This window comes from Balaenoptera acutorostrata, chromosome 20 (genome assembly GCF_949987535.1).
Source record: "Balaenoptera acutorostrata chromosome 20, mBalAcu1.1, whole genome shotgun sequence".
NCBI classification, from domain to species: Eukaryota; Metazoa; Chordata; class Mammalia; order Artiodactyla; family Balaenopteridae; genus Balaenoptera; species Balaenoptera acutorostrata.
This window is the reverse complement of record NC_080083.1, coordinates 20,725,596-20,795,430: the sequence shown is the minus strand read 5'-3', so window position 1 is coordinate 20,795,430 and position 69,835 is coordinate 20,725,596. Positions and strand designations below refer to the sequence as shown.

General features: G+C 55.4%; 1 protein-coding gene across 1 annotated transcript; it reads right to left on the bottom strand.

The window, feature by feature from the left end:
• Positions 1-15,269: 15,269 nt before the first annotated feature.
• TMEM132E (transmembrane protein 132E) lies at positions 15,270-68,681 on the bottom strand. The gene is made up of 9 exons (XM_007190169.2): positions 67,060-68,681; positions 27,446-28,376; positions 25,814-25,960; positions 25,360-25,552; positions 24,552-24,695; positions 21,571-21,776; positions 19,462-19,750; positions 18,283-18,474; positions 15,270-17,357 (listed from the first exon to the last, which is right to left on the bottom strand). Exons 1-9 carry the CDS (start codon positions 67,124-67,126, stop codon positions 16,302-16,304), a joined length of 3,225 nt encoding a protein of 1,074 aa, XP_007190231.2. The 5' UTR covers positions 67,127-68,681; the 3' UTR covers positions 15,270-16,301.
• Positions 68,682-69,835: the final 1,154 nt, after the last annotated feature.

Here is a 69,835-nt window from a genome sequence, read left to right as displayed (position 1 = left end):
TGTGTGGGCTGATGAAGTTGTTTTATGTCTGGATTAGGGGGCTGGTAGTACAGGTGTTTACACTGATCCAAACTCATCCAACTGTATTCTTAAAATGAGGGCATTTCACTGTATGTAAATAATACCTCAAATACAACCATAAAAGACTTGATAACATCAGAACCATGAGAAAATTAGAACAAATCAGTGTTAAAATCACGTAAAAAAAGATGTGCATCATGCTTAAATTATCACATATTTACTCCCTAAAATTTATCTTTTTTGCCATTATGTCAGCAAAATCACCAGTTTTGTTGTTATAATCAGGATTTTCATATAATTTGTGTTCTCTTGACAGTAATGATCTCAAGCAGCCCTATCTGATAGAAATACGTGAGCCACAAATGTGTCACATATAGAATCTAGTCCACATTTTAAAATGCAAAAATAAGTAGGTGAAATTAATTTAAATAATATATATATTCAATCCAAGATGTCCAAACTGTTATTTAAACAGGTAAACAATATAAAACATTATTAATGACATACTTTATGTTCCTTTTTTTCATATAAGGTCTCCAGAATTTAGTGTGCATTTTACACTTGCAGCACATTTCTATTCAAACTGGCCACATTTCAAGTGCTCAACTGTCATATGTAGAGAATGGATACTCTATTGGACAGCTCAGCTAAAGAATTAAAAAATTAAATGCAATTTTATTCAAAACGTACAAAATTTGAAAATATTTTCATTAAGCATTTAAGTTCAAATGATAGTAAAATATTTAAAAACTAACCCTTTTTCATATATGTTTCATCAAAGTATTAAAAATGATCTATTAAAATTAAAAGGTGCAATTCCCATTGTAATTATTGAATATAAAAATTAATAAAAATTATTTCACTAACCTGAAATTTTTAAAATATTTTGAAAAGTTATTTAAGTATTATTAAATATTTTATTTAAAAAAATTGTTCACAACTCTAGTGTTAAAAGTACAATTTTTTGTTAATGTAATGAATCAGTGTCATGCTTTTTACATCTAGACCTACATTTATACCATATGATTAATATGAATTGTTGAATGTAGCAAAATGTTCCTTAGTTGCTCTGTCAACTACAATAATAACTTAAGAATTGTGAGTACTTCCAGAACTGTTAATTGGAACAGTCAGACAGCTAGAAAAGGACACTTGGCATTGCTTGGAAATGATACTTTGGTTTTCAAGAATCTTTTGCATTCATGCTATCTGAGAGCAAGGATTTGAAAAGCTAATTAACTCATCTTACCCAAGTGCTTCTGCGGCTCCTATGTGCCCCGTGTTCTCCATTCCATCCAGTGGAGCCGTTTGGCGGCAGCAGCAGCAGGTCCCAGAAACGTTCTCGGCATTCTGACTCTGTTGTCTTTTATTCAGCAAACCCAGAGCAAAAGAGGTGGAGACCCATTTCCCTGGAGCCTGAACAGTGTTAATCGTGAGAGCAGGGGTTTAGGATTAGGGGCTATACGTGCCAGCTCTGAACATAACAATCCTGAGTGACAAGAGGTGCCCACGTGTTCTTTAAGGGGTGTGTGTGTGTGTGTGTGTGTGTGTGTGTGATATTTGCGTTCCAGCAGACAGCTGCTGGATTCGTAAATAAAGTTGTATTGCTGCACAGCCATGCCCACTTGTTCAGGTATTGTCTATGGATGCTCTTGGGCTAAAAGATCAGAGTTATTTTAACAGAGATCAGACCATACAGCCTGAAAGCCTGATATATTTGCTACCTGCTGCTTTAAGACATTTGCCAACCGAGGGCAGGATCTTGCCTGGGTCTGAGTGGTTCCCCTCCTTGGGGCCTGTTGAACTGAGGCCTTGGGTGCCATGGGGATTCCATCTAGACTTCTGCTGCAGTTGCAAGCCCCTCAAAGGAGGAGATCTAGGGGGGTAGGAAGGTCCCAGAAAGCAGGTCCTCCAAGTTAAATTCTGAGGGCTTCAGTTGTTTCTTGCAGTGAGTTTGCTGTTCCCATAGCGTTTGGGATAATTTGGGATAATATTCTCTCACCAGTGAGTCTGGAGTAAGCAAGTGGTTGGGGCAGACTGAGAGAATGGTCCTCTTCCCTTCCTCCTTTCTGCCAGCCCCTCGTCATCCTTTGTAAGAATAGCCATGAGGGAATTTCCCACAATCCTCTCAAGGAGCAGAGCTGGCACTAAGCTCTCTCTTCTGGCCCCAGTGTCCTGGACAGAGGTGGTAACTGCCAAGAGATCTTGGTGAGCTGGGGACCTTGTCTACCTGGGGGAGCCTGAGTGTATGCCAGTGTGGCCGGAGATGGAGGGTAAGTAGATAAAGGGCAGAGTGTGGGCATGGCAGTGCCCACCCCTATTGCCTCACTGGTCACAGTGGCATTTTGTTGGATTCTGCACCTGTCACTTCTACTAGGTGCACCATTCTTGGTCAGCCCTTTGTGGCTACACAGTGCTGGGCACCTGGTGGACCCACCATCAGGAGATGCGGTCTGCCAGGTTGGCATGTGCTCTTTGCCAGGCACAGGTCGGAGTTGCAAAGATGAATGCAAACGGTCCATGCCCTCAAGTAGCTCACCCCCACGCCTGGGAGAGGCAGAGAGGCTGGCTCCTGGAGCCCTCACCCTGAGGAACAAGTGTGTGACGCCTCGAGCAAGCACTCACTCTGATGGTTCCAAGCAGGGCGCCGTAATTCAGCTTGGAGGGATCGAGACGCTTCGGCAAAGAGGTGACAAATTGAGCTACTTGTTGAACGAAAGCGTGAACAGATGAGAGCGAGAGCCTAATGCTGGGGCCGTGAACTTTAAAAATGTGGGAAGGGATTGCTTCTGAAGTTTTAAATGGAATTCATTTAAAATGTCCCTTGGCTGAAAGGGGGACAGGAGGAGAGGGCTGGAGGGAGATGGCTGCTGAGAACAGGAGGACCAAGGCCACGGAGATGGAACCTCCTGTCCAGGCTCTCAGCCAGCATCCCTGCCCCGAGCTGCTGGCCCAGGAACTCCTCGCTGCTGACGAGAGAAGGATAAGCTGTCGCAGCTCGAGGACAAATCTCTTTTAATTTTGTTCTTCGGAGGAGGGGGTGGGCCAGCGTTGGAGCGAGAGATTGGCTCCGTGAGTAATGGTCCTGCCGGCTCCACTAACACCCCAGGTGAGGGATGAGGGAGAAACGCTCCCTCCCCTAAACTTTCCTGGGGCTTGCAGCCCCGGGGCACGGACTGCTCTTCCTGGGCGCGTGGAAGCGGTGCGCCTCAAAGGGCTGAAGCTGGGGTCCTTCGGAACCATCTTACAAGGGCTTCTGAGGTAGTCTCCTTGGAGTTTTAAGGGGGAGTCCACGGGAGGGTCCTTAGGGGTTCACCACCCCCGCTGAGTAGTGTGTGAAATTTTGTATAAGTAGAAAAGCGGTGGGGGGAGGGTGCGTGGTTTTCAGCAGCTTCTCTAAAGTGTCCGCACCCCCGACCCCACCCCGAGCTAAGATCTCCTGGATTCTTCCCTCTTGCTTAACAGATGGGGAGGGGAGGGACCCATCCAATGCCACATGGCAGATCTGTGGATCCTGGGGGCTCGACTGGGCTGTCACCTCCCTACTGTCTCTATGGTCCAAGGCCCGGCTAAGAGAGGCACTGAATGAGAGAACCCAGGTCTCCCGGTCCTCCCTCTTTCTCCTGGTGAAAGGCTGGGAGATAAGAGATGGGGGCAAGACCAGGAGGTTTAAGCAAAGTCTGGTGTACATAGCTGCGTGGATGAGCTGCCCTCCCCACTTCCCCAGGGGATCCTCGTGGTGGGGAGGGGGCGCGGACACTCAAGGAGGCAGATCAGAAGCATCTGCAAGGACCTCTCACCTGGGGCAGCCTAAGCCTTAACTCTGCAACACCCCCTCCGCCTGCCGCAAAAGACACCTACATAGGGCAGGGAGAGGGGAGGAGGGCAGCATCCCTGAGGGGCAGCACGACGATCAGATACAGATTAGAGGTGATTCTGAAGCCAAAGGCTGCAGTGGGGAGAGCTGGGCAGAGAGGCTGGGTAGGAGGGTGTTGTAGTGGTCCTGGTAGAAACAAGGGAGTGGGAAAATAGAAAGAGCTCTGGAGTTGGCCCTGTCCCTGCTGGTGACAAAGGAGCCAGCAGGGCCTCCAGATGGGGCTGAGCACTTTAAAAATGTAGAAAGGGATTGCTTCTGAAGGTTCAGAATCAATCTAGCCCCAGTCCCTGCTTTGACTTCGTGTCACCGTGGGCAAGACTTGTGTTTGTGTTGGTCTCAGTTTTCCCATCTATTAAATGGAATAGAACATTTGGAACCCATCTGTTAAATGAAATAATTGTAGTTGCAGCCCTTCTTAGCAAGTGAGGCCTGGAGACAGGAGAGTGGGCATGAAAGCACTTTGGTGCTGAGAACAGATGTAGGGATCGTTGACAAGGACTTGAGAAAAGGTGGTACAGGAAGAAATGATGGGGTGTGGGGAGGGGAGGAAGGGATGGGGTGGGCCAGGAGAAGGAAGAGTCAACCCCACTTGAAGTGTCTAGGTGTTTTCCTGGAAGCACAATGTACTTGACAAGAGCATTTGATAGAAACTGCCAAGGGGTGGCCTCTGACCTGGGAGGGAAATGGTGAACTTTGGTTTTACGAGTGTTCTAGCTGAGTCCTTGATTACCCTGGAATGCAGGTAACTCACTACAGGGAAAGCTGGGAGGATCAAGGCTCAGAAATGATGTGGCTGTGCGGGGCAGAGGTAGATACAAGTTATTTGGTGACCTAAAGCCTACCTGAGATAACTACTGAGCGCTGAGAGATAAAGCTGGGAGGATCTGGGAAGCCTCCTTGGAGTAGGTGACTTGTGAGCTGGTCACGGGTAACACGAGGAGAGGAGCAGCCCAACACAGGGGAAGGCAGGGCTTCAGGAACGTGGGGGACCCCAGCCATTTTCCCCTTGGATTATGAGATGGAATCATGGTCCATCTCACTTTCTAACTTTTGGTTCTTGAAGGTTTGTGTGACTCCACCAAGGGTCCCACCCCATAGGGCCACACTCAGGAGTCCTCCTGGCCTTGGGCACCCAAGGAAATGAATCCTGGCACTTCCTCCCGGCCTCCCAGCCCCTGTGGGAGGCCTGCTGAGCTAGGCTCGGCTCCAGGCTGCTCTCCGTGAGGCTCGCCTGTTTACCACTTCGCTGCAGGGCAGATGGATGACACAGAGGCCACATTTTTCTCCCCTCGCAGCAGGAAAATGAATCTCACCAAGTGCTGCCGACACCAGCCTACCAGGTTCCGCATCTATCGTGGACCAAGGCTGCTGACAGAGCACAGGCCCATCCCTCAGCCGGGCTCCGAGCCCAGGGGAGAGAGTGGAGACGAGATGAGCATTTCGCATCCTTCCTTCCTCGATGCCTTGCCTCCTCTCCCCCCAGATCCAACCACTCCGCCGAGCGGCCCCTGCAACACCCCCAGCCTAGGTCTTAACGGCACTTGGAAGCAGATGCTCCCTGACAGAGAGAAGATGGGGTTGTGATCAGGGGAGAGGTGGCGAGAAGGCATTGGATTTAGACCTGATAACTGACACGGTCTGAAAGCATGATAAGGGGCAGTCATTTCACCGAAATACCTCAAGGTGAAGTCCGCCTGGGAGTGAGGCAGCTGGGAAGATGGGACGGTGGTCGGGAGAACTGGATTCGAATCCCAGCTCCTTTATCAACGTACTCCAGGAATCTGGGCGAATCATTCCCTTGCTCTGGGTCTTGTTTTCTTCCAAGATTGGAATGGATTCCTTCCAGTGCTGGTGGTAATGGGTCATGTGCTGGGAATTTAAAGACATGCTAGTAATATTCCAACATCTGTTGAGCATTTACTATGTGCCTTAAGACTGTGTGGAAAAGATCATCGATCTTCACATGAACCTTGGGAAGAGGCCCACTTCAGCCCCGTTTTACAGATTGAGTAACTGAGATACTGATTTGAAGTGACTTGCAAGAAGTAAATGGCCAAACCAAGAATCAAACCCACCCTGTTAATTCCAAAGTCCTTTCTTCTTACTAAATGATATGACTATCCCAGGGCAAAGAGACTCTTGAGGGTCTGGACCTTAGGGAATCTAGAGGGATAAATAATTGAAAGGAGGGATTTGAGAACCTCAAGAGAGCTGTTTGGGAAAGCATTTCCATTCCTGGCCTCAGTTGACACCTAGCATAGCTCCATCACTTATCGGGCCCCAGTCCTTCCTCATCCCTCTGCATCATAGCCGTCTTTCCAAAACCCAGTCTTCCTGGACCACTCTGTAGAAGTCTCCAGTGATGCACGTTGACCTTGGGATACAGTCCAAAGTCTTATTAGGCCATGTCTGCCTTCCCAGTTTGCTCACGAGCTCAGGGGGAGAACCCTGGTGAATTTCCAAAATCCCCAGGACCTTCTCTTGCTTCTGAGTCTTTGCTAGATTCTGAGTTTTCTCCCTTACCAGCACAAGTCCTCCTTGTGTTGTTTCCAGAAGGAAGTTTTGACCTTCCTAATACCTTTTTCTATCTATTTGGCCAATTGGACTTTGTTCCTTCCCATTCTTCCATCCTACCCACTCCGGGAAACAATCCAGGTGAGACAGTAGAACCTCTTTTCACAGGAGACTGAGTCACAGGTAGGGGTGAGCCTGAACAGTCGAAGGTAGGGTTCTTCCAATCTGGCCTTTGAAGATAGCTCCTGTCATACCTGCCTAGTGGCTGTGGGTTTGGGTGGGGCAGGAAATGTGGGAGTTGCCCACTGTGTAGGCTGGGGACCAGCTGGGGCTGCCTTCCAGCCTCCGTGGGTCCCCAGTGGAGAAGAATCAAAGTTGTTGCTCCTTCCTCCCCTTCTAGCAGACGGCCCCAGAGCATAGAGAATCCCAAAGAGAATCCCGTGCCAATTCATTTCCATTTAATCTGGGAATCCTTTGTGGGCCAGTTGGGGCTGGAGATTTGGTCCCATTTTATTTTGGTTGTGACCTCTACTCCCTGTTGAGATGAGTGGCTTCACTGACTGTAGAAATGCCCCCTTTAGGTGTGACCTGGGGAGAGGTTTCTACTGGGACCCTACAGTGTGAAGGAGGGGTGCGTAGGGCCTGGAGTAATGACTTAAACTCTTGGCCATACCTACCTCAAGTTCATGTACCATTTCCACAGGTCGTGGACTCCCTGAGCCCATCCACAAACCCCCAGCTAACAGGCCTGCTCTCAGGCTTGAATTCAGACCCCAGACCTGGTCCACCTCCCCTGAGCCGGGCCCTCCCTTCTCAGCGCCCCTTCTCCCCTGTGAGTTCCCCACCCTGCTCGCCCCACCCTTGCTGGGATCCTGGTTCCTTGTTGTTGCCGGTGGGCCTTCCGTACCTGGGAGTACCCTCAGCTGCCTCCTACACCCAGGGCCAACCCAGGGTCAAGCTGCCCCTGGATGAAGCTGGGATGCTGGATTGGAGGCTGGGAGGACCCCCGGAGCTTGTTACATTGGGTTACATTTCCACACTGGGAAGGAGACGCTCCTGGTGGCGGACCCTGGCCTGAGACTGAGCCTCATTAGACCACCTTGCTCCCTCTATCTGGGTGTCACGTGCAATAATTTATTTAATCCTCATGAGAACCCTCTGAAGTACGTGCTGTTGAATCCCCATTTCATAGGCAGGGAACTGAATCAGGGTGCAGTCAGTTCCACTGCCTTCCATGCTAGGCCAGCTTGGCTAGGGTGACCCCCAAGTCACCCGGGGTACCCTTTCCTCCCAGCCAGCCTCAGCAGGGCTCTCTCCATCCACAGGTGTTTTAATAATCTCTCCAGGATCTCTGTCCCTTTCCTCCCAGAAATCTTCCCGGCTTCCATGCAAAGAATGTCAGCCCAGGAGCCAGGACACACCCTCTGAATGAGGGCTTCTGGTTCTACCTCACCAGGCACAGGCCCAGAATAAATCATTTCATTAGAGTTAATAACATAGTCCCTTTAACTGCAAAGTGTTTCCAAATAGAAGGCCCTCCAGTCTGCTTTAATGAACAGATAAGAATCTTTGTAATTAACTCAGCGATGGCTTGCATGTAAATGGGTATTCTTCAGAGTGCTGTGAGACTATTTAGTTATTGTTTTAAGTATGGGGTAAATGTGCTCCTGACCCCCACCCCCTTCCTTCCAACAAGCTTCTATACAAACCACCACCCCTGAAGGTTACTTATAGGATGGGCAGCTGCCCCTGTCTGCAGACACCCCATGGGTACACTAGAGCCCAGAGTGCCATCTGTCTTTATTCCAACCTCTCTCTGTTGGGTCCACCCATCCTTCACTCACAGCTCTGGACCTGGCCCCCAGCCCCGTGACCTCTGCCTTCCCTCCTGGCAGGGTGGAGGGGCTGTGCGGGCTCTGCCCTATCATGTGATCAAGCACTAGCTGCTTCTGGTTATTACTGCACTGGAGCTGTTGGCTCCAACTGGCAGTGTACATGCATACGTGTATACGTGTGCATGTCGGGAGTGTGTGTGTGTGTGTGTGTGTGTGTGTGTGTGTGTGTGAGGGGCATGCCCCTGCTTGTGCACACCTGTGAGGCTGGCAGGCGTGTGAATGAGTAAGGCTGCTCGGAGAGAGTGCATTTGTGATGCGCGCTCTGTGTGCGTGTAAGGAGCGTGTGCACACGTGCTCTACGTGCCCCGCCCACAAGAGCCCAATTCCTCATCTTCTAACAAAGGCAGCACTTTAATTGCTGGATGCATCTGGTGCTTTGTTGTGTCTGTTCCTGAAGCAAGGTTTGCTGGGGCGGAGGGTCACCCCGTGGCTCTAGCATCACTGGAGATTTCCTCGAGATGTTGCAGCTGCTGGAGTGTTCTTTCCTCGCCTTCTTTTCCTCTCTTCCCTCCCTGGGGGATGTGGTCCTTGCCCGGTGGGCTAGCCACAGTCCAGCTCCCCTCCCCTGGACCCACCCCTTCCCTTGATAGAGAGCCATCTCACAGGGGATCTGGAATCTGGAATGGAGCCCAGAGGGGGCGGGGAAGAGATTGTGGAAGAAGGACCCCGTGGGCAAGTGTGTGTGAGGGAGGAGGCCCTGGAACAGCATCCCAGCTTCTGTCAATGCTGATGAATTGCATCCCATCAGGGGAGGGGTGGGCTTCACCCTCTGTGCCCCTTGGAGGGGCGGACTGTGTGCGTCGAGGTGGCTGTAGGGTGTACATGATAAGAAGGGGCAGAGAAGGGGGAGGCATGCAGGACCCTTCACTCGCTACCTCCCACCGACGGCATCCCTCCACCCTCCCTCCTCCCTGACATGCCTGGGGTGGGGGTGTGCAGGTGGAGTCCATTTCAGGGCCAGGGCTGGGCTGCTGGCTCCGGTATAGAGTAGGAGCACAGGGGTCCACTCCCAGGACACTGCTCATTTTTCCTTTGCTCCCAATCAACTGTCCTAACGGGCAGGACCCCTCCTGATGGGAGAAGCTACAGGAAGCAGCCCCAGAGCCCCTGTCCCAGTACAAGTCATAGGAGGCCTGTTGGGAGCTTTTGCAATGGAGGAGAAAGAAAGTCATTCTAGAACCGCAGAAGGTCGGGAGGGAAAGGGCACCTCCAGCCCTTCTGTGAAGCCCAAAGAGGGCTGGGGGGCTGCCTGAGGTCACACAGGAAGATGGCAGCAGAACTGGGGCTCAAGCCTTTCTGACCTTGTTCTTCTTGGGAGCCCCATAGTGGCCTGCCCCATGGGGCTGGGAACTCCGCCAGGGGCCGAGGCCCCGTCTGTGCCCCGGGGAAGTCCTGGCAGGCACTTTGAGTTCTGTGTTTGAATCCACTTGATAGATGGGCTCACGGTTGGGCTCTGGATGGGGGCACAGAGGGTCAGTCTGGGGAGGGTCCTCAGATAGCATCTAGCCCAGACCCCTCTTCTCACAGAGGCGGGCCAGAGACTCGTGCAAGGTCACGCTGCAGCTGCGGGGAAGCCAGGGCACTGGGAGCCAAGCAGCTCTCTCCTAAGCAGCCCAGGGCTTCTCCAGGGTCACCGGAGGGAGGGTCCCTTCCCCCCCTTCCCACGCCCACTCCTCTTAGCCAGGGCCCTGTGGGGCTCCATCCCCCAGCCACCGGGGTAAATCCATCCCACCTCCTTACCCTCAACTGTTTGTTTCTGAATTCCTGGCCATCTGGTAGACCCTTCTTAATGCCTCCCCTCAACCCACCTACAGCCCTGGTCCAGGCTGCCTTTCTGGATTAACTTCCCAGCTTCCACATTTACTTTACTTCTTCTGCTCTGTGGGCTAAGTGCATACCTAGCTTACTTTGCACTTATTAACACCTGTTCATATGTTTCACTGAATGCATGGTGGCATTTCTTTGGGTGTGTCAGTCTCCCCCCTCAGACTGGGAGCTGCTATAGGACAGGGCCCAGTCCTCTTCCATCAGACTGGGAGCTCCCATGGAACAGAATCTGGGTCTCTTCCATCAGACTGGGAGCTCCCATGGAACAGAATCTGGGTCTCTTCCATCAGACTGGGAGCTCCCATGGAACAGAATCTGGGTCTCTTCCATCAGACTGGGAGCTCCCATGGAACAGAATCTGGGTCTCTTCCATCAGACTGGGAGCTCCCATGGAACAGAATCTGGGTCTCTTCCATCAGACTGGGAGCTCCCATGGAACAGAATCTGGGTCTCTTCCATCAGACTGGGAGCTCCCATGGAACAGAATCTGGGTTTCTTCCATCAGACTGGGAGCTCCCTGTGGGCAGAGGATCCACAAGCTGAACTTTCAAGCTCTGTCTTAGCCCTGCGACTCGCTGCTTCTCTGGCAGACACAGGGATGGTTACCATTCCCATCCACCCATGCTCCTTCCCTATGGACACCCCCGCCCCACAATCTGGCAAAGTCCAAACTCACAGGAGCAGCTGCCAGTGGCAGCATCAAGTAGAGGATGGCAGAGATGGCAAAGCTTGGAGAACCGCTGAGGACTGTTGAAACTGTTACCTGCCTCCTGCCCACAGCATCTCTAAGAAGGTGGAGGGTGGAAGGTGGAAACTAGCAGGGCTGGGCGGTGCCTTGGGCTTCACACCTGCAGACCAGAAAACCATTAAGACTGAAGGCACTGAGGGGGCCATCTGGCCCTGGATTCTCGTTGAGGGTCCTGGCTTGTTCTAGACACGGGCAGTGCCAGGCTCGTGGCCACACAACTAGTCACTGGTAGAGAGAGAACCCCACCAAGGCCCTGGACTCCCAGCCCAGTGCCCTTGACACTGTCAGAATCATTCTCTGAACTCCCGGTCCCCACGGAGGAGGGCAGTGTGGGGTAGAGGGAAGACAGGAGACTTGAGCCAATGTAACCTGGGTATGAATCTTGGCACTGCTATTTGTTTGCTGTGTGGCATGAGACAAGTTACATAACTTCTGAGCCTCAGTTTTGTCATCTATAAAATGGATATAATGATAGCACCTACCTTACTTGGTTATTGTGAAGACTCAACGGAATGATGGATATAAAATGGTTAGCGTGGAGTGAGCTCTCAGGAAATGTTAGTGATGGTCATTTAATCCTCCTGCTTCCCCTGTGCTTGGCACTCTGACTGATCTATGATAAGGATTTAATAAACGCTCACTGTGCTACCGTGGCCTGGGTGGGGGCCTAAGGCATGGCCTCAGCTTCCCTGTTTCTCTTGCTTATACTCTAGAGGCTGAAGGGACAGCCAGTATCCCAAGGGAAAGGGCAGGTGCAACTCACACCCACTTCCCTGTCTGTGCTGCTCGCTCTCCTAACAAGCCCAGCTCAACACCTTGCTCAGGAAAGCCCTGCTGGTTCTCTGCTCCAAAGGTGACCAAGAGAGGGTTGGATGGTTGTCTGTTGTGACAGTCAGCTGGGGGTGGAGCTTCTAGTAGGGGAGGGAGTGTTTTCCCTCTAAAAATGGGAGAGAGGCCATAGCGTTCACTGTGTTCCATCTGCCCCCCAACACTATCCATGGTCTATACCTTAAATGGGGGTCCCACAGCCTTGCCCCCATCACTTGAGCACATCAAATCCTTAGAGGCCCCTCTGTATGCCCCTCGCACCTTCCGATCTCTCTAACATCATTTCCCTTCAGTTGCTGACATCATCAGTTGCTTCAGGATGCAGCAGAAAGAGGGTAGGTTTGTAGCTGCCCGGAGGTTACTTCTAAGCTGGAGACCCTGGGAAAATTACCATCACTCTCTGTGTGCCTGTCTCCTCATCTATGAAATAAGAGTTAGTAGTTCCTATCTCCCTGGACTTTTGTGCAGTACAGGTGCTAAAACAGCACAGCCCCTTCAGAGAGGTCAGCGAATACTGTCTAGTAGCGGTGACTTCCATGTTTATACAAGTGAAGAAATGAGGGCCCAGAGCTGGTTATGTGTTGGCTGAAGGTCACACGGCAAATGCACCGTCAGACCCCAGGAGTCCCTGCCAACCTGTCTTAGGAAGTTTTATCCCTTTAAATGAGAGTTTCCTTTCCTGGCCCATATACTGTATTTGCCATGTTCTCAGCTTGGCTCCAAGTCTCTCCCTTTCTCCCTGAAGCTTTCTCTTAAGGGGGGGCACAGTGCCTGGCGCATAGTAGGTGCTTGTCAATATTTGTTGAAGACAGGTTTGGAGGCACGCCCTGGGTGGCGTGGGGGTGAGGCGGGGAGCCGAGCCGAGCACTGACTTCGGGCAGGGGACAGGCTCAAGGCGGCTTCTCCACACCCCGGCTCTGCCTTCGCCTGCCCCCGCTGTCGGAGAAATCTCATTTTGCCAGCAAGCTGATTCATGGGCCTGGTTCCCTGGCGCTCCCTGAGCAGCTCTCTGTCAATAACTATTCTTTACAAGGTCCCTTGATTCGTTTTTGGGGTTGAAGACAAATTTTTAAAGAGGAGTTCAGCGCCAGGGCCATTCCAGGGGCTGTTAACTTAATGTCCTGCCTCGTTGCCTCCAAGCTTCCTGCCTCTTGAACTGCGTGAGGGTCAGGTCTCGCCATTTCTAGCAATTGCTTCTGAGTTCTTGCCTTCGGACAAGGGGTGAGGAATGAAGAGAAAGGGACACAAATTGCAAGCCAGGGCGGCAGGCAGGGCTCTGGCCCTGCTGCTAGGTTTGCTGTGTGACTATCAACCAACCGCTCCCCCTCTCGGGGTCCTCGTTTCCCCGTTTGTGAAAGCATGGATGATGGCAACCACCATTAGGATCGCTTCTGAGGTCTTCCCGGGAGCAGTGTGTTCTCTGAGGTTCGTTTGGGAAGGAGATCTTGGTGTCAGCAGCGTCTGATGTCCTCCCCTCATTCCCACGTGGGATAACGCAGTTGACAAATCCTGCAGTGAATGCCACTGTGTCCACCAGCTCTCTGTTGCCACTGTCCTTCTGCTGCAGCATCCTCCTAACTGGTCCCCTTGCCCCTCGAACCCTTCTCTCCTTCACCCAGCAAGAGGGAAATGATCTGAATCTCAAGTCAAGCCTGATTCCCCAATCCATTTTGAACCCACCATATTCCCTCTGGCCTCCACTCTTCGGCATATACATTTTGTGTGTTTCTCCATCATCAGGGACCCAAAGCCCAGGCACAGGGAAAGCATGTGCAGAGACAAGGCAGCAAAAGAAAGCCCCATGGTGTCAAGTATGCAGCCTCTGGGCCTCTGAACCCTCTATTCTCCCTTCTGGGAATGTCCTTGGCCTTGTCCTTAGCAAACTCAGTTTGAGTATGTCTCCCCCTCTCTTCTTTGCGCCCCACCAACCCAGGGCGAAGCTCTATCATCAATCATCCCAGGCGACCATGGCCAGCTGCTATGTCCATCTTCCCCGCGGGGTTGGGGTTCCTTGGCGACAAGCCCACGGTTTTGCCTCCTCTTTTCCTGGCAGGAGCAGGCACATAGTAGGAGGTTAATGCATTGAATGAATGAATTGGATCCACTTTCCAGCTTTCATACCAGCACCCCTCCTGTGCACACACACCCAAGCTGGGATGTTCATCCTTCCTTGACACACATATATGTTCTCCTCATCTCTCTCTGGAACACTGAGCAGATAAGTGGTGAGGTGGCAGAGTATGGAAAATCACCAAGTGAAGGATAACAGGGAAGCCATTGATAGTTTGCGTCTGAACTTGAGTTAGCAAATATTCGTTGAGCACTTGCCAATTCCGGGCACCACGGGTGATGAAAAGTGACTGAGGGCCCCCCTGCCCGCCCCCTAGGACCCTCTAGGAGGGCACCGTCAGGGCACATTTGAACAGCAGGTACCTGATGTCCTGGACACTCCAGGAGAGCCCTCACGCTCTGCCCTGCACGGCTTTCCAGCAGCTCCCGGCTTCCTTGCCGCTGAGCTACACTTATTCTCTGTTGCCAACACATCCTGGGCAGAGCTGGCCAATCTCAAGTCTTTCTTTCAGGCCCACATCTTACCTGAACATTAAGACCTGGATGCAACAAACTCTATTTATTGAGCATCTCTGCGTGCCAGGGTCCGTGCCGGGAACTTTGTCTGCTTCTGGGCACTGCGCACAGCACTTTACAGACACGATCTCATCTAATCCTCACGGCAGCCCTGGGGCTGCCCCGATCGGTTGAGCAGAGGATCGTGACAGGCAGGCTTCCTTCTCTGCGGGGGCAACAGCTATTTGGGGCAGGTGCCAACGCAGCACTAGTCCTGCCCCTGGTCCCTTCTAGGGCAGATGCTGGTTGCTGTAGCCACCTGTCCAGGGCACTGGAGGCTGGCCAGGCAGGCTTGGCCGGGCTCTTCCTCCCCCCAGGTCTCCTGTGGTCCCTGGGGCTGCTGCCTGTGCTGGGGAGAGGTCTCCCAGGGTCATGGGAGGCCATGAGGGGCGAGGGGCCAGCCCATGGCCCACTGAGCAGGGAGGAGACCCCAACAGCCACTCTCTTTCCTGCCTGGCTTTCTGGCTTGGAGACCCCCAGACTGTCTCCATCAATCCCTGGAGAAGAGAGGCCTCCCTGGGAGGTGGTGATGGTGACGAGGAGGGATGCCCTCTGAGAGGTGGACTGCCTCAGGGGAGGAAATTGGAGTGAGCTCAGGTGTGCACACAACCCTCTCACCTCTCTCCTTTTTCTGTACCCTCCTACCCTTCTCCTAGAGGAGGCATCTCCTTATAAGGGCACATTTCTGGTTCAGCGAGCCCTCTATCCCCAGAGGTGAGCATCCCCCCAGCACCATAGGGTTTAAAGGGACCTGGCTGGATGTCGGAGGAGGAGGAGGAGCAGGACCGCAGGTGGCTCAGCCGTGTTTCCATCTCATGTCATTTAGCGTGACCTCCGTGTGTGTGTGTGTGTGTGTGTGTGTGTGTGTGTGTGTGTGCATGTGCGCGCCCGCACGCAAGGAAGAGACACAGAACCAGCCACCACGCACTGCCTGTTCTCCGGGAGCTGATGCCCCCATGCCCAGTCTGGTTGCCTCCATTTACTTAAGAAAAATCCAACACAGTGGTGGGTAGAACCCGAGAGAGGGGTGGCTGGGGGATGGGGTAGGGGAGCCGCGGCTCCCTTCTGCCTTGCTCCTCCCAGGCTCCTTCCCAGCACTGCCTGGTGCCCTCTCCCCCGCCCACCGGATTCCGCCTGGCAGGGGGGTGGGTGTCTGCCCCTGCAGAGAGGAAGGCGTGCTCGGCGGAGCGGGAGGGGCGGCTAAGGCGTAGTGTTGATCTTGCTGAGGGGTGGGCGGGAGGCACCCAGGGCTCCCGGGCACCCAGACCACAGTGCTCTGGGGTGGACCAAGGACTCCTCCCCCTTGAGGGCCTGCCCACAGCCCTTGGGGGCACAGGATGGAGTCCTGAGATCTCAGAGAGGCGCCTGGCTTGGCCCCAGACCCCTCTGGAGAGTCAGCTCCCAGGTCCTGGGAAGGAACTGGGGGGCACCCAGAAGCCAGCAGATGCTACAAATATCCCCTGCCCCCCAGATGTTTTGTCCACAGCAAGATCCTTGGCAGGGCAGGCAGCTGCCGCCTCCCCACCCTGCAGGACAGAAATCCCTGAATAGTGGTTTGAGAAGTCTTTGTGCAGCTTGTGACACAAGACCCCCCAGAGCCCCCCACACAGGGGGAAGCAGGGGACGTGGGGGGATGGGGCAGGGCATTGTGTGGCCCCTCGGCCCAAGCTTGGCCTCCTTGCCCCCGTCTTGGGGCAGGGGGGTTGTCTAAGACGGGAGGAGGGTTGGAAAGGGTAGCAGGAAGGCTGGGATTGCTCTCCTCTTAGCAAGCTCCAACAGGAAGGCACCTCCACCTCTGGGGGCGGAGGAGGGTAAGGTGTGAGGCAAGGAGGTGGCCGTCAGGGAGGAGCAAAGCTGCAGGGGCCGAAGTATAAGATCCACTTCAGCCGGCCCATGTCAAGTGTGAACTGGGTCCCGGCTGGGTCCCACGCAGCGCCCACGCTGTGGCGGGCAGGGGACGGCGCCCCTACGCAATCTCTTTGATCCTGCGCATGTAATTGTGCAGGTCAGGGGGCGGAGTGGGCCGCGCGGCGCCCGCCACATCTGGGCAGCCCCATCCCAGGTCCTCTTCGTCCTCCTCGTCCTCTTCGCCGGCGGGCACCGAGTCATAGGCCAGCTCCTCCGAGGGCAGCGTCGTGAAGGTGGTAAACTTGACCCGCTTGCGCTTGGAGGTGGGTGAGCTGGCGGGGTCTTCGGTCTGGTCCCGGGCCGAGCCGCCCGAGGAGCCGTCGCCCCGCCCGTGCACCTGGCTCTGGACGCTGGTCTGCGAGCTGCCGCTGCTGTGGTGGTCGCCGTGGCAGCAGGCGGGCACGGTCTCCATCGGGTTGCTGGCGGGTGGCGACAGCTCCCCCTGCCCCCGCAGCGGCTGCCCATTGCCCAGGAACACCCAGTGGTGAGAGTGGTCCATGCTGGTCTGGCCCTCGGGCGGGATGCGCTTGTGCCGGTAGCGCAGCACGAAGACGATGCAGTTGATGAGGAAGACCAGGATGGCGAGGCAGAAGACGCCCAGCAGCGCGTACATGCCGATCTCCAGGTCCGTCAGCCCCCTCGGCATCTGCAGGAAGCCGGTGGGCAGTGGCAGGAAATCTTCTGTGGGTGGCACCGCCGGGCTGGCGGTGCCCGGGCCCACGGCCTCGGGCGGGGATCTGGCAGTGCCCGGCGGGCCAGCTCCCTGGGCCTCGTCCTCGCCCCCGCCGGGCCCTGGCTGGCTGGGGCCAGGGTAGTCGTAGGTGGGGTCCCCCTCTTCCCGCCCAAAGTGCACCCGCAGGCCTACAGGGGTCGTGGCCAGCACACTCTTGCGCTTGGTTTTCTGGCAGCTCTCGGCGATGGTGAGCTCCGCCCGGAGCAGCTCCCCAGCCCCCTCGGCCTCAGCCACCACCAGTGGGAAGGCCCGGTCCTGGGTCACTGTGGCCACGCGCTCGTCCAGACTGCTCACCAGCAGCCCGTAGTCCCGGGGGCTGTAGAGGGAGAGTGGGGCTGTGGTACCGTCGCTGTAGGAGAGCCAGAGGCTCAGGAGGGCTTCCTGGAGGAAGAGGAGGAGAGGACAGGAATCAGAGATCTACTCCTGCTGGCCTCCCTGCTGGGTCCTGAGCTCCGTGAGGGCCGAGGCGCTCTGGCTCCCTGCTGTATTCCCAGTACTGGAACAGTGCCTGGCAGGCGGTGGGTGCTCGGGAATGGTTATCTGAGGGGGAGTTCTCCCACTCAACTCAGTACAGGGAGTTATGGCCCCGTACTGCCCCGAGAACGTCCTTGCCCACTTCGCCCTTCTCCCCCGGATGAGTTGATGGTAAATTCTGCCTTGGGTCTAACTCAGATCCCTTCTGCTGCAGGAGTCACACCGTATCTCCATGCCTGATCACCCCCAGCAGGCACGTGGAGACTGAGAACGCACACATACTGAACCCCAGCCCTGTCCTCTGTTTGTTAAACCTTCTGAGAGCTGACCTCCTTGCAGATGAAGAAGCAGGGCTCAGAGACAAGCAACTGGCCTGGGGTCACGAAGCACGTTGGGGCAGAGGAATCCTGTGTCCTGACCTCTGGCTCGGTGCTCAGTGCCCACCTTCTCCCTCCCTGTGCCTCCACCTGTAACTTTTCCACCTTTGTCCCATAGCCAGTGCCCTGGTGTATCTGTGGGGGGCTAGAGCTGGGGGTCCAGAGATGGGTGAGGGTAATTCCGGGGGGTGGAGGCGGAGGTGATGGGCCCTCTGAGAATGCAGGAGTGGGAACCTTCAGCAGGAGCATCTCACCATGGCAGGTGCAGGAAGTGAGACCTTGGCCAGACTCCCGGGCAGATGGTGGGGCATGGGGTAGGGCAGGCGCGCAGGGCACAAAGGGTAGATCGATCTTCCATTATCAAAGCCCTAAACTGGGGGGCTCGTGGCCAGAACCTGCAAGCCCTCCTTCCACACCCCCAAGCCCCCAGGCTGGCCTGCTGGGCATCCAGTTACCTGCTTGAGGGAGCTGAGGGTCTGCTGGGCGGCCGTGGTGGCCACGATGGTGTGGCTGCTCCCGGGGCTGGGCCGCAGGGACAGGGTGAGGCTGGCCACCACCTGGGCCTGCAGCTGTGTGATGCTGACCTTCTCCTCCGTCACTGTCAGCAGTGTCTCCCCAAGCACGGACTCCGTCAGGGGGGAAACCACCTGAGGCAGGGTGGGGCGGGGATGGGTGAGAGCCAGGAGAGAAGGACACCCCGCCCCCCTCCCCCAAATCCCCAAACAGGGAGGAATCTGAGCGCTGCTGGAAGAGAAGCCCAGGGGGCGGGGCAGATTGGGAGGCAGGACTCCTGGGCTCTGCTTTAGGTCTGCAACCGGGAACCAGGGTCCAGAAGCCAAGCAAGGGTCAAGGGCTCACAGGAGCCAGGCAGGAACACAGGATGAGTGAGGTGGGTTGATTTTAAAGAAAACAACAGCCCTCCCGTAGGGTGATAAGTCACAATTGATGGTCAGCCTCAATGTCAGGGAGACAAAAGGGAGTGGTGGGCACTGGGGCAAATGGGAGAACTCGTGCTCATGTAAAAAAAGGCAGCAGTACTGACTCCAGCTGATGATTGCCAGGCAGGAATGCAGACCCTGTGCTGCCAGATTCATATTTTCTAAAACCAGAAATTTACATTTTTTAAAAAATGAGAAACCTCCCAATTTTTAAACGGTTGGGTCAATCGTTTTACAAACAAAATATGTCTGCAGGCAGATTTCAGCCCCTGGGTCACTATTTATAGTCTCTTAGATGGATGATATCTACCCAGGCACCCAGCTATCAAGGAGGAAGGTCAAAGTTGAGTCCCCAGATCTCCAGAATTCCCTTTTCTGGCCTCTACGCTGGCTGGGCCCTCCCACCTCCTCCCCCCTCAGCCACGGCTCTCTCAGGGGCCACACTGAGCCATGCAAGGTTGATAGAGGATGGTGAGGCCCGGAGGGAGAAGCTTCGCCAAGGTTCTTGACCTTCGATGGTAGAATTTCAAGCAGAAGGGCAGATGGGGGAAGAAAGTGTGTTTGGGGGCCCGTCTGGGGTTGCTCCCTGAGGCCGAGGCGCTGGAAATGCTGTCTTAGGAACGTCTGTGTCAAGGCTCCCGGCACGCCGCCCCACCCCCGCCCCGCCCCGCCCCCCCCCCCGCCCCCCGTGCTTACCTTGAAGGGCGTGGTGCCTGGCTCCAGCCCCGCCAGCGTGCTGCCGTCTACCATGCGTGCCACTCGGGGGTCACCCACCCGCATGAAGTCGCTGACCAGGTCGGTGACCTCCACCAGCCAGTCTGGGCCCAGCATGGTGACCACCTGGTCGGTGCCCTCCGACGACGTCGTGTGGAACTGGGTGAAAACCTGCAGGGTGGCGTGCTGGTACTGCAGGGTGCAGCCGCGGCTCGGGCTCTGCCGGCGCTCCTCCTCCTCCTCGTCCTCGTCCTCGCTCTCCCGGGCTGATCTGGGTGGGGGAGGCCTGGAGTCAGGGCTCCCCACCCCGGCTCTGACCTGCACGAGTCCCTCCCTCCCTCTTGCCCTGCCAGCCCCTCCCCGGCTCCCGTGGGTGGAAGGCTTTCCCTGGCCCATCCCTTCTGTCTCTGACAAGCTTGGAGCCCGAAGTCCCAGGCTTTCCTCTCCTAGAAAGGTACCTTCTTGACTCCCCACCCCACCCCGTGTCCCCTGCTTGGCTGCGCCCACACCTGTGAATAGCTGGCATCAAATCTTAGCAAATACTGGCTCTTTCTCAGCACTGAGCACTTGCTGGGCCCTGGGCTCAGCTCTAACTTGGATCAAAGGTGATCCTTGCTCAAGTGCCAGGAGGCTTAGCTACGTCGTGTCCTACAGCTGTGTGGCAGACAGAACTTGGATATTTAGCTGATGAGATTGCCAAGCAGAGTGTGGGAGGTGTGTCCTGGCTTCCTCTGGCTGCTCAGAGTAAAATGCAAGAGGAGACAGATAAATGGAGGGAGGAACTGGCAAGCAAAAGGGAACCAGGACTTGACAATTTGGGGAATTCTCAGCCTATCCAGATTGCCAAAAATGCAAAAATCAGGAGATTCACCCAGGAAAGCGGGCTGTGGAGAGAGAGAAGGGTGTGGCCAGCGCTTGGCTAGTGCTTCAGAAGGATTAACCACCAGAATATTCATTCACATAGAGGGCTCTTTTACCTGTGTTAACTAATTTAATCCTCACAGCAATCTGCTGAGCTAAGTGTTAACGTGCCCATTTTAGAGATGAGGAAACTGAGGCACAGTAGCCTAAGGTTACCCAGCTAGCAAATAGCAGTCAGGATTTCACCCCAAGCCATCTGGCTTCAGAGTTCACTATGTCCTTCACTACTCAAAGCAGCATCAACCTCACGGGGAGCTGGCCTGAAATGCAGACTCACAGGCCCCATCCCAGTTTCACAGAATCAGAATCTGCATTTTAACAGCATCCTTGGGCAAGTCGCGCACAAGTTCAAGAGGCTCTGGTTTATGCTGCCATGCTTTTCCAAATCTCCGCAGAACTGAACTGATCCCAACTCTCACTAGGCCACCTGCTTCTCTTTCCAGCTCTGCCCCTCCCGCTCTTAGCTGCCTGTCACTCTGCCTCTCTTCTCTTCCCTGCTGGCTTCTCTCTCCAGCAGCGATGAGTGGGTGAGTGGAGTGTACTGAGTACACATGGACCTGCCCCACAGATGGACACCCGGGTGTGTGAGCCTGTATCCCAGTGAGGGAGCCCAGTGGGGGTCACCGTGTGCCTGGCTGATGTACTCACAAGTGTGCCTCTGGTGTGCCCAGGCTGGGGCACGCATGTACAGGTGTGTGAGCACCTGTGTTGGTGTTTCTGCTCCATTTTGTCTGCTGCTTGACTGCTCTCACCCTGTCTCCCTAGCCAGCTCCTTTCCACTCATCCTTTAAGACTTAGCTCTGGAGTCACCTCTTCCAGGAAGCCTGCTTTGACTTCTTCTGGAGGAAGAGGTGGTTCTTTCCTTTGTGCCACTTGCTTCCCTGTACTCAGGGCTTCCTTCATCCACCACGCTCCATGGTATATATAAGACGGCTTCCTGATGGACCCAGAGCTCAGCTGGGTCAGGCTCTGGCCACACTTACCTGCTCCCCTCCCTGCCCCCATCCATGCCTGGCACCCAGTAGCTGCTCAATAAGTTTGTTGATTGCATAACCGACCTGCAGACTGTGTACACCTAGGGCCTTACACACACATGCAGATCAGACGTTGTGCCAGGGCTGTGTCACCCATGAGTATCCCCAGCATCCGCCGTGTTTGGAGGGGCCATACCTCCGGTCGGGAAGGATAGGTACCCTCCAGCCCTTCACTTGGCTGAGGCGGGCATCCGAGAGCTCAATGTGCAGGGGCAGCTTGGGCACCCAGACTGTCATTTCCAGGGGGGCATTGAGGACGTCGTAGCGGAAGGTGACCCTGGCGTTCATGGAACCGCGAGACTCCTTTCCGCTAACAAACACGTAGTCACAGCTGCTGGATACCTGGGGAGGGGGAGAGAGGTTGGTTGGCCTGTCTTGCCCTACAGGTCATCCTGTGGGGCAGTGCAGAGGACTTCATTCTGACAAGGAAGGCCAGAAGGCCACTGGACAGAGAAAGTGCCAGTCACAGGAGGCTGAAGGGGAGGGGCTGGGTGGGAGAAGGCCCCTAATTTAATTCCTCTGGGAGGTGTCAGCTTCCACTCTATTGCTCCAGAGATCATCTCTTAGTGGCTACCTTGGGAGGATTTTGCTCCCTGGCAAGAAGCCAGCGTACCAATATTTTTGTAAGGGGCCGCTTTTTTATTTATTTATTTATTTATTTATTTATTTATTTATTTTTGGCTGTGTTGGGTCTTCGTTTCTGTGCGAGGGCTTTCTCTAGTTGGGGCAAGTGGGGGCCACTCTTCATCGCGGTGCGCGGGCCTCTCACTATCGCGGCCCCTCCCGTTGCGGAGCACAGGCTCCAGACGCGCAGGCTCGGCAGTTGTGGCTCACGGGCCCAGTTGCTCCGCGGCATGTGGGACCCTCCCAGACCAGGGCTCGAACCCGTGTCCCCTGCATTGGCAGGCAGACCCTCAACCACTGCGCCACCAGGGAAGCCCAGGGGCTGCTTTTGATGTGCCAGGCCACACCGTGGGGAGTCTTCAGGCTGAGGGTCCCCAGCGCTGGCTCCCCTCCCCAGCATGACCGCCTGGGCTCTGGAGCAGGTGTCTGATGGGTAGAGTCCTCCACAGTACACAGGAGTAGCCTGTCCTGAGCAGGACACTGGGGTGCGACTGGGCGGGGAGGAGGTCGAGGTGGAGGGGGTGGGGAGAAGGGGCAGGCCCACAGCTCCTCCAAGGTGCCTCTGGCCCAGTGGTCCCAGGCAGATGGGCAGCTGGTTAATTTCCGGGAGGGGGCTGCTCCGGCCAGGGGTGGAACTGAGGGAAAGGGAGAGGAAACTTCAGGACCAGAGAACCCCAAGCACAGACAGGTGGACAACTGCCACCCACGGGGGCAGCTTTTGCAAATGCATGCCCACCTGGACACCACCTTGCATTCTTCACGGCTCCCCGGATGAGCATATGCTCACTGAACACATCTTGGTGGGTAGCTGTGCCCACGCACAGCGGTGTCCCTGCTAGTACTTCAGGGCAGATGCAACGGGTGTCCGTGTAAGTGCCCACGTACACGCCTGGCATACCTGGAGTGAATCCTGTGTGCAATGCATTTAGGCGCTCCTACTGGGACACGCCCCCGGGTGCACATCCTTGAGTCTGGAGGAGGGTCTATCAGGCAGCCTATGGGCTGATGACGACCTGAAGGCTCTGGTGGGGGTGGGGAGGGGCTGGGACTGTGGTTCATCTGTGCAGATGAGCCCCTGACGGTCCCAAACTCCTTCGAGCTCTCTTAATCATCTCAGGGGGTGGGTGGAGAGGAGTGGGACGGTGGCTCTGCTAGAAATGCTCATTTCCCACTTGGGAAGGCAGAGAATTCCAGCTGAAGGCTGGCAAATCCCATTTAGAATGCTGGCAAACTCCCGGAAGAACCTGAGAGTATTTCACTGAGAAGGGAAACAAATCCCATTTTGAATCTTTGCTAATCCCCTTTGGTATCTAAGCCACGGTGACTGTTCTGGTCTGCTCTGGGGCGGGGGTGTGGGGGTCTGGGTGGTAGAGGAAGGTGCTGGGTGAGGGCTCTCGGGAGCAGGCCCGTTTCTCCCGGTCCCAGCCTGCCAGCAGTGGCAAGCCCCAGGGGCCTGGCAAGGCTTCTAGTCCTCAGGAGGCCGTGGGTGTGTGGTACCAAGCCGTCTGCTCTGGCTCACTTGGGGGACATTCTTCCTGGATGGGGGGATGGAGGAGGTGAGCCTCGGGCTCCAGACACCAGAAGGGATCCAGGGCAGAGCAGAGAGAGAGAGAGAGAGAGAGAGAGCGCGAGAGAGCACACACTCCCAGGGAGGGAGGAGGACACCGACATCCCCACTCCCCTTGCTGAAGGATTTACAGGAACAGGAAACAGATTCTGTTGCCCAATCATTTGATTTTGGCACCAGCTGGAGGCTGGCACGGCAGACAGCTCACCCATCCCACAGGGACCAGGGCTGGATGCCCTCTTGCATCACTGCCCGCCCCACTGCCTCCTCCCCACATCTCACCTCTGACCACTGTCCAAAGCCAGAGGAAATCTGGAGGCCCTCCTGGGGAGGTAGCAAACTGGGCCAATCAAGTCAGATCAACGTCCTGTTTGCTGGGCTGTGGAGGACCCACTGCCCAGAGGGGGCCTCTGGGGAGGAGCTCAGGGCAAGGCCTTTGGGAGGTGGAGGGCTGGGGTGGGTGTTCCTGGAGTGGGTCCTTTTACACAACCTTCACTCCTGGCCTAACTCATGAGCTTCTGGAGGCTTCCTCCCTGGGCTGGATCTCCTCCACCTGGTCACCAGCACCCAGGTTCAGGGCATGTCTCTGAGACCCCCCAGGACGCCCTCCCCTATTGCTTTGCCCGGTGTCTGCCACACAGCAAGGGCTCAGTAATGACTTGGGGATTGAATTCAAGTTGTCAGTGCTGCTTTCTCCGTTCAGCCTGCCAAAAGGTCCCTTCCACATTCCTGCAGGAAGCCCTCCAGGACCTCCCCTTGCTCAGGCTGGACATGGGATGCTCTTCCCCTCACCCCCTGCCACTTCCCCTCCTCTTGCCTACCAAGGGGACCTGCCTGGGATGTGAATTCCCCTCTGGTTTGGGGTCCCACTCCCCCTGAAGGCCTGAGGCCTTCTTCCCAGGCTCCCCCACCTCCAGGAAGCTCACCTTGATGATGTCCTCATTGTCAGATTCGCATTCCACCAGGGCAGAGACATCTAGGACAAGGCCGGTCACCTCGATGGCAATGACCTTGACAGGGATGGCCACCGTCCGGCCAGTCAGGATGGCTGTGTTGATGATCTCTGTGTCCTGCAGGGAAGAGAGGAGGGCGGGGCTCTGCTGAGCTGCTTGAGGTCCCCTGCTCTCCCAGGACCACCAGCCAAGCCCCGGCAGCTCCCAGCTGTCCGCACTCCTCAGATGCGTATCCTTCCCGCGGGGACGTGGGCAGACAGATGCATCTAGCCGGTCTCGCGTGCCTTCTCAGACGCTCTGCTCACTTGGACTCCGGTGGTAGCCTTCAGGGTCTACCCCACTCTGCTGCCAGAAAACAATGCTTCCCCAGTCCTCCACCATCTCCTCTCAGCATCTTCCATGCTCCTCCGGACTCAGAGTAACGTCCAGCACATTTGCCTGGCTATTCCATGTGCCCCTGGGCTGGTCCCAGGCAATCATTCCACGGCACTCTTCCTAAACCCATTGCTCCTTTGAACAAACTATTCCCATTCCCATCACCACACCTTTGCCCAGGAGATCCCCTGCCTAAAGCACCTTCCTCATCTTCTCTGACTGTATGATCCCCTCCTCCATGGGACCTTCAAGGCTCCACTGCGTGGTCACCTCATCCAGGAAGCCCCCCCATCACCCCCAAGGGGCCCCTCCATGGTGACTTCTCCCACCTCCGTGCCCCTCAGCAGCCGCTGTCCCACTCCAGCACCAGGCGCAGAGCTCACCCGCCTCCTGTGAGTGCACTCACCATGGCCAGGGGCAGGATGGCCTGCACATCCCGCTGGATGACCGTCAGCTCAGTGACAGCCCGCTCCAGGTCAGGCAGGGCACCGTGGCCGCGGTAGTCAATGTGCCACATGATCCTCCGCTTGACTGACTGGCTGGTGAAGTTCTCCATCTCGAAGTCCAGCTGCAGGATCTCCAGGGGCCCCTGCTCCTCCCTGCGTGGTGGGGGAAGGGAGGAGAGCCCAGGAGGAAGGGCTGGGAGCAGCTCAGGAGCTCCGAAACCCTCGCTGAGGACCCTAGCCCTCCTCAGTGGCCTTTCCCCGGGGCCCTCTGAGCCTTCCCCAGCCTGGCCTCCAGGGTCCCCAGAAAGTACGCCCCAGCCCTTCCGCCGGCCTGGCCTCCTCCGTCAAGAATTCCCCCACCCCTCCCCGGTGCTGTCCTGCAACGAGGTGGGCAGAGGAGCCACCTTGGCTCACCAGAGGGGCAGCGGTGTGCCCTGGGCCCAGGACACATCCACGGTGGCTGTTGAATGCTTTGCCCCAGTCAGCAGCTCCGAGGTCACGTGCCACTGGCCACTCCGTGACTTGGTTCCTAGAAGGGTCACGCCCTTCTTGGCCTTCACCCTGGGACAAAGCAGGAAGAAGAAGAGGGAGAGGGTCAGCTTGGGGTCCAAGGGCTGCCCACCTGCCTACCATCCTTAGGCTGGGGCTGGGAGAAGGGGGAGCAGGTGAGTAAGTTACCCTGAGTTCTAGAGTCAGAGCCTGAAACTAATTTGGGAGATCTGGTCTCATGTAGCTTCAACCCCTGGCCCTAGTGGAAGCTGTAGTCCCTTCTGTTATATCTCTGCCAGATCTTTACCTAACCTCTACTTGCATACCTTAGTGACAGGGGACTCACTACTTCTGCACACATCCCATTACATCTTTAGAAAATCCCTAAAAGGAGAAACTTCTTCCCTGTATGTAGCTGAAATAGAACAGCTGTGGGTTCTGTTGGGGGAAGGAAGGACAACTCTCTTCCACCTGAATAGACACCTGGGGAGGTGAGCAGGTGTTCTCTGAGTCTTCTTTTCTCCAGGCCTAAAATCTTCAGTTCCTCCAATTGTTGCTCTTTTGCCATAGTTTCAAGTCGCCCATATCCTAGTCACCCTCTTCTGGACATTCTGAATACATAAGGTGTAGTGTCTTATACTCAATACAACACTTCAGCTCTAATTAACACTAACTAAAGCAGAATGATTATCACCTCCTTAATTCTACATACTTTACTCCTATTAATGCAGCCCAAGATCTCTGATGACTGATTTAACTCATATTCACATTCAGGTATTAATCACTGAATTAGGTATGACTCTCTCCAGGAATACTTGAACTTTAAGGTAGTACATTCAGGACAGAAGGCAATACTTAAAGAAGCTGGAGGTTAATGGTGCTGTTTCAGGTCCCATGTATAGTGCTTGGGTTGGTGGGGAGCATTTTGGTGGGGCCTTTCTTATATCCTCAGAATCACCCAACATGGCTCAAACCATGGATTCCTACTGTGAGACATCATTATAGTTTGTGGGGATGTGATATGACTGAAGGCATTTCTGAATTTGTGAACTGTATCCTTCACAAAGAAAGAGCTAGGACTCCTGAAAATATTTCTCCCCACTCCAGGATTAGACAAATGTCCTGACACACGGACACTCTCCTGTTCATCTTTTGGCTCCCAGGCAAGGGGCTGCTCTCTGATCTCCATTTCTCCTCTTAGGCCTCAGTCTCCTCATCTGTAAAATAGGAGAGTTGCACCCGCTAATGTCTAAGGGCCCTTCCAGCCCCGATTCTATCATTCTGGATATCCATGCTTGTGAAAATGGATGTTTCCTCTTCACCATGACACCCTTTCTGTGAGATAGGGAGGACAGGGCAGACATTTTTGTGGCCATTAGGCGGATGAGAACACCGAGGCTCAGATAAGTGAGCTGTCATCCTGAAGTTGATCAAGTGATAACTGGAAGAACGGGGATTAGGAGGCTGGACGGGCAGGTCTGGGCGAGCCGCCTACAAGGGGTCAGGTGTGCAGCTGACCTTGGAAGGGAAGCCAGACCCCCACCCATGCCCCCCTACCTGAGAGTGAAGTGCTCCACGCTGGGGCTGGAGGGAGAGGAGGAGTTGGGGGCCAGGTAGAGCAGGATGCTGAGCACTTCCCCGGGCTTGAGGGGCCGGTCAGGCAGGCGGATCACCAGGTTGCCGTCCAGCCTGTGCTCCTGCAGGGTCCTTCTGGGGGGCGCGCGGAACAGGCTGATGCTCCCGATGCGCAGCAGGGGGTGCTGGGTGGGGCTCTCGGCCCGGGCCCCGCCCCCGGGCCCGGCACCCCGCCGTGTTCCTCCACAGCCTCCCGATGCATCCGGGGCGTGGAGAGTGTAGTACAGCTCGGCTTGCTGACTCTCCCCTGTCGCCTCGGGCTCCAGCCCATCTGGAGACTTGCGGCGGTCAGTGGGTGGTGCGGCCGGGGCCGGGGGACCGAACCAAGCCAGGGGCAGCTCGGCTCGCACGAGACAGGTGGCCAGACCCCCGCTGAGGCGGCAGGAGCTCTTGACCTCCCGGGCATCCCGGAAGGCGTGCAGGCGGACGCAGGGCAGCCGCTCGGTGACGCCGAAGTCATCCCAGTCCCGGCCGGCCACGTAGAACAGCACCTGGGCCACGGGCTGCGAGGCAGGCACGCGGGGGCGGACGATGAAGGCCCGCACCTTCCAGCTGACCGTCAGGCGCTCGGGGATGTCCAAGGTGCTGGACGGCTGCAGGAGCTCCCGGGCCACCACCTGGCTGGTGCTGAAGGGTCCCAGGGAGACATTGAGGACGGGCAGCTCCTTGGTCTGGAACACCACGAAGGGCTCGGAGCGCTGCAGGGAGCCGTTGGTGACCGTGGGGGGCGTGCGCCGCGCCTCCCGCAGGAAGAAGGCCAGCCGCGTGTGTGACAGGCGGTAGCTGATCGGCAGCACCGGGCTGGCCTGCGGCCCCGGAGGACTGGGACTGGCCGGATGGGCGCGGCCAGAGGCTGGGGACAGACAGAAGAAAGACCCCAGAGTGGTCAGGAGAGGCTGTGCTCGGACTCCAGGGCACCCCAGCCTCCCACCCTTACAGAGGGCCGTCCACTCCCAGCCGAGCCGAGCTCAGCCCAGCTCTCCATCCTCAAGGCTCCAAGCCGGGCTCCACCTTTGCTGGTGTGTTCATTGCCCTCTTGCTGCTGATTCATTTCTTTATCTGCGATGCAGGGGTAAAGCTAATGCCCATACAAAGAGCTGTGAAGCTTTAAAGAGGTTTTATCCTCTGGCATCTTCATTTGTAAAATGAGTATAAAAATTGTTTCTGCCTCAAAGAACTATTGTGGGGACTTACCAAAGTCATGTGCGTAGAGGGCTAAGAGCAAGGGTGACGCTGAGGCGATAAGTTTTCACTCTTACCATTATTAATGGTACAGTACAGTATGTATTTAACGATTTAACATTGTTTATTAAAATTAAACTATTATTCATGCATTAGTATGACAGGCAGTGGCTTATTTGATTCTCATCAAGCCTTTGAACCAGGTATTATTATGATCTCCATTGATTCACCCAGTTTTCTATCAGTAACTTCTCTTTTTGGAGAGCCTATTCTTACCTCTTACAAATGAAGGTGCCGGATGCTTAAATAACTTACCCAAGTCACATGAGTGAAAGGGGCCAACAGCTGGAGTTGAACCTGGGGCCACCTGGCTTTCAAACCCAAGCCTCTACTCCTTTACTGCTCCAGCTGCCTCAGATGGTGCAGGGTCCCCAGGGATCCCACATCGCCCCCTACTCCCTATATGTACCACCCCACAAATACACACCGGGAAGTTGATCCTCGTCCCCCAAACCCAAACGTGGGCCTTGGGGTCTCGGGCTTGACTTCTCGCTTCTCGCGGCCACTCACCGCATCCTCGCAGGATCCCGCCAAGCTGTAGCAATTCTACCTCTTGGCTCTCTGGTCTGTCCCCGGCTGCCCCTGACCTCCATCCCCAGGTCCCTGGTCCAGCTTTGGCTTCATTCTTGTCGCTATGACAACATAACATTGTCTAAGTGGGTCTCACCTCTCCCCAGCTCTTCCCTTCCCTGGCATACCCTTCCCTCCTAGAGCAGCCAGAGGGATTTGTTTCTCCCAGACACAGATTGGACCTTGTTGGCTCCTCACTCTCAGCTCAACACCTGTTGGACATTGTTAAGGAACAGGAAGGACCAAGATGGGGAGGTCTGAGGTTTAAGAACCCGTTCTGGATCTGCTGCTTAGAAAGCAGTTGGGCTGGCTGCTGTGCCCTGGCCCAGGTCATTACCCCAGATCCCACGTGTGTGCCTGCAGCCAGCCTCCCTGCAGGGGGCAGGGACATGTTCTCAGAGACTCCAGTGGACCCCTGAGCCATGTTTCTCACCTTTGATGTTGTGTTGTCATTTGTTTTCGAGAATCAAGAAATCGCTTTATAATTTGTGTAACACAGTGCAAACGTGTATTATTAAAGACTCTCCCTTCTGCTTATAGAACTCACCTTGCGCCTGAGAGTGGCATTCAGGGCCCTCTACAATGAGCTCCAGGCTCCCCTTTCCCTCTTCCTCTTCCCAGGCTCCTGCTGCCAGCATAACTGGACAACTTCTGGCTTTAGCGCTCGCCAGTGCTGCCTTATCGCCCCTCCTATACTCATGCTGTGCCCTCTGCATTGGATTCTCTCCTATCCTATCTGCACACATCCAAATCCGAATCTTCCTCTAAGGCCCTGCTCAAATGCCACCTCCTCCACGAAGCCCTCCAAGATATGACCTCTACTCCTGGGAATTTCCTCAGAGCTTTGCCCTTCTCTGAGGGAACCTCTTATCCTGCCTTGCGTGAGAGTTATCTACGAGGCCTTGCACTGAACAAGTCTTTAACAAATCACGGTTGATCTACACTGAGTGATTCGCAGAGACCTCCGTCCCAAGGAGACTCCTAATCAGTGCTCTGGTGGTTACTTGCCACTTATGCATATTATCATGTTACCACCATCAGTGAAACCTTGATGGTTCCACAAACGTTCACACCCAATTCCTCATAAATGCGATGAACTAAAAATTCCCTGCCCTTGAGGCTCTGGTGTCTATGTCTGATGTTTTTAAATTTGTGGTTTAATTTTCTCATTTAACAAGTGAGGCAATTGGCTTGGGGCACAACAAAGGCCCTGGGTCAAGTGTCCTAAGAGGAGTGGCACCTGGTCTGTGTGACTCCTTAGGGCCCCTCTTGAGCAGTCCTTAGGACCAGCTGGTCCCTGGTCCTCTAGGCAGCCCACGCTTTAACCATCAGACTGCTCCCTTTGCTCCCAGGAGAACTCTGTTCTCAGGCCACCCTCCTCCACTAGACGTCCTGCAGCCCTGCAAGGTAAGCCAGCTGCCGATGATGGGGCAGAGATGGGCAGCCTGGTCCCAGATGAGAATAGGAGGGCGTTTGGAGAGACGGGAGCCTTCCCTGCTGCTGCATGGAATCCCTGCCCCACGGTTACCACTGGAGTTTCTGAGGTGTCCCTACTGCCTGGGGCGAAGCTGGCCCAGGCACACATGTGGGATCTGGGGTAATGACCTGGGCCAGGGCACAGCAGCCAACCAACTGCTTTCTAAGCAGCAGGAAGCAGGCAAAGGGAGGCTTCAGGACTCAAGTTCAAGGCGTCTCCCTGCCACGCTCATGAGGCAACTTGCTTCCCAATTTGAGCCTCGGTTTCCATCTCTAAAATTGAGGAGGTGACATCAGCCCCCTCACAGGGATGTTGAGAGTAGCTGAAAGACCAAGGGGAGGAGGGGGCACTGCTACAGGTGGTGGGATGTCCAGGACCTGCAGGTACTGAGCCGAGATGGGGAGAGGCCACCGTTCTTGTCCTGCTGGGGTTGGAGAAGGGCACTGGCTGTCCCTGAGCTGTCAGTGCTCAGGCCGGGTGGACAGGGTAGGGATGTGGATGTCAGAACCACCGGCCCTGTCTCGTTTACCATCCCCGGGAGACCCCAGAGGCTGCTAAGTGGCACTTAGTCCCCTTTGGCCCTCTCACCGTCCCAACCTCAGGCAGGGCCAGCCATCTGGACCCCTTGGAGGCACAGTGGGGCGGGGCCACCAGATAGGCAGCAGACTCAGAGGGGCGCGGAGAAAGGGATTGGAGAAACGTGCTTGCGTGCACCCCTCCGCCCTCAGATTTTTGTTGTATGAATGCAATTCTCTGAATGAGCTGCCCAGCACTGACTTGGATGCCATGGGCTAATGAAAGCACCCTCCATGGGGCAACCCAGAGGAGACCGGATGGCCAGTCAGGGCAGGGTTGCTGGGCTGGGGGTTCTTGATCCCTCTCAGCAACCTTGCAGATAAGGAGACAGTTTCTGAAACAGGAAGCAACTTATATTAAGAAGGCAACTAGCATTTAGAAAAGGGAGCCAGAAAAGATGGTATTAGGGTACTACCACTTTTGTACTGATGTCATCGTGACACACAGCACCACCCCCCATCACCACCGATGAATCATTCTATCCTCTGGGGCCCTGAGACCCCTCTGTGGGCTGAGCAGGGGCGGGGGTGTTCCTGAGACCCCAGCACTAATCTCAGCTCTATGGCTCAATTACTCTGGAGCCTAAAGGAAGTTGCTTGATGTCTCTGGGCCCCAGTTTTCCCAGGGAGGTAGGGGAGGCCCTGGAAGCCATCTGGTGTGGTGGGGCTGCCGGGAGGAAGGGGAGACTGGGGGAGTTGCCAGCAGATCAAGTTCTTGGAGACACGATGTGTGAATGTGTGTGCACACATGCGTGTGCTGAGGTGCACGCTGGCCGGCATCTCACAAGGAGCTCTAAGCTCCGGGCATCACGGAGCGTGGAATGGGCTTGGGAAGGAAAAGCTGCTAGAAGGTTCCCTGCAGGAAGACGGATGGGGTAAGGGAGGGTCAAGCCAGAGCCGAGCTCGGCTGGTTCCAGAGGTGGAGGAGGAGTGCTGCGGGGGTGCCGCTGGGGTGGACTTGCGGGCCTGGACCCTCCCCGCCTTGGAAACACCCAACACAACTCCCTCCAGTCTGAGGGGGGAGCGCGTGTGCACACATACACACACACACACACACTCAGGCTCATACACAGCCCAGCACACACCTGCTCGTCAGGCCCCCCACCAGGAAGCCCGTGACAGGTAGTTCTGAACCCCGGCCGCCCCCGGGCCTCTCACCTGCTCCACTCGGCTCCCCGGAGCCCAGGCTCCACCTGCTGACTTCTGTTTCAGCCCAGCTCGCCCTGTGGACCAGACTTAGCACTGCCCTCCTGTCAGCAGCCTTCCCTCTCCTGGGAACAGCAGTCGGATTCTCCCTCCGTCTAGGTGGCCTTGGGCCTAAGCAATCATTTGGGTCTGGCTTCCCTGCTTCTGTCTCCCTAGGGAAGGGGCTCTCCCTGTCTCATCATGTCTCATGGTCAGCATTACATGCCCCCCTTCCAAATTCATACGTCGAAATCCTAACCCCCAGCACCTCCTAATGTGACTGTGTTTGGAGATGGGGGTCTTTAAAGAGGTAATTAAGTTAAAATGAGGTCATACAGGTGGGTCCTAATCCAATATGACTGGTGCCCTTAAATGAGGAGACTGGGACACAGACACACACAAGAGGGAAGACCATGTGAAGACACAGGGAGAAGGCGGCCGTCTACAAGCCAAGGAGAGAGGCCTCAGAAGGAACCCACCCTGCTGTCACCTTGATCTCAGACTCCCAGCCTCCAGAACTGTGAGAAAATACATTTCTGTTGTTTTTGTAAAAGTCTCTGGGACTTTGTCATGGCAGCCCGAGCGGGTTAATAATAGATGGGGATGAGCTATTTCTGCCCCTCACAGCCTCAGTTTCCCCAGTAAGATGTGGAGATACTGTATGGGGGTGGAGGAGGAAGACAGGCTGGGATCATGCAGCTTTTGTAGGCGGGGATAATGATGGAGGCTGAGGCGTTCCCAGCCCCTCCCATGACTGTGCCTGGCATGTGACCCTTCCTAGCTGAGCTGAGCCAGCTCCTTCCTCCCTCAGCCCTGGAGGGCACATCCAGCCCTTAACAGCTTGGTCACTAAGGGTGAGGTGTCTGTGGATGTAAGAGGTCTGAACTCCCATTTCCCCCACCTCCACCCATCCCCTCTGCCACCAGCTCCCCTGGGCCCTGAACCTGCCCACCTCGGGTACCCTTGGGAGCACCATCCTGGGGCCACTTCAAGACTATGCTCAGCTGAGAGCCAGCAGCCTTCATCCTTCCCTTCTTGTTCCAGAACGAGACTAAGGCATGAAGAGAGGCTTCACTGGAGCTAAAGAAGGGCACTGGACCCACCAGCACCCAAGAGAAGATTTGCCCAGGAGGTGGGGTGTGGGGGTCCCCGCATCCTTCCATGCCCAGCTTAGGCATCACCTCCTCCCTGAAGCCTTCCCGGATACCTCCACTGCCACCATTGCTTTGTTCTGTCCAGCTCTGGCTCTGGCTGATCAGGAGCTTGGCCCTGGTATAAGTGTGAGATGCAAATAATCAATGATCTGTCTCAGCCACTTCTGTGAATTTTTCCTGGGGGGCAGGATGCTGGTCCATGGGCCCCTTTGTCTCTCAAGCCACCTCCTATCCAACACCAGAAGGCAGGTACTTGTTTATGCTTTTGGTTTTCCAGCTGGCTTGGGATCTGGGCAGACACTGGGTCTGGACCAGCTTTGCATAGTGCCCGGCGTGGCACACGGTCGGTGCTTAACAAATGTCAATTCTACCCTCTTATAAGGTTGGGGGCACCTGCTCAGGGCCATTGGCTGGATAGAGGCCCTCCCTTTTCGTCTCAGGCTGGCCCTAGGTGTCTGGGAGTGCAGCAGGGGCCTTTGCCCAGCCCCAGCTAAGCTTCACACCTTCTCCCCAGGCACAGAGGCCAGCCCCTCTCTCCAACCTATAGAATAGAATGAATGAATCTGCGTGGAGGCTAGGGTCAGGCAGGCTGGGGGAGGGGGCGCCTCTGGCCATCTCCCTGCTTCTAATCAAGATCAGATGCCTCCTGCTTCTATCTCTAATTGTCCCCAGATTAAAACTAATCGCTTGTAAATCAGAAAAAATAAAAGATTGTCATCAGCTTTGGTTAGTTTGAGGCTGAGGGGCACAGCAGGGCATGCCAGCAGGGCCAGAGGGCACGGGGCTGTGCTGGGAGAGGGCTTGGCCTGCTCACGTGTGTGTGTGTATGTGTGCGTGTGCGTGTGTGTGTGTATGGGTGTGTGTGTGTATGTGTGTATGTGTGTGTATGTGTGTGTATGTGTGTGCATGTGTGTATGTGTGTGTGTGTATGTGTGTGTGTATGTGTGTGTATGTGTATGTGTGTGTGTATGTGTGTGTGTGTGTGTGTGTGTGTGTGTGTGTAAGAGCCACACCTGATGTCTGGTGTGCTTGGGGATCCTTCTGCTCTTACTCCTGAACTTGCCTGAATCTAAGAATCAGCCAGAGAAAACAAAACAGCAATAGCAAACAGATTCTCCGGCTGGATCCGGGCAGACACAATCACAATGTCCAGGGGAGAGACCTGGTAATCTGTGTTTATTAAGGATCCCAGGCGTTGATATTATCATAGGAGTTTGGACCACACAGCGCTAAGCAGGAAGGATTGGGAGATGCTGAAGGGGTCATGACCTGCACGGCATAACGTGGTGATGCTGACGGTGCAAGATGAAGCACCCAGAGCCCAGAACAGTGCTGGGCACACACTGGTGCCAATTCTACAAAGGGATGAATGAACGGGTGAGAGGAGGCGAGAGCCAGGGTTGATGCAGGTGGTGAGGATTCTAGTGAAATCGAGCAGGACCCTGGAGGGCCCTCCCGGGTACAAAAGCCTTTCCCTGTCCCCCCATTTCTTGTCTGTAGGAAAAACGCTTCGGTCTCCTAGGCCTTCCCAGAGTTCCACAGAGCAGGCACAAGCAGTTAATGATTTGGACAATAGAGTCACAGGGCTCCTAACTCCTCCTGCAGGGATGTAAATAACAATCTGATGCATATCTTTGAGTTGTTCTACTGAAACTAAGACCCCTACCCAGGTGACTACATGCTGACCACAAGCATGTAGACCTCAGAATGGCTGGAACCAGAAGGTTGAGATTCTGGAAACATCACCCTGTTACCTCACCACCAACCAATCAGAAGAAGGTCCACAAGCTGATCATGCATCCTCTGAACCCTCTCCCCTAGCACCATCTTAAAAAACCCTCGCCTGAAAGCCATCGGGGAGTTCAGGTCTTCTGAGTACAAGCCGCCCGTTCTCTTTGCTTAGCCCTTGCAGTAAACCTTTCTCTGCTCCACAAACTCCAACGTTTCAGTTTGTTTGGCCTCACTGGGCGTCGGGCACATGGACTTGGGTTTGACAGCACTAGGGGCCGTGCGGTCCAGGATCAAGAGGCCAGGGATGGGCTATGCACAGTGACCCCTCCCAACCCAGACCTCCAGGCCCACAGGAGGGGTGTGACCTAGGGGGTACACTCCCCTGGCCCAGGACAGTGGCAGTGGAGGAAACTCTGCACTGAGGACCCTGGAGAGGTAGAATAGGACTCTCATTGGTAGGAGGGATGCTGTGTTCCAGCCCTGCTCTTCCTTGGCAGATGGGTGGATCTGACCCAGGGCAAGCATGTCATTTCTGCACCCCAAGGCCCTATTTCTCCAACAGCAAAATGGGGAATTAGCAACCAATATACCAGTTACTCCAGAGCGGGGTGCTGAAGTGGAAAAAACCTATGTCTTGAGAAAGGTTTTATTTTTTAAATGAGTGATACCCAGTGTTAGTAAGGGTTTTAAGATATGGGGCGATCACATGACCTACTGTCGGAGGGTACACTGGGCAAGCTTTCTAGAAAGCAATTTCAAAATATGTTTCAAAGGCCTTGAAACCGTTCATGCTCCTTGCCCCAGTAACTCTGCCTTTGGGAATCTAATAAGCAGAAATCAGCTCAAAGATTTATATGGAAGGATAGTCACCACAATGTTCTGTTTATTAGTAAAAAATTAGAAACAACCTAAATGTCCAAAGGCTGGGTATGGTTAAATAAAAGCAAATGGCTAAGCATGGAGGTTTCCAAAAATTTTTTACTCAGGTTGGAAAATGCTCCCAAAATAGTTTGAACTAAACAAAGGATGGTGAGAAACTAGCTATATGGCATGATATCAGTTTTTATGTAGACACTGGGTGGAAATACATCAAAATGCTATTGGTGGTTATCTCTGGGGGGGTGAGGATTATGCGTGATTGTTATTTTTTACTTTATGCTTTTATGTATTTCTAGTTGTCTGCAAAGAACATGCATTGCTTGTAAAATTAGAAAGAAAACAATAAATGTCATTAAAAATGAAGGAAAGTGTTTGAAGCTATTCCAAGAATTAAAAAAAAAAAGGGAATTAAAATAATAGAAAGAAAGGAAGAAAGAACCTGTGTGGTTTGGGAGCCACACAAATTCATATACAAATCTTGGATCTGACACTTCTTAGCTGTGTGACCTTGGGCCAGTTACATAACCTCATCAGAGCCTCTACGTCCACACTTGTAAAATGAGAATAATAGAATCTATTTCATAGAGTTGTCATGACTAAATGAGCAAATTGCTTGGTGTAGTTCCTGGAACAGAGTCAGTGATCAGTGTTCATTCATTCATTCATTCATTCATCACTTATTGGTTATTTAGTTCTGAGAGGAGGGAAGCGCTGACCTGCTTTTCTCCAGCACTTGGTGCATTGTTTAGCTCATGGTAGGTCCCCTGTCAAAGTCTGTTAAGTTAAATAGGACAAGTACAGAGGTGACAGGCACATGAAGCAGAATGTCCCAAGGACCTCAAAAGCAGCGCTGAGGCTGGAAGGAGGGCTAGCTGTTGGGGGCTGTGAAGAACCCAGACCAGGAAGCTCTATGTGACCTTGAGCAGTTTCCTCCTCTCTCTGGGCCTCGGTTTCCTCATCTAGGAGAAGAGGCTAGTCCCTGCTCAGCCTGCCATATGTGACTTAGGGCTGGGCAGGGGTCATGTCTGCAGGGAAGCCTGGTGGGTTCTGAAGCAGGCAGGGGCGGCTGGATAAAGGGGAGGTGACAGCTGGGCCCAGTGGTCCCAAACATGGCCCTCCCCCCCTCGCCCCCCGCTAGGACAGGGCCTCTACGTACCGTTGAGCAGTTTGGATCTTGCACAAAGATGCTAAAACCCAGCCCCAGATCTGTTCACCAAGCCCTGCACCTAGTGTGGGGCTGCTTCTGTCTTTTTCCAAGCTGACAGAGATGCCGTATAGGCTGGTCCATACCGGTGTGTTCCCACCCAAGGCGGGACTGCGGTAATCCACCCCTTGGAGGAGGAATCCAGCCGAGGAGTGGGTGCCTCCCTGACATCCAGCCCCTCCCTGAGCACCACTGCATCTCCCTCCTCCACCTGGCTCTGCCCCTTCCCAAAGCAGCTCCGGGCAGGGCTGCATGTCCCCCATCAACCCGGTCCTCTGGCCCCTGTGTCCCCAACACTGAGGGCCGCTGTGTGCCTGCAGCCTGGGCTGGGCTTCCAGCAGCAGGAGCTGCAGGGGAGGACATCCAGCCAGTGAATACGTAAGAACCCTCTGCAGCGCGGGGGCGGGGTCAGGGCGGGCCACTGAAGGCTCCCGCCACCCACAGCCCCCAGCGGCTCCTGCTGTCTCCTCGGAGGCTGTAAATCCTGCGGAGGCAGCTCTCCAATTACTGTCCCCATGCCCCACCCGGCTGGAGCACAACATTGGAATGAGTAAGCTGGGGGAGGGGCCAGCAGAGGGGTCCCCTTCCCCCACTTGGCCCTAAATTCCCTCCTGCCTGCTCACTGCCAGCAGCACTGGTGATTGGCCAGGTCATTTCCTCCTATCTGCCTGGGAACTCCCCATGTCTTAGCTAAAGGGATGGCAGGGTCCCTACTCCCATATTTTACTGATAAAGAAACTGAGGGTCTGGAAGGCTCCCGTCAGACTGGCTCTGCCAGTTATTAGCAGTGTGACCTTAGGCATGTGGCTTAGCATCCTTCTACTGGGTTTCCTAAACTGTAAAATGAGGTGATAGTGGCCCCTCTTTGAGAAGGTTGCTTTAAGAATGAAATGCTCATGTTATAAGATTACCTGCAAGGCACTTCAACCATGCCTGACACCCAGTTAGCCCTCTTTAAAGGTTAGCTGTTGTTTGGGTGTGATTACCACCATCATGAAACAGATCCCCACACAACCTCCTGAGTCAGGGCTCTCCCGGCCATTCCTTTTGTTTCCTCAGCCTAAAATCCTTCCCTCCACCGGACCAGATGCTACCGCTCAGCTATGCCCCCTTGTCTCCTCTTGTCTTGGAGAACAAAGGAGGAAATCAGAGAGATGTAGGTGGAGGAAGAGAGGAGGGAAGGAGCAGATACTGGCGGATGAAAGAAGGAACAGCGCTCAGCTGACTTGGGAACTAGGGATGCTTCCCGGGGTTCAAAGGAGGACGAGGGCACTGGAAGATCAGGCTGCCACAGGTCCCCAAGAAGTTACTGCTGGGGCAGCCCCTATGTACTGGAAATGAGCATCCTGGAGAGCACCTGGAGGGCACCTGAGGCCCCCCTGGGGGGAATGGGGGAAGGCCTGCTGGGTACCCAGCAAGGTAGGTCACAACCCACGGGAACAGGGCTCTCAGTTCCCTGGTCGTCCCAGGGGCACCTTCTTACCGTTCCGGAGCCTCGCTGCCAGACGGAAGCAATCCCAAGGGGAGACCGAGGAAAGGTCTCCCGGTCCTGAGAGGCTGTTTGGGCCGGGGATCACTCCCTCCTCCTCCAGCTTCTGCTCTCGTGGGATCCTGTAAGCTACATGTGCCACTGGGGTGCAGAGCCTCGGGGCCCATGACACAGAGAGAGGGTGAGGAAGGGTAGCCCGGGAGGCGGTGATATAGACCTCCTGGGGGCGAGGACCTTGAGATGGACAACTCAGATGGTGTCCCTGGGCTGGAGGAGCCTGAGCTCAGAGGTAGGGCTCCTGGCGGGGGTGGGAGAGGGGGGGGGCAGGAGAGGAGGGGCATCAGCTCCGGGGACGGAAGCTCTGCCCCTTCCAAGTGCACAGCGACCCTGCCCTTGTAAGTTGTGAGCATGTGTCTGTTAGTCCGTCTGCATTTGTGATCTCAGGATCAGGACCAGGGGCTCAAACCTGAAGACAGGGAGGCCTTGTATTTCCAGGCAAGCAGCCCTCACCCCGGGAACACCTCTTTTATAATTTATTTCTGATAATCTGGAGGGGCGCTCATCCTCACCCCTGCCCCCAGCAACAGCGGGCAAGGCCAGGGCACACCCTTGGCCCCAGACCTCAGTCCGCCCAGCCTAATGGGCCAGATGTGAGGTCCCTTCTGTTATGCAGAAGGCTCGGTGGGGCTCAGCGGGGGAGGGAGAGGGTCTGGTTCATCTGCTGCCAGGTCTGCCGGTGGCTATGGGACCAGGGGCAGAGGGCAGCTGTGGGAACAGCCCCTTGTCCCTGGTGGACAGAGGGCCCTGCTCCACAGCCCTCTTGGCCCCACCTTCACCCCCCAAACACACTGGCCTCCCATGGGGCCTGGCACAAAGTCACCTGATGTGGTCTTTTCGGGAAGGGCCTCTTTGAGACAAAGGCCTGCCTTTGCCAGTCCAGTCCTCAGGCAAACAAGGGCCAGGGACCTGGGGCAGGGAAGAGGGGTGGACAGCAGCAGGGGGCGGGCACCCTCCAAGGGGGCCGGTCTGAGGGAGGTCACCCTGTATAGGAGAACTGGCCCCGCCCCCAAGGACCTGGAAACCCGGGCTTGACCTACTCGGCTGACCTACCTAACCAGACCGCTGGTCAGGCTGCCAGGGAGGGCTTGGGGAGGGAGAGAAAAAGAGCAGAAATAGACAAGGATGGGGGCGGGGACTGAGAGGTACAGAGGGAAAGGAAACAGGAGGGGAGAGTCGGGGTGGGGAGAGAGGGAGAGAGAGGAGGTAACCCCGGCCTGGTGGGTGGCCAGTGGGATGAAGAGTCACTGCCCCCGTGGAGGAGGTGAGCAGAGGGAGGCTGGTGGGGGGTGGCCCAGGCCCCCCAGGAACCCCTGTAAACCTGTACAGCCCAGCCTGGGAGCTGAGCGAGCTGCAGCGGGAGCAGCGGGGGAGGGGAGCGTGGGGGAGGGGAGCGCGGGGGAGGGGGCTGCTCTCTGAGTTACACTAAATGACTAATGTGCATTATCCTAATTATAGCGGAGCAAGCTGAGCCTTCCCACTGGCACAGCCGCCTGCATCTCCTAATAAACAATTAGCCGCAAACAACAGAAGAAGAAAGTGTGTGTGTGAGAGAGAGAGAGAGAGAGCGACGGGGTGGGGGTGGGTTTGGAGCTGGGCCTTGAGGAGGGGGGAGCTGGGGAACCACATCACTCTTCCAGCTCATTCCACCAGGTCAGGGGTCAAGGTTGCAGCAAACTGCAGGGCCCCAGAGGTGTAGGGCGGGCCAGCTCATATTTAGAGGCCGCTTATGGAGTGCAGGCACCGGGCTGGATCCCACCTTCCCACCTTCCTCACAATAACCCCCGGAACTAGCATCCCTGTTTTTGCCAATGAAGGAACCAAAGCTCAGAGAGGTTAAGGGGCTTGCCCAAGGACACACAGCTGGGGTTAGGCCCCATCAGCCCTCCTGAGTTCCCTGAGCTCATTTATAAGGAGCCTGGAAGCTGGGAACTGACTAGGCAATCAACTAAAGTATGCTCCCAGATGGGCCCTGGAGGTGGGCGTGATTATGAAGGTAAGATTTTCTTGCTGGGCCACAGTGCGTTTTATGTGAACCATCTCTGATGTTTTGACAACAGTCCAGAGACAGGAGCCTTCTTCTGATGCCCATTTTAACTGAGGCTTAGAGACGGGCAGATATTTGTTTGAGGTCTTGGAGGTGTAGTGGCAGTTTGAGGTTTGGAAGTGACTTCTGATCCTTGGGGTGGGGTGGGGGGGTCCCTCAGTCCTGGGCAAACTGGCACAGTTGTTCACCCTAAGAAGGAGGCCAACCATCCCTCTCTCTGACCACAGGGTGCTGATGGGGCCTGAAAGGAAGAACTGAATGTGTACAGGGGTGACTCTGAGGCCTGGGCCAGTTTACCAGCCAGGGGGTGGGGGATGGGAGCCCCTGGAAGATGAGCTCTGCCTGCCCATTGGGGAGAGACTCAGAGGATCAAAATCACAGCCCTGGATTCAAGTTGCTTAATCTTTGAGCCTCGACTTCCTCATCCACAAAATGGGGCTAATGAACACAGGCGTCGTGAAGGGTAAACGTGGGAATCCATGCAGAATGCTTCACACAGACCCTGGCTCACAGGTGCCCCCCATATCCCCCATGGAGCCCTCCCTGATCAGCTCTGTCCTGCCCTGACCACCCCTCAAAGCCTAGGCCCTGTTGTACCTGGTTTCTCTTGGCATCACATTGATTGTCTAGCTGCTGCTCCGTTGGTATTTCTAACACACTGCTGGACAGAGGTCTTCGAGACTCTGGTTCAAACTACCCACTTTACAGATGAGAAGACTGAGGTTCAGAGAGGAGAAAAGCCCCGCCCAAGGTCTCGCATCTCCCTCCTGCTCCATTGCAGCCCATTCCTCTTCCCTGTGGGATGCTTCCCTTCCTGCTCCCCCATCCAGCGTTCCCATGAATGTTTCCTTCCTCCCACAGTACTCTGTGTTATCTGCTCTACCTCTTGCCACTCCCCAACCCACACGCCTGGGTCTGGGCAATTCCAGCCACGCTCTCCCTGCCTTCTGTGCCTTCATACATGCTGTTCCCTCTGCCTGCTGTGCTGTTCCCCTCACACTCCACCTGGTAGGTGTCACTTGTCCTTTGACTTCTCCCAGGTGTCACCTCCTCCATGAAGCCTTCCTTGACCCTCCCCCAATGCTGGGTTAGGCCCTGACTTCTGAGCTGCTCACATGAATCATGAATCATTCTGTACTTTTTTTCTCTGTGCTGCCACTGTTGGTTTACAGATTTTGCTTTCTCTTAGACAGAAGCCTTGCTGAGGGCAGGGAGCAGGCCTTTCACTATGCAGCCTGACTGCCTAGTACAATAGTAGGGCTTGTAACTAACACTCGATAAAGATATTCAACAAATAAATATTTATTCAGCCCTTTCTCTGCTCAAGACCCTGCTGGGAACTGCCAGGGAGACAGAGATAGAGAAGATGGTTTCTGCCCTTAAGGAATTTGCTGGCTAACAGGGAGACCAGACAAGTACATAAATAACCACATAAATAAAAGGTAGGAAGTGCTGTAAGGCTTTGGAGAAGAGCAGAGCTCCCTGGGTGTTTGAAGAAAAGCCAGATACCTACACAAGAACTGCTTGAAGAAGGTGGAGTGATTTGAGTGTAGGGTGTTGAAGAATGGGTGGAAATTCAATGGCTGCCTGGGTGTGATGGGGCCTAGGTGGGGGTCGGGGACCTTTCAGGTAGAGAGAACAGGGTGGCAAAGGGGCCAGGGGTTAAAGGCAGCTTTGGACTGCGTGGCATGTCACAGGGAGAGCTGAGACTGAATGGGCATCAGGGGGCAAAGGGCTTCGAATGCCAGGCGAAGGCATCTGTGGATTTTACCCCAGGGGTTTTCAAACTGTTTTCTGTGGCGCCCTGGGGCTCCATGGAAGTGTCTCAGGCCCAGCAGCAGGAGGGTTCACAGCCATCCTGATCAGCTTTTGTAGTCACCTAGGCTTGTACATGAATAATAGCTCCGATGCCTTTAAAAGTCTGCCCATCATGCCATGGGCGATGGGGAGCCACTAGGGTTCTTGAGCAGGGGAGTGACGCCAGGATGTGGTACCTGGCCTTGCCTCCCTGCCCCGCCCCATACACACACACTACATACACTCAAGACAGTGGGGCAAAAGCAGGGGAGACGGATGGAGCTGCCGCTCTGAGGGGCTGATACATAGCGTGAGAAGCAAGTGCTGTAATTAATTTCCCTGAGCTTATGTTACCTCAACAACCTGGCAGGTCGGCCTGGGCTCTCTGCTCCGGGCTCAGCTCCTGGCATCCTGAGGTGAAGGGGCAGAAACCCCTGTCGGGCACCTCCCCCAGCTAACCCCCGCCCCCCACCTGATAACCCATTCTGCTCACAGTGGCCTTCCTCTTCCTCCTTCTCCCGTCCCCATCCCACTCTGCTTTAATTCACCCCTTCCTCTGGCCTTGCCCAGCACCTGTGCAGACAGCAGAGCAGCTGTAAGGCTTCTCCTCCAGCCCACGTGCAAAACTGAACACAGGATTCTCCCCAGACATCCCCCAAACTCCACACCTAGATCACGCTTTCCCCACTTCTCACTGTGATTCGCACACCATTTAAAAAGATCCTGAAATTCCACCTCTTCCAGGAAGTCTATCTGGGCTGCTATAAAAAAATCTGAGCTGAGAACGATTCTGAATCCTCACTCAGGGGAAGAAGAGATCCATAATCGATGAATGATGTCTGCTGTGAGTGCCAGATAGGAACTGTGGCTTCTGTGTCACATCTTTATTGTCTTTACCCTCTTGATTCCCAGCCTCAGATGGGGGTATCCAACTAGACATTTCTGAGGTCGCTACAGCCCTCAGATTCTGGAAGAGGCTGCACAAAAACAGAGGATATCCTCTTCAATGCTGAGGCCACCTCCTCCCCCATCTCTGCTAAAAAGATCTACATTAACTCTTCTGTGGTCTGATCACCCATAGCTGGGGTCTCGCTGCTGGTCCTCATTTCTGGGAGGAAGCAACGAGAAGACAGATAACAGAGTCGCCTTCCCAACAGTTCTTTGCTCACTCCAGCTTGGGGGCAGCGTAAAGTCCCACTTTGAAGGTCAGAGTTTTAACTTCATGAGTGCAGATATGCCAAATGCTCATTCCATCTTGGGGTGTGCAATTAACAACAATAACAGCGACAATACCATTCATGGAGCTCTTCTGTGTGCCAAGTGCTTTCTGTCCTTTACCTTCTATTCTTCCATGAGAGCATGTATCCATTATCCCAATTTTATGCAGAAGGATGCTACAGCCTAGCCATGTCCAAGGTCACAGGTAACAGATAACGAATCTGGAGTTCAAACCCACATCTGACTGGCACCAAGGCATCCTGGGGAAGAGCTGTCTATTGCCCCTGAAAGGTTAGGTGTTCTTCCCAGGACAACCATGGATCCCCTACCTGTCACCTTGCACCCTTGTCTGCCTCCCCTTGTGGTCTGCGGCCCCTTAAGCATGTGGTCAGTGACCCTCATCTCTGTATCTCTAGTCCCCAGCTGACACACAGTAAGGTTTCCCTAAATATTGATTGAATGAAGATCAGTGAACAGAATTACGGCGGAGACAGACTTGGAACTAAGAATGAGCTGGTAATTTCTTGGGATCAGAGCTGCCCAGCAATAGAAGGGGCTGCCTTGGGAGGTATCCCCGTCCCCGAGAGGATTCCAGCCACCTGAGACTGACGATCTCCATCGAGGATGCTGCACAGGGGCTTCTGTACAAGCAGAGGGTTGGCCTGGGTGACCTTTCAACTGTGAGATTCTGTGAGGCTGCCGTCCTTAGGAATTGCCGTCTGCTGTGTGGAAGGCACGGGAAGAAAGAAGGAGGCAAGAAAAGGAGGAGAGAGGGAGGGGTGAGTGGGAGATGCCGAGCTGGGGAGAAGAGGGCCCCTGTGCTGTCCTTCAGGCAAGGGCAGGTGTAGCCAGGGATGGCAGATGGGACTACAGCTAGAGAAAAATAGCCACATTTCTGCTTATTTGGAGAGGTCATGGGATTGGGGTGGCCCAGTCCCCCCCCCCCGCCTTGCCAGGGGACACAAGCACAAACTAAGGAGGCTGGGTCCCATGGCTCCCCGGGCACGCCCTCCCAGGGACCGGGCCTCATAGAAGTTCCTGAGGATGGAGAAGCAGGGCCGAGAGGCAGAACCAATCTAGAACCCTGAGTATCCAGCTCTGTCCGGCCTCTGCTGTGTGACTTGGGCATGTCCTGTCTCCTCCCTGGGCCTCAGCTTCTATGCCTGTGACCGCTCTGGCCCTTTCCACTTGTTACTGTGGACCACTCTCTTTCTGCATGGTAGACGGAATTAGCATCTCCATCCTTCTGGGCCCTGCAGTAGTATGATGCAGCCATACCCCTGCCCTGGCCTGTGGTGGGTGGGGTCTACTTCCCCACTTCCTGATTCGGGGCTTGGGCATGGGGAATTTGTTGAGCCAATGAGATTTTAGCAAATGAAACACACATAGATGCTTGAAAGGTACTTGCAGAGTTGGACCTTTTCGCCAGGAGAAGAACAAGCCTCAAGTAGTGCCCGGTCCAAAGAAGATGCAAGAGACATGGACAGAAGGAATCAACCAGCAGCTTGGAGTCTTGCCAGCCAAGCCCAGTCCTGAACAGCCAAACCCCAGACACCCGCAGACTTGCAAGAAATAAATGTGCCGTGTTTTACGCCACTGAATTTTGGGGCAGTATGTTATGTGGCATTATCATGGTAGTAGCTGACTAATAAATCTTTCCTGGATGCATGGAATCCTGTGCTTTGAGGGGTTGTCTCAGCCCTTCTTCTGCCTGGAGATAAGGCCATAGCTTATTGGAGGCACGGGGCGGTTCTCTGCAGCCCAAGGGGGACAGCAAGATGGAGTCTGGCTGCTTTGAGGTTGGGGGTGTCTTTCGGGGAGGCTGGCTCAATGGGGCCTGCTCTGGATAACGAGGGAAGGGCTTCCATCGGCGCCGCTGACCCCACCACCAAGGTCAGGGTGCTGAGTACACCCGGCCTTCTTATTCCAAAAGGAGACACCTTTGCTGGGCTGAGCTTTGAAGAGCCACGTGATTCTGGAGCTGTGCTGAGCCTCACACATCCTACGGTTCATGTTCTGAGGGCCCCAATGGCCCGTGTGAGAGTCAGGGACGAGGGACCTGAGTCTGCTCACTTAGGACTTCACGGCTGATTACATAAGGAAATACAAGCAGCTCTTTAGGCAGTGGGGGATAAGCACGTCCCTCTCAGTGCTGCCTCGGCATCTGCTGGCCCTCCAGGCTCGCCCTGGGATTCTGGGTAGCTGGGCTGTGGGCATTAGAAGTCTGCGGCTTAGCTTCCAGACTCAGATAAACCTGGCTTTGAATCCCAGGCCTGCTTCTTTCCAGCTGTGTGACCTTGAGCAAGTTGCTCACCCTGACTGAACCTCTGCCACCTCTCCTCTAAAGGGTCCACAACAGTAGTAGACACTCCACGGGGTTGCCATGAGGATGAATGCAAGTCCTGTGCGCAGTGCCTGGCACAGAAGTGCTTGGTGATACAAGTGAGCAGGGCTATTAATAATAACTCATTCTCATTAGACTCAGGACTTTATCTTCCTCAAGATGCATTCATTCCTTTACTCGGTCCTTCAAAGGCTTTCCATGTGCCAGGCGGGGCACAGAGAGGTCACAGGTAGTCTCTGAGGGGGACGGATCCACAGGCAGCTGACTCAGATGCTGAAGGTGTGCAGAGACAGCTCCACCATCCATCCCCCCTGCAGCTGCTTCCGCTGTTTTGCACCAGCACTTCCAGAAAGATCTCCTGAGAGGTGGCTCTCATTTCTCTGCAGATAGTGCACTTACTTCCCTCCCACTTGGACCTGCTTCCCCATCTTCTGCCCTTGGCGTACATGATTCCAGTCACAAGACAGGTTAAGGCAGCCAACTGGTAGGGTCTGAAAGAGAAGCTCGGCTAATTCCATGGTGGGTGCTGGCCCTGCTGGTGCACGGCTCCCAGACTCTCTTTCCCCACAGACCTCTCCAGAAACCACTGCCCGGGCCGTGCCCTCCCTCTGCCCTGAGTGTTAGGCCCAGATTGGCTCCATGGGGATGAAACCTGAGCTGCAGGGGACACTAGGGAGCTCTGGATCTTCCTCTTCCATGCCAGTCTCCCAATGTGACAAGTGTCACCCGTTGGGAATGGAGATAGAGAGAGAGCACTCCGTTTCCCAGCCCCTTCCCCCTCCTCCCCCATCACCTCCAGGAGGACTCGGCAAAGGCGAGATGTAGGGTCCTAGCCTAACTTCTTCAGGCCCTGCAATACGAGAGATGGGAAATTGAGGCCCACAGGAGTGAAGGGGCCTGTCCCAGCTCACACAACTCAGGGTGAACAGAGCTGCGTGTCAGTCTGGGGATCGGGCCTCTGATTCAGTTCTCACCGAAAACGCTGCTGCTTCTGCCCCTTTTCTGGGTGAGGCCAGGCCGGGGCCCAGCCTCACTACCTCTGCTCCAGAGACAGACAGGCCCTTGACTCACAGGGCCCAGCTTCCAGGCAGCACTCCTACCCCTGCTAGAAGACTGACCTCTGCTTGGCTGGGAGGCCCAGCAGAGGCAGCTGGCTTTTTTCTGGAGACACCAATTTGGTCCTGCCTCCCTTTTCTTGTGGAAAGCGGAGCCTGATGGGGGTAAGGGAGTGCTTTCCAAACTGTGTTCCTTGGAACCCCCTGGGGGCCGTGGCAGCAGGGCTCCCCTGGGGCCAGAGCACAGACTGAGTGCCTGGAGGAGATTGTAGAGTCCAAAGGATGCAGCAAGAGGAGCACTGGCCCAGGGCACCAAGTGCTGGGCTCAGATCACTTCTCTTCCGCTAACCTGGCGCTTCCTCCTCCCTGGAGGACCCTCAACCGCTCATCTGCGGAAGGAGTATTAACCCTGCCAGATCTGCCTTACAGGGCGGCTGCAGGGAGGACAGCCGTGGAGGCCCTCGGGCAGTGCCACGGCGGGGGCCACAGGTCCAGGAATGTCCCTGAACCCAGGGCTTTGGGACGGGGCGGGAGAGCGGCAGCCGTGTAGCCAGGGCACTGCCCCCTCCTTCCTTCCTTCCTTCCTTCCTCGGAAGTCCCAGAGGGACCAGAGCCATTACAGAGAAGGGGCTTCAAGTCAACAAAGACAAATCGGCTTAATTGACCCAAATTAGCAGCAGGGAGGGCCCCAGTGGCCGAGCTGCTGGTACATTTAATCACTGTCACCCCTGTGTGATCAGGGACAGCCGCCCTCCCCCAAGGCCGCTAGGGTCATCTCCCCTGTGAATGCCGCCTCTCTGGAGTCCTCCATCGGCAGGAAGTCAGGCTGAGACTTCGGGGACAAAGACAGCCTTAGGCCAGAGGTCAGAGCACCCTGCGGAGCTGAGCCTTGCTTCAGGAGAGACAGCCTGATCTGGGAGGGGGGCGGCCCCGGGAGCTGGGGGTTCTTCCCAAGCCCCTCATTCTGAGCTCAATGGCCACCCCTTGGAGAGGGAGGGATCCACTGGGGCCAAATGACCAGCAAGCCTTCTCGGAAGTGCTGCCCAATCCCTGCGCTTTACAGAGGCTCACGGAAGGGAAGGCGCCCCCAGGCTCTGGACCGGCTTCTCTCCTCTCTTTCCGCTTTCCACCGTGATGACTGGGGTGATGCTAGGCTGGTGATCAAATCGGGGTCTCCTGCAAACCCTTAGAAGGTTTAGAGCCAGAGCCCTCCTTGGTCTCTGGTGACACCGTTACCAAGATTACTCTTGGCTGTTACTGCCAAAATCCTGTGCCGTGAGAAGGCAGGAAGGACACTCTTTCCCCCACCCCCCAATCCCCTCCTGGTGTCTGCCTGCTCCTTGGTGGGGACCAACCCTCTTCCCTTCCCACAACACCCACTGGCAGCTGGGCCTGGGCCCAGGAGCTCCAGGTCAGCGGTCCTGTGACCTCAGGGCCTCCTGTGACCTCAACCCTTCTCCAGTTGCATCTCTATTTTTCCTGCTTGGAATCTTTGATCTGCCAGACCTGTCTTTACATCCCCGACCAAGACCTGAGGCCATTCGAAAAGTACCCTCACGCTCTGTGTACTTCACTGATCCGTCCTGGCCCTGGCCACAATCTAGCCCCTGCCGCTCCCACCCATGGCTCTGCCTGCCCTTATGCATTAGCCCTTCTCTGGGCTCTTCCCTCCTGCTTCTCTCCTCATCCGCCACTCAGGCCCCCCTCCCTCTGACCACGTTCCTCTCTTTGTCTCCATAAATGCTCCACTGGCTTCAATCTGGGTGCTGATATTACACAGTACAGACCCCCAAGGGTGGAGTCCGTGCTAGGTTCATTGAGAGCAGAACGTTCTCTCTCTCTCGCTCCAACTTATAAATGGGCCACTTATCAAAAGTTCATTGAAAATTGGCTGTTAGAACTGGGAAACACATTTCCACACCTTTCTCTATAGAGACAATAATATCAATAGCAGTTACATTCCAGGCCAGCCCACCAAAGAGACATTACCTATAATTAATTCCATAGATATTTATGGAGCACCTACTATGTGTATACTGAGACTGAATAGTGGTTCTAAGTGTGTTACCTTGAGTTCTGGGTCCTGGGACAGAGGACTAAGTGAGGGAGAGAAAGGGAATGAGAGAGAAAGTGAAAAGAAGTCTCTGTGCAAATCATTTAAAAATAGGATAAGTCCAATCATCAAAACCTTTTCCACACTCCTCCTCCTTCCCAGGGCCCCTCTCCTCTGGGGCTTCCAAGTCTCCCCTCCCCACCGGGACTCCCAGCATTGAGGCGATCCCTCTAGGATCATCCTAATTCCACGAAGCTTTATAGAATGCAGGTTCCCAGGCCCCCCCCCAGCCAAACTAATCCAGAAGTTCTGGATGGGTCCTGAGAGGTGAATCTTACTCTTTCCCCACCCCCTCTACCATTTTTAGGGAGTTGTGCTCTAGCAGTGAGCCTCAATCATGGTTTCCATTTAGAATCACCTGAGAGCCCGGACCACACCCCAGGCTAGTGAATCCAGAATCTCTGAGGCTGGGACCCAAGGCATCAGCATTTATTCAAAAAAAAAAAAAATCCTGAATGCGTAGCCAAGATTGAGAACCACTGCCTGGGTTGTTCTATTTCTCACAAAATTTTTCCTTCCCTGCCCCTGCACCCACAGACGACCAAAACTCATACCTGCCCTCTCTCCCCACTCCCCTCCCTCTCTCTGTTTCTCCTTGGGACCCACGCTCGTGTCTCCACGGTGACACTATTTCCATCTGCCTGGACTCGGACCAGGCAAGGGTCTGTGGGACCTGGGATGGCGAGTCCACATTTTGGGTCAATACAGTTTGGCTGAACGTGAATATCGGAGGCTGGGGGCCTGAGGCTGTGCTCCTGCAAAAGGGGCTGGACCGGCCCACCCTGCAGCTCTTCCCACTGTGGGGTTAGGAGCTCTGCAGGTCAGCAGTTCCCCACCCCATGGAAACCCTAAACTGCTGGGCCAGGGCCAGGTCCCACCCTGGGTCTCACAGGCTCACGCTGAGCGCAGGCTCCCATCCCCAAGTTGGTGGAAGGTGATTTCACATTTGTAACAATTATTCACTGAACTGGGTTCCAATTAAATCGGAGAGGAAGTGGAGGGCTGTGTCTGTGTTTGTAACCCTCCTTCCTCCTTCTGCACATCAAAGAGAGTGCAGGGAGGATGACAAAGGGCTTTGTGGATCTGGAACAATCCCGCCTTCTGTCCTGGGCTGGGCCTCACCTGCCGGCTGCTGAGCGGCTCTCATGCCTGCCTTTCTACTTGGGGGCTGGACTCATTCAAAGGTCCTAGGGGGTGCTGGCAAGAGCCAGTTCTTTTCACGGGCTTCCCCCGCAACTGGGAAACAGAGTGGGGTCCCAGGGAATCGGTGGCAGAAGTGAAGGGACCACCCCCCATCAACAGCACCACCCAGATTCCCCCAATGGCAGAGTGGCAGGGCCTCAGGGGTGGGCTAAGTGAACCCAGACCTTGCCAGCTAGGCTCTCTGGGGGTCTCCAGGGCTGCCATGGGGTGAGAGGGTGGGACAGATAACTCAGTGAGACACCGCTGCTCTCCATTCAACCAGCAGCTCTGCTTTGATCTGCATTATATATCATCTGGATTCTATATAACATATTTTGTATGCTATAATATATTATATATTACATATATATTATGCATTTCTCTGGCCAAAAAAGAAAAAAACCCAGAAAATCAATGATTGAGTCCAATCTTATCACATCTCAGAAAGGGAAACTGAGACCCAGCAGGGGGAAGGGACTTGCTCAAGGCCACACCACCATTTTGGGGGCTAGGTTGCTTGGATCAAGGTCTCCTGGCCCTGACCTCAGCCCCCAGATGGCCAGGAGATGGTGGAGCTCCATGGGCAGGAAGTGAGGAGGGGGCTGGATGGAAGAGTGAGCCAGGCTGGGGTCTCGTAGGAAGCACCTCCCTTCCACCTCTGGCCTCTGCTCCCCAAGAGGGACCCCTCTCTGGTCCACACTGAAAAGAGGCCAGGAGATCATGATGGTGACCAGGGGCTGAGGCTGGGTTCATGTCCACAGGGCCCTTTGGCTGGATGCCCTATCCCATGGAGAACCAGGCCATGTCTGGGGGCTCTGGTCACAGGGATGAGTGCCTCAAAGGGGCCAAATCTATAGAAGGACACATATGTCCGGTCAGCGTCTGGAAAACAGTAGGTATTGAGGAAAGCTGTGTAGAATGAATGAATGAATCAATCAATCAATAAAACAGATCTCAGTTTAGGAATCAGGACCAAGATTTCTAATCCGGGGTGAAGGAAATGAGGGCCTGTAAGGGAACTGGTTGCGGAACAAGGAAAGTTAGAATCAGAGGGGGCTGCCGAGTGCCCCCCGCAGCCCTGCGCAGAGAGAGTCCCCGGACTGATGGGTCAGGCACAGTCTCTCCTGGGGAAGCCCGTAGTCTGATGAGAGAGGCACAGTCTTCTCTGGAGGAGCCCTAGCGTGATGAGGGAGGCCCAGCTTCTCCTGGGAGAGTCTGCAGTCTTGGGGCTAGGGAAAGGAAGGGAAGGATGTTGCTACCCGGGGGAGCTCCCTGTCTCATGGGGGATGCACTTGACTTGGGCAGCCTCTTGCTTGAGAGAGGAGGCAAGGCTGGGTCTCAGAGGCAATGCACCCCTTCCTGGGTGTGTTGCAGAGGGGCATGCGTCTGGGTGCCCAGCAGCAAGGACCTGGGAGCTGCGGCCAGGCAGAAGGAGAGCCATCGACATTCCGGTCAGGCAGCCAGTCGCTGAGTTATTATTATTTCTTTTTTTTTGAGCTACTTAGAGCAATTTACAGAAATCATTTAGGGGCCATTTAGGGAGAAGAGAAAAGATGAAGAGTTTTAAAGGCAGGGCCCGGGGATGGTTTTATGCAGATCGGCTTTGCAGGGATATGGAGAAGGAAGGAGACTCTGGATTCTGAAGGTTGTGGGTTGGGGGAGGGTTCTGGTCTGACATATCTGCCTGGGATCCCCCCCAGGCAGCAGCCAGGGACCGAGGAAAAGGGATGGCTGGGGGCGTTGTATCTTGGGCAGAGACGGCTGAGACACATGAGGAAGAGGGAAGGGGGCACGGGTGGGTGAGCCAGCCGCCCTGCCTTGGTTTCCCCTTCTGTGATCGGGGCACCTGCATGGGTGAGTTGACCATACTGGGATCAAGCTGAATGAGTGTGTCACTTCTTCTATGATATTAGGGCCTGGAGGAGGGGCTTTGGGACCCAGAGCTCCAGAGTCAGGAGATTAGGGCCCGGGGGAGTGGAAGACACAGTCTCTCTGCCTCTTCTTCTTCTGTGACCTGAGCCAATCACTTCTCCTCTCTAAGCCTCAGTTTCCTCATCCACATGATGGGCATCACGATTATCAACTTCGCAGTGAGGATTACCTGTAATAAAGTCATAAAGTGTAGCCATTTTTCAACTGCCAATGGCTCCAGATGCCTCGGTCATGGTGGGGAACAGTGGGACACTTCGAGGTTGAGAACCTGACCTTCAAATACTCACATCTCCTGCCTACCCCCCAGACAGAGAAGTCACGCTTCTAGGGCTGGACAAGGACAAAAGTGGCCTTCACTGGGCTGGTATCAGAGGCCCGAACGGGATGCATGGGGAATGCACGTGTGTGTGTGTGTACATGCGTGCATGATGTGGAAGAGGAGAGGCGGGGGTCCTAGGGAGGGGAGCGTAGGGAAAATGAGAAAACCAGTCATACATTTAGCAAAGTCTTCCCCACAGTTCACATTTCGTGCTGTTTGTGATGCGATTATTGGAGATGGAATCTGGTTACTCCATGTAAACATCATGCCTGCTGGGCTCTTCCCCTGGATACGCCCCTGGGGAAGCTAACTGGGGGTTGGGGGGAGCCCCAATCTGTGACCAACCAGCTTCCTCCAGCAATAGTTGACCACGCTGCCCCCAACCTCCAACACCCTCATGCAAAACCTCTGAAGACACAACAGCAAGCCCACTGGCCTGGGAGCAGGGACCTGAGTCTCAGGTCCGGCTCTGCCACACCTGACTGCTGTGTGCTGGGCTAAGATCGTTCCCCTGTCTGGACTTTAATCTCCCCATCTTTCAGATAAGGATGGTTCCAGGATGAGAGGGGCCTGAAGCTCCCATCTACCTCCCCTAACTTTAAGTATCTCCCCCCACTGAGCGGCCCCTCTGCGCCAAAGTCCAGGGAGAATTTCAGAGTGCAAACCAACAGGCGCTGATGGAGGGCACGCAGGCACCACTCAAGGAGGTTCACACCCTCTCTCTTCCCTTTGGCCAGTTCTTTAGCAGGGAGGGTACTGATAGCATCTCCTGTCTATCCAGCCTCTGGGCAGTGCTGGGTACTTTACACATCAGCTCATTGAATCCCCATGATCTGAGATGCAGATGCTGTTTGTTATTATCCCACTTTAAGAAGCCTGAGGCTTAGGGAACAGAAGTGACTCCCCCCAGGTCGGTGACAGAGTAGAGGTTCCCTGGCTGCAGTGAGTGCTGTAGTCTTTCCACTGCTGTAGCAGGTGGACAAAGGTCACCCCATGTGACTGCTCCACAAAGGTCACCCCATGTGGAGCTCAACGCACCAGGTCACAGAGATTTTGGCAGTGGTTGCCCCTTGCCGAAATCCAGGTGAGCCAGTCTCTGTTTGCCTTCCCCTCTGCCCCCTGCACTGAAATTGTTTGCATCCTCGACCCACATTGGCTGGTAACCGTGTCTTCCTGCCGCATGATCAATGTTTGTCACAGTGCTTGGCGTGGAGCAGGTGTTCAAAAACAAGAGCTGAATCAACCTGTAGCTACTTTTTACTGAGCACTTACTACAAGCCAGGCTCTGCTCCAAGCACATTCCATGCATTTATTATTTATTCACTACCCCAATCCTGTGAGGAGGGTACTCTTATTATCCTATTTTATAGATGTGGAAACTGAGCCACAGGGCAGTGACGTAATTTTTCCAAGACCGCAAAGCAAGGATATGGCAGCTGATTGTGTGACTGAAGGCAGGCAGGCGGGAAGGAATAAACATCCCCCCCTCTGGTCCCTGTCACTCATTTAGCGCCCAGATGTTTCTTCTGGGTGGTGCCCCAGGTGCAAAGGGTGAGAGGAGGGGAAGGAGCAACGTTTCTATTCATTCATTTCACACAATAGGTACTGAGCATCTTCTCTGGCGAGGCACCGGTTCAGGAGTTGGGAATACAGCTGTGAACAGAATAGATGTGGCCCTGCTCGTGGGGCTTCCATTCCAAGGGGAGGAGGTGTCAGTCTATGAACAAGCAGAAACATAACTATACAGTATGTCAGGGGGAGAAAAATGGAGCAGGGTCGGGGCAGAGTGAGGGGCAGGCAGGGCTGTTTTAAGTAGGGCGAGGCTGGGAGGGCCACCCTGGTAAGATGCATTTGAGCGCGGACCTGAAGGAGGTAGGGGGGCGATGAGTCATGCTTATTTGGAGGAAAAGACCAGGCAGAGGGGTAGCAAGGACCTGAGGCTCGGCGCCTGGCATGGGTGAGGACAGCAAAAAGGACAGTGTGGCCGGAGCTGAGTGGGTGACAGGGAAGATATGGCCAGAGAGGTATTGTCAGGAAAAGGAACACTCGTGTGGCCTGTCAGCCCCTGAAGGACTCTGGCTTTCACTCTCAGTGAGTTCAAGGTGACTTGATCGGGCCTATGGTCTATAGCATCTCCTAGCATCTCCGGGAAGAGGGGGAAGGAGCGTGGCCTCTGGGGGGCATCTGGGAGCTGCTGCCTGCATGAATGGGAGTCCCCAAGGCCAGCATGAGCCATGCCAGGGCTGGGGAGGAGCTGAGAGGGCTCTAGGCTGGGCAGGGGATCTCCGAGAAGGACCCCAGAGAGTCCCCAGGGCTCACCGGTCCCCAGACCACTAACTCCAGGGCCCCGAAAATACCTCCAAGGGGAGAATGTGGTAGGGCCCTTGGGGAGCTCCTAGCCCTGCACCTTCCAGGATGGCAGCCATTTGCCACGTGTGGCTATTGAGCAGTTGAAATGGGGCCAGTTGTGACGGAGTTGCGATGTGTTGCTGAGTGTAAATTGCATGGGGTGTTTCGAAGATGTAACACAAAAGGGAGAAAAAAGAATGTAAAAATCTCATTAACTATTTTTACACTGATTACATGTTGAAATGATCATCTTTTGAATATTTTGGTTGAAATATACTACTAAAATTCATTTCACCTGTTTCGTTTTACTTTCCTCACGTGGTAACTAGAAAAATTGGAATTACACATGTGGCTCGTGGTACGTTTCTGTTGGACAGCACTGATCCAGCCCGGCAACCCTGCTCTCAAGGGCAGGGAAACTAAACTGCAGCAGGAGGAAAAGATTTGTCTGAAGGCAAGCAGTTGGCTGAAAGAACACCTGGGACAGAGGAAACCGGTGGGAGGCTGGGGAGACGAGGGTCCTCTGGGTGGACTGGGACATTTGAGCGACTCCTAAGGGGTCACGATGAATTATAAATGGTTACAGAGACCACGCACTGAGTTCTGTCTGTTCTCCTTACCCAGCCCCCCACACCCCTACAGGATGGGCAGCGGGAGGGGTCAGCTCTGGGACCAGGGTGTCCACGAGCTTTCAGGCTGCAGGATGCAGCAGCAGAAGTGCTTCAGCGATGCCTGGGCTCCGTCAGAATCTCCCTGTATCCTTAGACCTGATTTCTGGCAATGGCACAGGCGGCCTGCCCTGATGGTGTACAGGTAGCCTTTATGCCCATCGTGGGGGCTGCCGTAGAGGAGATGCAAATATTGGGAAGCCGTGGCCTCAAGGGCCAGGTACCCACCCTGGCATTGTGTGCTCTGGGTCCAGCTGCATTCCCAGGAAGGCCTCCTCCACCCTGGGATGGAGAGACCCTGGAAAGTGGGGGCGATGCTTGAAGCTGTTTTCCTGGGAAGGAAGGAGGGAGGCAGGGGGGGAGGGAGAGGGGCCGGCAGCTGGCCACTGCTGTTTTTAAAACAAGCAACATGTTGCTAGGAGGCATCAAGGGTAAAAAAAAAAAAAAAAAAGACCCCAAACAAAACCAAACCAAAAAACCCAACCACCAAAAAACAGCTCTCCGGGAACTCTTTGGCACTGTCTTAAGCATGCTTCCTGGCAGCGAGGCCTGGCACTGGGCAAGAAAGGAAGGAAACAAACCTGCTGATTGTTTCCTGAGCCCCTCGGGCAGGCACACAGCTTCTGTTCTGGGCACGTCCATGTACACTGGTCTCTTATCCTTGTGGCAGCACAGCAGAGAGAGGTGATGCTATTATGCCCATTCTGCAGATGGGGAAGCTGAGGCTCAAGGAGACAAGGCAGGCAAGTGTTCCCGGGTAACCTAGCGACACAGCAGCAGGGCTACGATTCCAACCTATGTTTGGTTTTGGGCGACTCGAAAACCACAGTCTGACGTGACTGGCTTCTTCTGAGGCTCTCCTGGAGCCTCAGTCACTGACAGTGACCCTGGATGGATCGGACCCCTGAGCTTCTGGCTGCCAGGGTAAGGGAAGAGGAGGGAGGCTGGGCCTCTAATAAAAATTGTGAGAGAGATCCTGTCTGTCTCAGTGCTCTCACTGGGCCACCTTCCCCAGTACTCCTGACCAGACAATAAAGACATTCCCGTCCCCACCCAAGGGGGTCAGAACTGGCTGTGAGCCACAGGCAAGTCCCTTCTGCTCTCTGGGCTTTAGCTGCTAAAATAATAAAAAAGCTCCAAATACTGAGCCGTACGCTACAGGCTCCCCATTCGCCATCCTATCTTACAGAGGCAGAAACCAAGGAGTAGAAATGAGAGGTCAGGCTGCTGCTAAGTGGCAGAGCTGGTGTTCAGATTCGTCTCCCCGGTTGTCTGCCGTGTGGTGGTACCTCTGATGACTTCTAATGGTCATTCCCCGTTCCAAGAGCCCTCACTCCCAGATCAGCTGCTGGAACAGCTTCCTTCAATATTGCTCCAATCTGCAAATTGCCCCCAGCTAAGTCATTGTTGCTAGATCCCTGCTTTGATCAAGCCGCTCCCTCACTCCACAATACTCCACAGCTCCCCAATGCTCCAGGGAGCACAGGGTCAAAGTTCTGAGAGGTCTTAAGAGATCATCCAGGTAACCCTGCATTTAGCCCCCTTGCCTGCTATTCCCTCATAGGCAGCTGTGGCTCTTCCCTTGCTGGACTCAGAGCTGGTAGGCCAGGGACCATTTTTGTCCTATGTTTCTGTCTTCCTCAGGGTCTTGGACACAGAGTGGATGCTGACTGATTAGTCTTAAGAGGCAGAATTCTTGAACCTGGGTTAAGGCCTTCTGCAGTGGCACCTCTTCCACGAAGTCTTCCCTGATTTCTCTAGCAGATACGAGATTTCTCCCTTCACAACTCTGTATCCCTTCCAACGTGTCTATGGCAGAATTTTATCACAATCTGTGGAGAAACAGCTCATCTCCCCAGGACAACGCCTTAGAAGCTCCTCGTGGGACAGGCCCTGTATTTTCTTCATTTTCACACTTAACACAGTGCCTGGCGTGTGCTGATAATATTAATAACAATAATACTGAGAGCTATCATTTTCAGACACTCTGTGCCAGGCACTATTCTCAATATCTGACTTGGAATAATGACTCATCACAACAACCCTCTAAGTTGGGTATTTTTATAATCATTTGCAGATGAGGAAACATGCACAGTGGTTAAGTAACTTGCCCAGAAATCACAAGGGGATGGACAAAGCCAGGCAGGTTGGTGTTAGAGCCGAGTGCAGGGAAAAGGTGAGGGTCGAGGAGAACTATGAATGTAAGGAGAGACCGAACAGTCTGCCGGCTCCAAAGGTGCCCAGCACAGGGCATGGCACATATTAGGTGCTCAGTTAGTAGAAGTGACTATTAAGATAACTAGATAGTTCAATAGCTGCTCAGACCCAGGTGGGTGGTCGGCGGGCTCTGGGTGGGGAAGGGCTTCCCAGGCAGGAGCGCTGCAGCCAAGTGAGGAGCTCAGCCCTCTGCACCAAGCCAGCCCCACTCCCACCCCGGCTTCTCACCCCGCCACCTCCCCCAGCTCCAGCTCTCTTTCCTCAGCATCTCAGACCTCTCATGCACGGGGCTGGCGGTTGGCAGTTTTTCTCCTGTCGGGAACAGCCACAGAAAACTGAGATCATTTCTCTGCTGTGTTGGCAGCTGAGAAAATGGCAATTTTTCCTATTTCCAATCCAAGAGTTCCTTCCTATTGGACAAAGGTCCCACATGCCTGTCTCTCCCCAGAAGGGACAGGGCAGGGGAGACTGGGGTGACTTGGGGAGACTCATGACAGGGCAGTGGGTCAGCTCAGGGCAGGTCACCTCATTGGCTAAGAGGCATGGGCTGCAGTGGTCTTGTGGTGGCAGGGGGCCAGTCGTGGGAGGAAGGGACCACCAGCTGAGCACTTGCAGACATAAAACAGGGACAGGCAGAGAGGTCAAAGCAACAGGTAATCCGGAGTCGCTGTGGGACCTCTCAGAGACCCAGGCAGACTGGATTTTGCTGCAGCCCCATTTTACGTACAGGAAGCTCGAGTCCATGGAAGAGGTCTGGATGGCCAGATAGCTAATTTGGCTGGGCGGGTCTGGAAGCCAGCCTTGAAAATCCTTGGATGGTCTCTGCAGCAGTCTGCCCCCTGCACACCCTGGTCCTGCCTCCGATGGGGTGGCCGCGCGGTGGCAGGAAAGACAGCCACAGCCAAGATTGTGCAGGGCAAGGAGCTAAAGAGAGCAGACAGAGGTCCCCTCTGTGGCACAGGGGGTGGGGTCCCTATCCTCACAGGTCTGGAGCTCTGCCAGCCTGCAGCTGCCAGCAGCTCAGGTCACTCTCACTCCAAACCCTGCTATGGCTCCCCATTTCACTCAGTTTACCAGTTAATCTTCTAGGGCCTCCCTTCCCTACTTAATCTCCCTGCACCCTTCCCAGCCTGCACTGTGTTCCAGCCCCTCTGGCCTCCTTGCTGTCTTGAATGGTCAAGCTCACCCCTGCCCTAGGACTGGTCCCAATGTGATATTCAGTTATTCGCTTAGTATGCTCCCTTGCCTCCTTCAAGTCTGCTTAATAACATTTAATCAAGTGAAGATTCATTTTAATACTGCACAACCCCTCCCAACACACACACACACACACACACGCTGGAATTCCCAATTCCCATACCCTACCTTTCTTTTATTTTCCTCAGCTCTTGTTGCCTTCTGACATATAATTTACTTATTGTATGTATTTATTTACTGTGGCCTCCTCTCTGCCCCCTGCAAGAATAAAGGCTCCATGAGTGCAGGGCTTTTTGCTGTATTCGTGGATTAAGACCAAGTGCCTGGAACAGTGCCTGGCCCACAGTAGGCAATAACTGAATACTTGCTGAGAGACAGGGAAGCGGTCTGTGCGTACACGTATGTGCACAAGTGTACATTCAGCGACTCATCTGACAAATTGTTAAATGTCTACTTTATTCCAGAGATCCCAATAGACCCCGGGGGATACAGCACCGGGAAGAGGGCATACAACTTCCAGGTCCATTCAAGTTTAATGCCAGCGAGGAGGCCAGGCAGTGCAGTTTACAAAGAGAGCAAATTGGAAATGAGTGGCAGGGGTTGGTGGGTCTTTGTTTAACTCAGAATCAGGGCAGGCTTCCAGGAGGAAGTGTGGATCCACTCGGGCCTAAAGGTTGAGTAGGAGTTGGGGCAGAAGAGTGTTCTGGTCAGAGGGAACAGTATATACAGAGGCTCTGACATGGAAAAGCACGTGACCCATGTAAAGGACTGGAGAGATGAATGCAGCCAGATGGGTGGGCCTCGCTCAGGTATGCGGGCGTGTGGCTGTCAGTCCCCATCTGTGCTTATTCCCTGTGTGCATGAGACAGAGGGGTACGGCAAGGAGACCTCTGTATTCATGGTCAGAAAACCTGACCTCAAGAGCTTGTGTGGCCAGGTCTCCATTGAGCCTCAGCTTTACCCTCTGTAAAATGGGATCCTAGTTGCTGCCTTTACCTGGCGGTCACTGGTCTCCCAGTGACCAAATGAGATCATGGATCTAAACGCCAAAGAACTGCTGGGACCCTCAAGTGTACGGGTGAGTGCCCATGACCGTGTGGGTGTGCATTTGAGTGCGCTGCACTGCCAGCTCCCACCGACACCTTTCTCCTGCCGTGACAAGTCTGCTGCATCATCTGTACCAAGCCACCAAAAATGCACTTGCTCCTGGCCCTGAGCCAGGCTCCCCACCAGTCTTGGGGGCTGAGGGAGGGTGGGTGGAGGCCTGCAAGGTGCGGTCCTACAACCTCTGGGCAAAGGCGGTCATCTTGTCTCTCACCATCGGACCCTCAATGTGCAAGAGGACAAAGGCCACCTCGGAGGGCTGGGGCTGCACCTCCCTCATCAGATTAGGGCCTCTCTGAAGATGGGAATGTCTCCCTTGTCATAGCGATCCCCAAGGGCAGGAACCATTTCCCCTCCACCCCTTCTCTCCCGCAGAAAAGCAGAGAGATTGTCACCCAGCGTGACTCTGGCTGAATCTGTTTAAGGGCTGACCACCTCTGGGGCTGTGTTCCTGGGGAGGGGTTTGGGCTTGAGGGTGTCCTGGTTGCCGGTTCTCTCCCAGGGTTAAGGGCTCGCCCTGTAAGGTCTGATGCTGTCCAGACCTGGATCCTTGGATGGGGTGCCTCTGAGAACGTGGACCATTTTGAGTGTCATCCATTTATCCAGGTGATCCTGGGCACATCACTCTCCCAGCTCTGAGGATCCTGAGAGGTGGGCTCAGGAAACAGAGAGAAGCTGAGAAATTCCTCCAGCACACGACCTGCCCACCGCCCTTCAGTTTGAATTGAACAGGAAGTCACTCAAGAGAAGAGAGTAACCAGCTGCCCACTCTCATGGGCCAAAAAAGGTGTGGGTGAGAACGCAGCAGGAAGGATTCAAGTCTGATAAAAAGCAGAACTTTCCAAAGGCAGATAATTATCTAGATAATTTGGACCTAAAAGGGTTTTCTTCAATTACCTTTTCTACCCTTTTTTTCTTCTGCACTGAATTATTCATTCTTGCGTTCATTCATTTGTGCAACAAGCATTGAATAATCCAGGTAATTGCTTCCATTTTCCACTTCATCCTGCTTGGTTGTCTGGCAGCCAGCAGGGCCTGGGGCGGTGGAGTGGAGGGGGGGGACCTGGGGGGGAGGCGGTGGAGGAGGAGCGGAGAGGGGCAAACTTGGCAGAGGAAAGGAGATAATGACTTCTGGACCCTCAGTCTATCTCCCAAGAGTGGTTTGTCCCCTCTGTTACCACACCGGCCTCACCTGTCTTAGTGCATGCCCCGCCCCCTCCCTGGCAGCCCGTTGGTCCTCCAGAGACTGATGCCGTAGCTGGCAGAGAGTCGGTGCTCCCCATACACTGCCCCATCCTTGGGGACTGCTGGAGTATGGCATCGCCAGCTGAATTGATGATAAGGAGGCCCACTTTTCATTTAAAACAACAGAGCAGGAAAATAGAAAAATTAATTTATTTTCAAAAAAAAAAAAAGTCACCCCACAACCGGTTCATTAATCTCGTATTAAAATTCTGTGCTGAGCACTGGCAAGGAAGAAGTAAGGAAGTTCCCTGGGGAGGGAACGGGGAGGAAGAATCCTATCCATTTGCTAGCGTCTGTGGCTGGCCTCCGTGGAAGGAGCATGGGTGTGGGGCGGAGAGACAAGGGAGGTGACAAGAGGCTTCTCTGTGGCAGAACAAGTGAGCTGGAAGGGGGCTTGGCGGGCATCGCCTCCTCTCACTCTGCAGAGGAGGAAAACAAGACTTGGAGAGGGAGGTGACTGTCCTGTGGTTATGCAGCAAGTTGATGACAAAGTCAGGATTTGAACCTCTAAATGATGGATCCCAGGGACCCAGACCGCCTTGAACTTCAGAATGGGGGCCTTTTTCTCATCTCCCCAACTGCACTTCAAGCTCATGAAAAGGAGTCGAAGATCAGGTTTTGAGCCCCTCCATGTGCCCTCTGTAGTGCTTGGCAAGGTTTATTAACACTACTGGTGATTGATTACCTCGACTGCTTGGGACCCGAGGCTAGCTTGAGGCCAGAGATCTTTGTATGAAGCCGAAGCCTCAGACAGAGGGGATGACAGAGGTGGTGGAATCTCTGCCGAGGGGCCTGGAGCAGACTGCCAATCTAGGAAACCCCTTTGGGCTCTGGCGCTAGTCCTGGTTCCAGAATGAACTGGCAGGATGACCTTGGCCGGTCCCTTTCCTTCTCCGAGTGTCCATTTCCACATCTGCACAAAGGTAGGATTTGCAGGTTCTGTGATCTCTTTTAGTTTCGGTGTTGTGAATGGCCATCATTGTGGGTAGGGCAACGAAGAGAGACCACCGCGCCCCCCATCCCCTCTGCCCCAGGTTGGAGTTGCTGCCTCTCCAGTTCTCAGATTCTGCAGCATCACAAGCACTCACTACCCATCTCAGGCCTGGGGTCTATCACTTTCAGACAAGCCCCCAGGGAGGGCTTAGGAGATGCCCGGGTCCCGTCTTGGTGTTCCAAAGTGGCCTTACCTCCTTCAGCCAAGCACTATCCTCAGAATGGATTCCAATACAGCTCATTTTCTGCCACCAAGTTTATAACACATCCCCACCTACTGGTCTTAAACATTAACAAGGCTGTGTTGTGGCATAGGGCTCCATGTGGCCAGGAAGATGGGTGTGTGTAGAGGGGGAAGGGGGAAGCATCTTTCCTCACTCCCAGTGGTGAGGGAGCCTCCCAAGGCCAGCACTGACCCTGTCCTCCTGCTGTGTCCTCCCTCCATCTCCAAAGGAGCCCAGAACTTGGATAATCGGTGGGCTGGGGAGAGCACGGACACAACCTGGAAGAGAAGCCAGGCTGGTGACCACAAAGGTGAGGACACATACATTTGAGATCACGTATTCGGAGCAAGACGGGACACTACATTCACATCCGTGTTACAACACGTCACCCCAGACATGTATATCCTGTACGGGCCACTCGAGGGGTATGGCACGGCTCTTTCCCATCCCCTTGCTCTCTTCCTGGTGTCTCTGTCTGTCTCCTTCCCCTCCCCTCTTCTGCCTCACACCCCAGAGCTCCCTTTTCAACTGACACTGCAAGGGCCCCCAACAGAGTTATCTTCACACCCCATTCATTTCTTTTGAGTGCCTACTATGTGTCAAGCATTGGAGAGTGGGGCAAAACCGAAGAAGCCATGGCTCTTGCCCTAAAGGCAAGTGTGTGGGGATCAGGAGGGGTACATGTATAGATATGCCCATAAATATGCCCACACATACCCTTCACACACACACTGCCGTTCCTGAGGAGTGCTGGGAAGGCAGCATGAAGGGCCAAGGCAGCACAGGAAAGAGACCAATTACTTCTGTTGGGGGTTAGGAGCTGCTGATGAGCAGCCAAGGGGTAATCTAGGCAGACTCCCTGGAGGAGGTGATGTTTCAGTTGGGCTTTGAAGGCAAGGTAAGGATTTCTGGAGGCAAGGTATTCCAGATGAAGGGGCTGGTGGGTGCAAAAGCAGAAAGGCAGGAAGGTGAAAGGAGCAATATCTCATAAGATGCACGGAGGATGGAGAGGGGACAGTACCGCAAAAGTGAAGATGTAGATTGAGACAAGATCACAGAGCACCTTGTATGTTGAGGGGGCAAAGAGTGTATTCTTGATCCTACAGGCAGTGGGAGCCAGTGAAGGTTACTGAGTAGGAAGCTGACATAATCAGTCCTCTAACAGGTTAAACAACCACCATGCCTTGCTAAACTCCTATCCAAACTAGAAATGGAGCAGAATGCCTCCCCAGAGACCAGATGAAGGAAAGTGGCCTTCTCAGATGGTTTCTGGCAGAAGCCTTGAGACTGACAGCAGTGTAGGGCCTGCCACCCCAGAGGCTGAGCTGGACCCTGAAAGGTAGTGGGGCTCCGTTCACACATGGTATCTGCCCAGCAGTCCTGGCAGAGAGTGAGAAGGGGAGGAATGGGCCAGGGGCCACACTGCTTGGGGAAGATGGGGAACATGAGGGAGGCAGCCCGAGGTCACCCTGCCCGGTGGCGCCAGAGTCAGAAACCCAGGCTATTTGGCTCCCGGTCTGGCTGTGTGGTCAGAGCCCTGTGGCCTCGGTAGCCTGCCAGGCATGAAAAAGTGCAACTGTATCCCCGCTCCTGCATCTTTGAAGAGCCCGGAAAACCCTACCAAGAGTTAGCTTGAAATGAGACTAAATCCATGTACCCTTTTCCTGATAAAGGCATGGTTTGGGTGGGTGGGTGTTAGGTATTCCTGAAGGGGAAACCCAGGCGAGATGGTATTTTTGCGGGAGGAACTTCTGTGGCCTTATCCATCTGGGACGGGGGTCCCCAAGCTTTGAGCATCTGCTGGTACCCTTCCCTAAGGAAGGGGAGTCTGAGGCATGGGCTGGGGATTCAGGGAAGAAACTTGGAAAGGGAGACAGATAAGCAGGAGGGGGAAATGCCTGCCCAGTGGGGGACCCATGCTCCACCTCCTCAAATAGCTTCCTTCTAATCACCAGCCAATCCTGGGCCCTGGGTGTCCCGCGCACTGTGCTAAGCGCTGGCTGTGTGGGGGACAGAGCAGAATAAGCCCACCAGCTGCCTCCACCACTCCAGGACTAACTGGGTACAGAGAAGACACCGACATCTAAGGAGAAGAGGAGGCAGATTCATTCCAAGAGAAGCAATGTCAGGACAGCAAGGCCCTACTGGGGCTGGGTTTTAGGATGCCGACAAGATTCTGGCAGGTGAGGGAGGGGAAAGGATCCTTAATTGGAGGCTGAGGGATCAGAAAGGTGGGCCGTCGGAACCCAATAAGAGTGTCTGAGCTGCCTGGAGGTGAGGCCATGGCTGGGCTTTTGGAAGGGAGCTCTGGGAGCAAGACGCAGGGGATGGGGGCAGAACCACGCCTAGACCCAGGCCTGAGCTGGGTTTCCTCCTGCTGCGCCCCCAAACTCCCTGCTCACTGGGTCCGGGTCACAAGCCTAGCCCCTGCAGTTCCAGTGCGCAGACATCCAGAGTCCCCTCTCCCCACCTCCTCCCCGCCCTCAATCTTGCACACGGAGCCCGAGATTTCTGGTTCCCAGCAGCACTCCCCCTGCCCAGTCTTCTGATAAAGAACTGAGGTTGGCTGTGCCTGGTGAAATGAACGCAAAACAGCCCCCCAACCCCGAGCCACCCCCTCCCTGAAGCCGGGGAGAACCAATCTTCTCGTAGAGGGAGGTCAGTCTGTTCCCCACCCCATCCTAGCCTCAGGACCCTAGCTTCCCTGAACCCATCCTTCTCCTTATTCTTTCAACCTTGAGAAGGCGCCTCGGTCTGGGTGAGAGAGGCCGCTGGTTAGAGACCTTGGGCGCGCTCACGGCCCGCCGGGCAGGCTCCTAGGGACCGGGCAGCCGTGGGCAAAAGCTGAGCAGGGCACATGGAAGGTCCTCCGCCAACGCGGAGAGCCCACTGCCCCCTCCATGCTAGCCCCTCTCCAGGCTGTCCAGGCTCACCCCTCGGCGTGGGGCAGCCAAGTCCCCCATCCCTTGCTGGTTGGGGAACTATGTACCCGCTACGTTCGTTTCCCGTTGGGAGGGGGCAGAGAGCCTCTCTTTCTCCGTTCTCCCCTCCCCCCCCCCAGCTCTCTCCCTCCCTCCTCGGTCAGCGCCCCTCGCCTCCTGGAGCGCCTCCAGCTTGCGGAAGGCCCGCTGCAGCCTCCTCCCGTCGGATCTGAGTTCCCACTCTGGGGGGCTGTTCCGCGACCCTAGGTCCCCCACCCATATCGCTGCTGTCCCAGTGCCAAAGCGCGCCAACCCCGGCTCCTCCCTCTCCCACCCCCTTTACCGCGGAGCCCGGGGCGAGCCCGGGGAGCAGACGCAACAGATTGCAGAACGCGAGAGCGCGGAGCCCGCTCGCTCCGCCCGCGGCCCGCCGCCCGGGCCTGCGCCCGCTGCCCAGACCCCCACCCTCTGGCTCGGCTAAGCCGGCCATTTAGATGCAGCTCACAGGACGGCGGGCAGGCGATCCCCGGGCCCCTGTCCACCTCCCTTCTCCAGGACCGCCGCAGGAAGCGAGGCAGCGGGCGGCGCGGCCCCGCACCGGCCTGCGCGCCAGGGGCGGGGGTAGACACGATCCCCGCGGTCCCCAGCAGCCCTCAGCCCCGCCGGCTGCCGGGCTGGGAGTGGAAGGAGGGGCGGCCCGGACGCGATCCAGCGGATCCCTCGGGTCCCTTTAGATTTCCGTGGGCGGACACGCCCCCAGACTCCCGGGTTTGGACCCTGCTCTCTAACCAGGAGGAGGTTGGAGCGGTACCCCCTCTCGCCCTTTTCCGTCCGGGGCCGGATTCGGTCCGCAGGGCGGGCCTCGCAGCCTCCGCTCCCGCCGAAGGGTTTGGGGGCTGGAGGTAACTCGAGCTGCCGCTCGAGATGCTAAGCTGGGAGCGGCGGCTGCGAGTCCGGGGGTGGAGGTTCTCCTTCTCCAGGCTCCTCTCTGCCCCCTCCAGCGGCTCCCGCCGCATCTTCACTCCCGAGTCCGCGCCGCGATACTCACCATGGGCAAGCAGCGCCGAGAGGCAGAGCAGGGCGGCGCCGCCGCGGCCCGGCATCCCTGGGGCCATGGCCGAGGAGGGAGCGGGAGGGGGCCGAGGGGGCAACGGTCGACGACGACTTGGGCCCAGGCTGGGCTTGGTCACATCCAACTTAGGGTGGCCGTGGCGCCCGGCTGTCTCTGCTGAGGTTCTGGGGGCCAGGGAGTGCAATTCGGGGACACTTTGAGGGGAGGGGGCGTCCCGGGCGCCGCCGGCTACACCCTCGGAACTGGTGGGGTCGCAGCACCAGGCGGGAGGAGCTCCACCTCCCGGCTGGTGCCCCCTGCAGGATCTGTGCGGCTAGGGGGGAGCCGCACGTGCGGCCCTGGGGCCGGGTGGCCACTGGCGTCTCGCGGGTTGCCTAGGGCCAAGTGTTGGTTTCCACAGCCCCGCGGTCCGGCTCGAATCCGAACTCGTTCGAGGGTGCAGATTTCCGATGCAAACCCCAGTTTCTTCGGTTTCGGTAGTAACCCCACATGGATAGCGCGGCTTCCTTCCTCTGAGCGCCCTGCAGCAGCAGCTCCAGCATAAAAATCCCAGGTTAGGTGCAAATGAATGATTTCTTTCGCAGAGAAAGAGAAAATCCAGGCAACTTTAATCCATCTGGAGAAGGAAAAGTTTCCGTGCAGTAATGAGACCGGCGACGCGGGTCGCCACGACCCAAGGCAACGCCCGGACCGAGTGCCCGAGATGGGCAGCCCGCGGCTTGTCCCCTCGCCGAGCTCCCTGCTTGGCTCCAGCGCGCTATCTCCAGTCTCGATCAGGGCCCGGGCTCCACGAAGGCAGGCTCAGCGCCGCCTGCCTGGGCAGCGGCACCGCGGCTGGCGCGAGGGTGGCGCGGCCGGAACGGGCTGCCCCATGGAGATGGGGTGTGGAGAAGCGAGTGAGCGGGAAACCCGGCTACTGCGCCTGACCCCAGCCCTTCCTGCCCCGTGGGCCGACTCCAGCCTCCTGGCCGTGAGCGTCGTAGGATGGAGAGGGGCTCGGCCAGCCCGCGGCAGCCCCGGGTCGCCCCCCTCTCCTCCCAGGTCTCGCTGTCTCAGCAGAGGGCCACGCTGCTCCGCCTCGCTCCTCGCCTTCCCCGGGGGAACCTGAACAAACCTTGAACTTTTCCGGGGTTCAGAGTCTCCGATGTCTCCTCCTCCCCGCCGCCCCCGCCCTGCCCCCGGATGCCCGATGTCTCGGTGCAGCCGGGCATCTGCTCGCTCGCTCTCTCTCTCGGAGTCAGTTTGGGTGAGCGGAGCGCCGCGCCTGCCTGGGCTGCGGGCAGCGAGACCCGGGCGCCACGCCAGGGGCCGGGGCACCGGGCGCCCGCGCAGCCCGCGGCCAGGGAGGCGGCAGCTGGTTCCTACGGAGCCGAGTGGAGAGGAGGTGCCAGCAGGGGGGCCGGCTCCCCATGGACCAGTGTGAGGGGAGAAGAAGAATCAAGGAGCAAAAAGGAAGAGGAGGTGGGGGGAGCCACAGTTGCACGAAGCAGCCGCTGCCGCCGCCGCCTCCTCGGCGATCGCGCTGGCTGCTCCGCCGTAAATGACTCGAGAGAAACACACACACTCGCGCTCGCCCGCCCTCCTCCCTCGTCCGGGATTCAGCGCCCACCCCGGCAGTAGCGGGCGCCGAGCCTGGCGCGCTCGCTCCCTTCCCCTCCCCTCCCCGATTCCCCGTGGTCACGTGGCCCCGGAGCGCGCGGCCCACAACTCGCGCGCCACGGAGACGCACCCCCCACCCCCCGCCCTGCCTCGCGCCCCAGCTCCCCCTCCTCTGTCCACGTGTCCATTCCGCATTCCCAGCCTGGGAGTGCGCGCGTCTCCTTAACGAGACTTGGGCAAGGGCCGACGTCACGATTCCGCTAACCCCTGTTTCATGTTTTATTTTTCCTCCCCAGAGCAGGCTAGCGCTGGGGCCCCAGTGGGGCCGGCCGGCTGCGGCGGCCGCATTTCCCCCCGGGTAGACGCCACCGCAGCCACTGCTGTCCCTTTTCAAAGGATGCTCTCTCCTCGCCAGGCGCCAGAGGTGTTTTACAGCCTCTCAGATAGAGGCGCGCATAGAGAGTACCCTATCCCCACCCCCAGAGTCTGCGTGGGGCTCTTCGGAGCCCTGGGTGGGAATCAGCCGAGCTGCCGCGCCCAGCCCCTCTCGGGCCGCGCTCTCCGGCTCAGCTCCGTTTGGGGATGGGTCTGGGACGCAGCTCCTGGAAAACCTGTCCGCTGCTGGGGGTGGAGGGACACGGAGAGGAGGGGACATGCCTTCCTACAAGTTGTTTTGCCAGCCTTTAAAGGGACATGGGGTGGGGGTGGGGAACTGTCCTCTTGCACACTCACCCAGGCACCTGCTGCCGAGGGGGAGGGGTGTGTGGGGGGGTGGCGTTCTTTCCCACCGTCAGGCCCATTCTGTTCGAGCGCAACCCAGATCAGACCAGACGAGTCAACCGTCAACTGTCAGCCAGGCATTGGATCAATAAAAATGATTTTATAGCGTCGTTGGGTATCACGCCCCAACCCCCAAGGACCGGCTCTCAATCCCACTCTACTCTGGAGGAAGAGGGTCTTCAATCCTATGGACATAGCTCTTATGGCGGGGGGGGGGTGTATGGATCTTGAAGGTCACCCCTCCGCCCCCCATATCTCTTCACTCAACCAGACAAGAGTGTGGGAAGAGGTAGGTCAGAGCAAGGCCAGCTGGGGCGCTTCGTCTCTGTCCCTCATCTGCCTGTCTCGGTCCTAGAACTCTCGACACTGTGAG

Bases quoted from the DNA above. Each gene is read 5' to 3' on its own strand.
- TMEM132E (XM_007190169.2), bottom strand. From the start codon at position 67,126: ATGGCCCCAGGGATGCCGGGCCGCGGCGGCGCCGCCCTGCTCTGCCTC. The intron at 25,961-27,445 runs GTAGGGGGGCAT...GCTTTGTCCCAG, and splicing joins GTGGAGCACTTCACTCTCAG to GGTGAAGGCCAAGAAGGGCG. The intron at 17,358-18,282 runs GTAACTGGATGC...CTCTTCCTCCAG, and splicing joins CCCTCAGCTCCCTCAAGCAG to GAAGCCCTCCTGAGCCTCTG.